We start from the raw sequence: 72,089 nt of genomic DNA, 5'->3' as shown, positions 1-72,089 counted from the left end.
TGGCTGCAAGGGCCTCTGCGTCCGGACAGTTGACGATTTGATTTTTCTTGGTAAGGAACCATTTCCAGAATTGTCTGGTCGATTCTTCTGGCTGCTCAATTATGTGGCTTAGGTCATTGGCGTCTGGTGGTCGCACATAGGTGCCCTGGAAGTTGTCGAGGAATGCGGCTTCCAGATCTTCCCAACAACCGATTAACTCTGCTGGCAAGCTATTAAGCCAATGCCGAGCTGGTCCTTTAAGCTTGAGCGGGAGGTATTTGATGGCGTGTAGATCATCACCGCGGGCCATGTGGATATGGAGGAGATAGTATATAGTCCTCGATCCAGACCGCAGGATCTGTTGTGCCATCGTATGATTCAATGTTTACCGGTTTGAAACCCTCAGGAATTTCATGATCCATTACTTCGTCTGTGAAGCATAGTGGGTGTGCGGCGCCTCTGTATTCGGCTATATCATGACGCAGCTCAAATGAGCTTTGTCTACTGTGTTCGGCCCGGCCGGAATTGCCATATCCGGCGCGACGATTATCATCACGTATCGTGGGGCGCCCACGTGATCCATAGATCGATCCTGTTTGCCTTGCCTTGTCCTCCAGTATATCCCGCAGGTCTGGCGCATTCTCCCGCGTCTTGGTATTTTTTGAGCGGTGCCGGGGTGCAGCTTGAGTGGAGGGCAGAAAGGCCTCTCTGTCGCGGCCACGAGGTGGCCGGTCGGCCGTATTATGCGCTGGTGATGTAGGTTTAGGTGTTTCCTCCTCTAATCAGGGTAGCAGCCTGCGTTTTGGGTAGCTCTTGGAGGGGCATTCGAGTTCATACTCTTCAGCCGCAAGGACTTCAGTCCATCTGTCGGCTAGCAAGTCTTGGTCAGCTCTAAGTTGTTGCTGTTTTTTCTTGAGGCTGCTTGCCGTGGCCATAAGCCTGCGTTTGAAACGCTCTTGTTCGACGAGATCCTCAGGCACGACAAATTCGTCGTCGTCGAGGCTTGCCTCATCTTCGGAGGGAGGCATGTAATTATCGTCCTCTACCTCTCTGCCTGCCGCTCTCTCATGAGGGCTGGCTTCTCCATCCCCCCGCACTGAATCCTGCTGGAGGGAGTTGTCTTCGGCAACGTCCTGGGTGCTATTGTCTCCCGTGCCAGAATCACCGTTTTTGCTGTGGCGGGATTTAGAGCGGCGCCGCTGACGCAGGCGCTTAGGCTGTTTCTTGGAGGGGTCATCCTCCGTTGTTCCATCGCCATTCCCATCTTTTGGGATGTCCACCATGTAAATGTCGTATGACGAGGCGGCCTTCCAGTGCCCTGTAGGCGCTGGTTCTTGGTCGTCTCCTGCATCGTCGTCCATACCGTCCATGTCTTCGGAGTCGAAGTCGAGCATGTCGGTTAAATCATCGACAGTGGCTACGAAGTGGGTGGTGGGTGGGTTTTGAATTTCTTCGTCGTCCGCATCCCAACCTTCCTGACCATAGTCCGGCCAGGGCTCTCCTGATAAAGAGAGAGACTTTAGTGAGTTCAGGATGTCGCCAAAGGGCGAGTGCTGAAAGATGTCCACGGCAGTGAACTCCATGACCGGCGCCCAATCGGATTCGATTGGCAGGGGCGCGGGTGGTTCAGAGTCCGGAGAGGAGTCCGAAACCTTGGAGTCACGAGCTTCGCAAACGACAGGGTTGGTGTTTGGCTCAATCGCCATAGACATAGCAGCCCCGAGGCGGTGTCCAGCCACCCGTCCTCGATCGGCGCAGTCGGCTCCGAGCTAAGGGTCAGAGAGGACGCTGGTGCGGCCTCCAGGGCATTGTCCGGCGGCAGAGCTAGATCATGCCCTTCGTGATAGTGCGGTGTGCTTGGCTGTGGCTTGAACCCGTCGAAGATCAAGTCTCCGCGACGTCAGCCGTGTAGTTCAAACTTCCAAATCTGACCTGATGGCCAGGGGCGTAGCTTTCGATCTGCTCCAGATGGCCAAGCGAATTGGCCCGTAGTGCAAAGCCGCCGAATATGAAGATCTGTCCGGGGAGAAAAGTCTTACCCTGGACCGCATCGTTGTTGATGATCGGAGGAGCCATCGGGCCTAAAGATGACGACATAGAGGAACTCTCAATGAAAGCACCAATGTCGGTGTCAAAACCGGAGGATCTCGGGTAGGGGGTCCCGAACTGTGCATCCAGGCGGATGGTAACAGGAGACAAGGGACACGATGTTTTTACCCAGGTTCGGGCCCTTTCGATGGAGGTAAAACCCTACTCCTGCTTGATTGATATTGATGATATGGGTAGTACAAGAGTAGATCTACCATGAGATCGGAGAGGCTAAACCCTAGAAGCTAGCCTATGGTATGATTGTTGTTCGTCCTACGGACTAAAACCCTCCAGTTTATATAGACACCGAAGAGGGTTAGGGTTACACAGAGTCGATTACAATGGTAGGAGATCTACATATCCGTATCGCCAAGCTTGCCTTCCACGCCAAGGAAAGTCCCATCCGGACACGGGACGAAGTCTTCAGTCTTGTATCTTCATAGTCCAGGAGTCCGGTCGAAGATGATAGTTTGGCTAACCGGACACCCCCTAGTCCGGGACTCCCTCAGCAAGCGAAAAAGAGAGGAGAAGATTGGGAAAGAGAGGGCAAATAAAATGGCAAGGGTGAAGTGGGGGAGAATAAAACGAGAGGCAAATGGCAAATAATGTAAATGCCAGGGAGATGAGTTTGTGATGGGTACTTGGTATGTCTTGACTTGAGCGAAGACCTCTCCGGCAACGGCGCCAGAAATCCTTCTTGCTACGTCTTGAGCTTGCGTTGGTTTTCCTTGAAGAGGAAAGGGTGATGCAGCAATAGTAGTGTAAGTATTTCCCTCAGTTTTTGAGAACCAAGGTATCAATCTAGTAGGAGGCTTCTCAAAAGTCCCACACACCTACACAAACAAACAAAGAACTCACAACCAACGCAATAAAGGGGTTGTCAATCCCTTCATGGCCACTTGCGAAAGTGAGATCTGATAGAGATAGTATGATAAGATAAATATATTTTTGGTATTTTATAATATAGATGCAAAAAATAAAGATGTAAATAAAAGTAGATTGGAAGTTTATATGATAAAAGATAGACCCGGGGGCCATAGGTTTCACTAGTGGCTTCTCTCAAGATAGCATAAGTATTACGGTGGGTGAACAAATTACTGTCGAGCAAGTGATAGAAAAGCGAATAATTATGAGATTATCTAGGCATGATCATGTATATAGGCATCACGTCTGTGAAAAGTAGACCGACTCCTACCTGCATCTACTAATATTACTCCACACATCGACCGACTCCTGCCTGCATCTAGAGTATTAAGTTCATAAAGAACAGAGTAACGCATTAAGAAAGATGACATGATGTAGAGGGATAAACTCAAGCAATATGATATAAACCCAATCTTTTTATCCTCGATGGCAACAATACAATACGTGCCTTGCAACCCTATCTGTCACTGGGTAAGGACACCGCAAGATTGAACCCAAAGCTAAGCACTTCTCCCATGGCAAGAAAGATCAATCTAGTAGGCCAAACCAAACTGATAATTCAAAGAGACTTGTAAAGATAACTTAATCATACATAAAAGAATTCATAGGAGATTCAAATATTTCTCATAGATAAACTCGATCATAAACCCACAATTCATCGGATCTCGACAAACACACCGCAAAAAGATTTTACATCGAATAGATCTCCACAAGAGAGGGGTGAACATTGTATTGAGATCCAAAAAGAGAGAAGAAGCCATCTAGCTAATGACTATGGACCCGAAGGTCTGTGGTAAACTACTCACAACTGATCGGAGGGGCTATGGTGTTGATGTAGAAGCCCTCCATGGTCGATTCCCCCTCCGGCGGAGCGCCGGCGAAGGCTCCAAGATGTGATCTCGCGGATACAGAAGGTTACGGTGGTGAAAATTTTGTTTCGTTGGCACCCTGGATGTTTTCGGGGTACCTAGGTATATATATGAGGAAGAAGTACGTCGGTGGCCGCCTGTGGGGCCCAGGAGATAGGGGCGCGCCCAGAGGGGGTGGGCGCACCCTCCTGTCTCCTGGCTGCCTCGCATGCTTCTTGACTTGCACTCCAAGTTCTCCGGATCACGTTCATTCCAAAAATCATGCTCCCGAAGGTTTCAGTCCGTTTGGACTCCGTTTGATATTCCTTTTCTTCGAAATACTAAAATAGGCAAAAAAACAGCAATACAGGTTGGGCCTCCGCTTAGTAGGTTAGTCCCAAAAATGATATAAATGTGTAAAATAAAGCCCATAAATATCCAAAAGGGGTAATATAATATCATGGAACAATCAAATATTATAGATACGTTGGAGACGTATCAAGGCGCGATGCTCGCAGGCTCCCCGTTTAATGCACACACGAATTGGGTGGAGTAAAGGGATGGCTGGCCTCGCGCGGGCGTGTTGGAGTGATCGCGGCACACCGCACCAGGCCCTGAGGTTCCTGCAGGTTAGTTGGAGAGAGAAAGCATAGCATACGATAGCGCTCACCCACCTTCCGGCTATCCTTCCACGAGAAGGTGAAGGCACTGATGACTTGGTGAGGTGACGTGTGCGGAGCTGGCTACGAGCCAGATCTCGGTCTCTCAGGTTTTTTAGTGCTATAGGGACAGACCCATGCACAGGCACCATGCCAATAGCCCCCATCATGGGATGATCAAGGTGGGTTACAGCGCGTGAAGGCCGCGTGGGGCAGCCTCGCGAATAACAGGGCAATGGGTAAGTTGCCGGCAATAGCTTAAAGCAGCTCATAAAAGGGGCGCAGTCAGTTCTGATAAATGCGCAAAGTGATACACACTGCGGGGCAGACCCAGACCGCTTGAGGATAATGCAGCCCGAGGGGCGCCCTCAACTGAACGAACTAAAAAGTCACCCGGCACCGTTGAGGTGGAAGTGTTGAAGTAGCTGAAGATGCATGCCGCAAAAGTTGCTCCTCATGAGTCAGCAGGATCCTGAGCCTCAGGGGGCTCCGGAGGCTCTGGCTCTTCCTCCGTCAGGACCGCCTGGCACGTGTCTTCACGAGATGCCAGCAGTTGAGTTCTCAATTCAACCACACCTAGATAACTTAGTATCTGCAGCAAAGTATTTGGTAGCAAAGTAGTATGGAAGTAACGATAACGGTGGTAAAAGTAACGATAGCAGTTTTGTTGTAATTGTAACAGTAGCAAAGGTAAAGTAAATAAGCAAAGCACAATATATGAAAAGCTCGTAGGCATTGGATCAGTGATGGATAATTATGTCGGATGCGATTCCTAATGTAATAGTTATAACATAGGGTGACACAGAACTAGCTCCAGTTCATCAATGTAATGTAGGCATGTATTCCGAATATAGTCATACGTGCTTATGGAAAAGAACTTGCATGACATCTTTTGTCCTACCCTCCCGTGGCAGCGGGGTCCTAATGGAAACTAAGGGATATTAAGGCCTCCTTGTAATAGAGTACCGGACCAAAGCATTAGCACTTAGTGAATACATGAACTCCTCAAACTACGGTCATCACCGAGGAGTATCCCGATTATTGTCATTTCGGGGTTGTCGGATCATAACACATAATAGGTGACTATGGACTTGCAAGATAGGATCAAGAACTCACATATATTCATGAAAACATAATATGTTCAGATATGAAATCATGGCACTCGGGCCCTAGTGAAAAGCATTAAGCATAGAAAAGTCATAGCAACATCCATCTCAGAACATAGTGGATACTAGGGATCAAACCCTAACAAAACTAACTTGATTACATCGTAAATCTCATTCAACCCATCACCGTCCAGCAAGCCTACGATGGAATTACTAACGCACAGCGGTGAGCATCATGAAATTGGCGATGGAGGATGGTTGATGATGACAACGGCGATGAATCCCCCTCTCCGGAGCCCCGAACGGACTCCAGATCAGCCCTCTCGAGAGAGATTAGGGCTTGGCGGTGGCTCCGTATTGTAAAACACGATGAAACTTTCTCTCTGATTTTTTTCTCCGTGAAAGCAAATATATGGAGTTGGAGTTGAGGTCGGTGGACGTTCAGGGGGCCCACGAGGCAGGGGGGCGCGCCCAGGGGGGCGCGCCCCCTACCCTCGTGGACATGGTGTGGGCCCACTAACGCTAATTCTTTCGCCAGTATTTTTTATTAATTCTGAAAAGTTGCTCCATGGATTTTCAGGTCATTCTGAGAACTTTTATTTCTACACAAAAATAACACCATGGTAGTTCTGCTGAAAACAGCGTCAGTCCAGGTTAGTTCCATTCAAATCATGCAAGTTAGAGTCCAAAACAAGGGCAAAAGTGTTTGGAAAAGTAGATACGACGGAGACGTATCAACTCCCCCAAGCTTAAACCTTTGATTGTCCTCAAGCAATTCAGTTGACAAACTGAAAGTGATAAAGAAAAACTTTTACAAACTCTGTTTGCTCTTGTTTTTGTAAATATGTAAAGCAAGCATTCAAGTTTCCAACAAAGATTATGAACTAACCATATTCACAATAACACTTAGGTCTCATGTTTACTCATATCAGTGGCATAATCAACTAGCGAGCAATAATAATAAAACTCGGATGGCAACACTTTCTCAAAACAATCATAATATGGTATAACAAGATGGTATCTCGCTAGCCCTTTCTGAGACCGCAAAACATAAATGCAGACCACCTTTAAAGATCAAGGACTGACTAAACATTGTAATTCATGGTAAAATAGATCCAATCAAGTCATACCCAATATAAACTAATAGTAATGCATGCAAATGACAACGGTGCTCTCCAGCGGGTGCCTTTTAATAAGGGTGATGACTCAACATAAAAGTAAATAGATAGGCCCTTCGCAGAGGGAAGGAGGGATTTGTAGAGGTGCCAGAGCTCGATTTTAAAATAGAGAAGAATAACATTTTGAGCGGTATACTTTCACTGTCAACATAACAACTATGAGATCTCGATATCTTCCATGCTACACACATTATGGGCAGTTCCCAAACAGAATGGTAAAGTTTATACTCCCCCACCACCAACAAGCATCAATCCATGGCTTGCCCGAAACAACGGGTGCTTCCAACTAGCAACAATCCTGGGGAGTTTTGTTTAATTATTTTGATTTGATTTGATCTTTTGATCATGGGACTGGGCATCCCGGTTACCAGCCATTTTCTCGTGAATGAGGAGCGAAGTCCACTCCTCTTGAGAATAACCCACCTAGCATGGAAGATACAGGCAGCCCTAGTTGATACATGAGTTGCTCAAGCATACAAAACAGAATTTCATTTGAAGGTTTGGAGTTTGGCACATACAAATTTACTTGGAACGGCAGGTATATACCGCATATAGGAAGGTATGGTGGACTCATATGGAATAACTTTGGGGTGTATGGAGTTTGGATGCACAAGCAGTATTCCCGCTTAGTACAGGTGAAGGCTAGAAAGAGACTGGGAAGCGACCAACTGAGAGAGCGACAATAGTCATGAACATGCATTAAAATTAATTAACACTGAGTGCAAGCATGAGTAGGATATAATCCACCATGAACATAAATATCATGAAGGCTATGTTTATTTTGTTTCAACTACATGCATGAACATGTGCCAAGTCAAGTCACTCGAATCATTCAAAGGAGGATACCACCCTATCATACCACATCACAACCATTTTAATAGCATGTTGGCACGCAAGGTAAACCATTATAAGGTCCTAGCTAATTAAGCATGGCATAAGCAACTATAATCTCTAATGTGTCATTGCAAACATGTTTATTCATAATAGGCTGAATCAGGAACGATGAACTAATCATATTTACAAAATAAGACAGGTCGAGTTCATACCAGCTTCTCTCATCTCAATCAGTCCATCATATATCGTCATTATTGTCTTTCACTTGCATGACCAACAATGTGGATAATAATAATAGTGCACGTGCATTGGACTAAGCATTGAATTCAAGGGAGAAGACAAAGTAATATGGGCTCTTGGTTAAATCTACAATCATGCATATTACAGCCACTAAACATTTTCATTATGGTCTTCTCCTCTCGTACTCAGTTGCCTCCTCCCTGGTTATAACATATCTTCTTTTTGCCTGATAATCAAAAAGGGTAGGAGCAGGGAGAGTAATATGGAAAATGCTACGTCTGTCAAAAATTAGTCGATACTGGAGGAACTGTTCGTTCCTCTCAAGAAAATGATGACTAACCATGGCATTATAATCTAAATAAGCGGGAGGCAACTCCCTATCATCTTCATGTGGAGGTATACCAAGATAATTAGCCACATGTGTCGCATAAATCCCTCCACACAAATCTCCAACTAAACCATTATTATGCAACCTACGTGCAAGAATTGCCCCCAAGTTGTATTGTTTGTCACCTAATACAATACTCTTGAGAACACAAAGATCAGGAACACACATGTGACATGCTTCATCTTTACTGTTAATGCATCTACCAATGAAAGGAGCAAAATAATGTATAGCAGGAAAGTGAATGCTCCCTATGGTAGCTTGTGCTATTTCTCTAGATTCTCCCACAGTGATACTAGCAAGGAAATCTTTATATTCAGATTTACGAGGTTCATTAACACTGCCTCACTAAGGGAGTTTGCAAGCAGTAGTGAAATCTTCTAGGTCCATGGTATATGATTTATCATAAATATCAAATAGGATAGTTGGAGAATTATGCGAAGATGTAAAATTAAACCTTCTCACGAATGAATTAGTCAAATAGTAGTAATGAGGACAATTATATTGCATGAAGTCCTCAAGATCGGCATTACGCACATATGTATCAAATTCATCCTTGATGCCTGCTTTAACAATAAACTCTTCTAACGACCATTCACAAGGCCGCACGTCAGCTTCCCTTGGTGGTTCATCGTCTTGCTCATGCATTGCGAGCCTGGGTCCTTTCTTTCTTGAAGAACCACCTTGGTACTTTTTCCTAGACATATTTCTTCCTCTGAAAAATTTCTGAAATTTTTAGTAACTCAAAATAAAAGTGAACCAAACTCAACAAAACTGATAGCAACTACTCCAACAAGTGCCTAGAGCCTATATCATGCATTAGAATTACTTGGGACCTCATAAATTTGACATGCAAGCTCAAGAACAGGGTCACCTAGGTAGCAAAAATTTGCAATGAATAACGCACTAGAACAAAAACTAATTGGACCATTGGAGGAGTCACATACCAAGGTACAATCCCCCAAAGCAGTTTTGTGAATGGAGCTTTGAGCAAGGAGATCAAAAATGGCTGCAAAGTGAGCTAGAACTCGTGCTTGAGATGGATGGTGATTTTTTGGGGAGGAAGATGAAGAGTGTGGGTGCAGGACTAAGTGGAGGAGGGACACCGTGGGTCCACGAGGTAGGGGGCGCGCCCTGTAGGGGTGGGCGCACCCTGGACCCTCGTGGCCAGGTGCCAGCTCCCCCTGTTGTGTTCTCAGTGCAAAATATTCTCAAATATTCCAGAAAAAATCATACTAAATTGGCAGGGCATTTGGAGAACTTTTATTTTCGGGATATTTTTTATTGCATGGATAATTCAGAAAACAGACAGAAAATACTATTTTTTCTTTATTTATTCTAAATAACAGAAAGTAAAAAGAGGGTACAAAAGGTTGTGCCTTCTAATTTCATCCATCTCATACTCATCAAAAGGAATCCACTAACAAGGTTGATCAAGTCTTGTTAACAAACTCATTCCGAATAACATGGAACCGGAGAAATTTCGAATAACACTAGGTTACCTCAACGGGGATATGAACATCCCCAATAATAAGAATATCATATTTCTTCTTAACAGTAGGAAGAGGAAATTCAAAACCTCCAATAATGATAGTTGGAATTTTTCCAATAGAATTGATACTGTGAACTTGAGGTTGTTTCCTCGGAAAGTGTACCGTATGCTCATTACCATTAACATGAAAAGTGACATTGCCTTTGTTGCAATCAATAACAGCCCCTGCAGTATTCAAAAAGGGTCTACCAAGGATAATCGACATACTATCGTCCTCGGGAATATCAAGAATAACAAATTCTGTTAAGATAGTGACATTTGCAACTACAACAGGCACATCCTCACAAATACCGACAGGTATAGCAGTTGATTTATCGGCCATTTGCAAAGAGATTTCAGTAGGTGTCTGCTACGTCATGAGCTTGCGTTGGTTTTCCTTGAAGGGGAAAGGGTGATGCAGCAATAGTAGCGTAAGTATTTCCCTCAGTTTTTGAGAACCAAGGTATCAATCAAGTAGAGGCTCCTCAAAAGTCCCACGCACCTACACAAACAAACAAAGAACTTGCAACCAACGCAATAAAGGGATTGTCAATCCCTTCACGGCCACTTGCAGAAGTGAGATCTAATAAAGATAGTATTATAAGATAAATATATTTTTGGTATTTTATAATATAGATGCAAAAAGTAAAGATGCAAATAAAAGTAGATTGGAAGCAAATCTGATAAGAGATAGACCCGGGGGCCATAGGTTTCACTACTGGCTTCTATCAAGATAGCATAAGTATTACAGTGGGTAAACAAATTACTATCGAGCAATTCATAGAAAAGCAAATAATTATGAGATTATCTAGGCATGATCATGTATATAGGCATCACATCCGCAACAAGTAGACCGACTCCTGCCTGCATCTACTACTATTACTCCACACATCGATCGACTCCTGCCTGCATCTAGAGTATTAAGTTCATAAGAACAGAGTAACACATTAAGCAAGATGACATGATTTAGAGGGATAAACTCAAGCAATATGATATAAACCCCATCTTTTTATCCTCGATGGCAACAATACAATACATGCCTTGCAACCCTTTCTGTCACTGGGTAAGGACACCGCAAGATTGAACCCAAAGCTAAGCACTTCTCCCATGGCAAGAAAGATCAATCTAGTAGGCCAAACCAAACTGATAATTCGAAGAGACTTGCAAAGATAAGTCCATCATACATAAAAGAATTCAGAGAACATTTAAATATTATTCATAGATTAACTTGATCATAAACCCACAATTCATCGGATCTCGACAAACACACCGCAAAAAGAGTTTACATAGAATAGATCTCCACAAGAGAGGGGGAAAACATTGTATTGAGATCCAAAAAGAGAGAAGAAGCCATCTAGCTAATAACTATGGACCCGTAGGTCTGTGGTAAACTACTCACAACTCATCGGAGGGGAAAGGGTGTTGATGTAGAAGTCCTCCATGGTCGATTCCCCCACCGGCAGAACGCCGGCGAAGGCTCCAAGATGGGATCTCGCGGATATAGAAGGTTACGGCGGTGGAAATTGTGTTTTGGTGGCTCCCTGGATGTTTTCGGGGTACGTAGGCTTATATAGGAGGAAGAAGTACGTCGGTGGACGCCCGAGGGGCCCACGAGACAGGGGGCGCGTCCTATAGGGGGGGCGCCCTCCTATCTCGTGGAGTCCTGGGTTGCTTCTTGACTTGCACTTCAAGTCCTCTGGATCACGTTCGTTCCAAAAATCACGCTCCCGAAGGTTTCATTCAGTTTGGACTCTGTTTTATATTCCTTTTCATCGAAATACTGAAATAGGCAAAAAAAACAGCAATACGGGCTGGGCCTCCGGTTAGTAGGTTAGTCCCAAAAATGATATAAATGTGTAAAATAAAGCCCATAAACATCCAAAAGGGGTAATATAATAGCATGGAACAATAAAAAATTATAGATACGTTGGAGACGTATCAAGCATCCCCAAGCTTAATTCCTGCTCGTCCTCGAGTAGGTAAATGATAAAAAAGAAATGTTTGATGTGGAATGCTACCTAGCATAATTCTCAATGTAATTTTCTTTATTGTAGCATGAATGTTCAGATCCAAATGATACAAAATAAAAGTTCAGATTAACATGAAAATGGTGATACTTCAAGCATACTAATCAAAATAATCATGTCTTCTCAAAATAACATGGCCAAAGAAAGTTATCCTGGCAAAATCGTATAGTATGGTTGTTGCTCTATCTTCATCACACAAAGTATTTAATCATGCACAAACCTGATGACAAGCCAAGAAATTGTTTCATACTTTAATAATCTCAAACTCTTTCAACTTTCACGCAATACATGAGCGTGAGCCATGGACATAGCACTATATGTGGAATAGAATGGTGGTTGTGGAGAAGACAAAAAGGAGAAGATAGTCTCCCATCAACTAGGTGTATCAACGGGCTATGGAGATGCCCATTAATAGATATCAATGTGAGTCAGTAGGGATTGCCAGGCAACGGATGCACTAGAGCTATAAATATATGAAAGCTCAACAAAAGAAACTAAGTGGGGGTGCATCCAACTCGCTTGCTCATGAAGACCTAGGGCATTTTGAGGAAGCCTATCATTGGAACATACAAGCCAAGTTCTATAATGAAAAATTCCCACTAGTATATGAAAGTGACAACATATGAGACTCTCTATCATGAAGATCATGGTGCTATTTTGAAGCACAAGTGTGGAAAAAGAGATAGTAGCATTGTCCCTTCTCTCTTTTTCTCTCATTTTATTTTTCCTTTCTTTTTTATTTCTTTTTTCTTTGGCCTTTTTTTTTCTTTCTGTAAACTCCGAAGTCTCATCCCGATTTGTGGGGGAATCATAGTCTTCATCATCCTTTCCTCACTAGGACAATGCTATAATAATGAAGATCATCACACTTTAAAGGATTTAGAACTCAAGAATTACACCTCAAAGCTAGAACAAGATATGACTCTATATGAATGCCTCCGACGGTGTACCGGGATATGCAATGAATCAAGAGAGACATGTATGAAAATTATGAAGGTGGCCTTGCCACAAATACAATGTCAACTACATGATCATGCAAAGAGCAATATGACAAAAGTAATGCGTGTCATATGAACAGAATGGTGGAAAGTTGCATGGCAATATATCTCGGAATGGCTATGGAAATGCCATAATAGGTAGGTATGGTGGCTGTTTTAAGGAAGGTATATGGTGGGTGTATGGTACCGGCAAAAGTTGCGCGGCACAAGAGAGGCTAGCAATAATGGAATGGTGAGGTGCGTATAATCCATGGACTGAACATTAGTCAAAAGAACTCATGTACTTGTTGCAAAAATCTAGAAGTCATCAAAAACCAAAGCACTACGCGCATGCTCCTAGGGGGATAGATTGGTAGGAAAAGACCATCGCTCATCCCCGACCGCCACTCATAAGGAAGACAATCAATAAATACAATTGTGCTCCAACTTCATCACAAAGCGGTTCACCATACGTGCATGCTACGGGAATCACAACCCTCAACACAAGTATTTTTCATAATCACCTCAATTAGCATGACTCTAATATCACTACCTCCATATCTCAAAACAATTATCAAGCATCATATTGATCATAGCATCCAATTCTTTTTCTATGATAGTTTTTATTATACCCAACTTGGATGCTCATCATTCTAGGACCAACTTTGTAACCATAGCAAATACCATGCTGTTCTAAAAGACTCTCAAAAAGATATAAGTGAAGCACATAGAGTATTCTAGCAAATTCTAATCAAGTAGGCTTCTCCCGAAAGGTGTGTACAGCAAGGATGATTGTCGTAAACTAAAAAGCAAAGACTAATATAATACACGACGCTCCTAGCAAAACACATAACATGTGGCGAATAAAAATATAGCTCCAAGTAAAGTTACCGATGAACAAAGACGAAAGAGGGGATGCCTTCCCGGGGCATCCCCAAGCTTAGGCTTTTGCCTATCCTTGAATATCTTGGGATGCCTTGGGCATCCCCATGCTTAGGCTCTTGCCACTCCTTATTCCATAGTCCATAAAAGCTTTACCCAAAACTTGAAAACTTCACAACACAAAACTCAACAGGAAATCTTACAAGCTCCGTTAGTGAAAGAAAACAAAACCACCACATAAGGTGCTGTAATGAACTCATTCTTTATTTATTTTTGTGTTAAACCTACTGTATTTCAAGTTCTCTATGGTTCATACCACTTAATACTAGTCATAGGTGCATCAAAATAAGCAAACAACACACGAAAAACAGAATCTGTCAAAAACAGAACAGTCTGTAGCAAGCTGTAACTAACGCAAACTTCTGGAACTCTAAAAATCCTACCAAAATTGGAAGTCCTGGACAATCTGTCTAATCAGCATAAAAAAGAATCAACGCAAAAGCACGTTTCTGTGATTTAAGAAAACTAAATTCGTGCGCGCAAAGTTTCTGTTTTTCAGCAGAATCAAATCAACTATCATCATAGGTTATCCTATAGGTTCTACTTGGCACAAACACTAATTAAAAGATAAAAACACATCTAAACAGAAGGTAGATGCAAGATTTATTACTAAACAGGAGCAAAAACAAAAAAAATAAGGAAAATTGGGTTGCCTCCCAACTAGCGCTATCGTTTAACGCCCCTAGCTAGGCATAAAAGCGAAGATAGATCTAAGGAGTGCCATCTTTGGCACTAAATTCATCAATAGAGAGCTTATGATTTCTAGGGATTTCTCCCCTTTTAGCAATGGCTAAACCTTTAGGCAAAAATTCAAGAAATTCATTGGTAGCAAAAGGTTCCTTAATGATAGAGAGACAATTGGGATGAACACTTATGGATTTGAGATCCGCGTCTCCCTTACTAGAGGATTCACCCTTATTTTTAGGAACATAAATGAACTTGGAAGTTTTAGTAGGCGGTTTTGGAGTGTTTTTCATGGAGGAAAATGCGGAACCTAAGTTTGTAATGATATCCTCAAGTTTACCGATTCTAGCAGAGTCTAGACCTATCTTTTCATTGACTATAGGTTCTTTTTCTTTAAGATTTTTCAAAGTAACTCCAACCCTAGATCCAAAATGGGTAATGTGATTATGAATCTTTTTATCCAAATTTTCAATCAACTCAACAGTGGCAATTTTATTTTCAATAATCTCAAGCCGTTGCATAACGTGTTCTAAAGTTAAAACAGTTCCATTGACCAAAAGAGGTGGTGGGCCAAACAAATCCAACATAGCATTATAAGCATCAAACGTATGGCTACTCATGAAATCACCTCCGGTAGCAATATCAAGAACACATCTATTCCAAGGAGTAATGCCTACATAAAAATTGCGGCGAAGAACGGAAGTGGAAAGCTTCCTAGAAGATTTACATTGGGCATTGCAAATTCTTTGCCAAGCATCTTTCAAATTTTCTCCTTCCCTGTGCTTAAAATTGAGAATTTCTTGTTCGGGAGTGATAATAAGGATAGGAGGACTAGCCATGAAAACAAGGTAAAAGAACTAGCACACGGCAAACGGAAAAAGGCAAGCGAAAAAGAGGAGGAGATTGGGAAAGAGAGGGAGAATAAAACGGCAAGGGTGAAGTGGGGGAGAGGAAAACGAGAGGCAAATGGCAAATAAAGTAAATGCGAGGGAGATGAGTTTGTGATGGGTACTTGGTATTTCTTGACATGGGCGAAGACCTCCCCGGCAACGGCGCCAGAAATCCTTCTTGCTACGTCTTGAGCTTGCGTTGGTTTTCCTTGAAGAGGAAAGGGTGATGCAGCAATAGTAGCGTAAGTATTTCCCTCAGTTTTTGAGAACCAAGGTATCAATCCAGTAGGAGGCTCCTCAAAAGTCCCACGCACCTACAGAAACAAACAAAGAACTCGCAACCAACGCAATAAAGGGGTTGTCAATCCCTTCACGGCCACTTGCGAAAGTGAGATCTAATAAAGATAGTATGATAAGATAAATATATTTTTTGTATTTTATAATATAGATGCAAAAAGTAAAGATGCAAATAAAAGTAGATTGGAAGCAAATATGATAAGAGATAGACCCGGGGGCCATAGGTTTCACTAGTGGCTTCTCTCAAGATAGCATAAGTATTACGGTGGGTGAACAAATTACTGTCGAGCAATTGATAGAAAAGCGAATAATTATGAGATTATCTAGGCATGATCATGTATATAGGCATCACGTCCGCAACAAGTAGACCGACTCCTGTCTGCATCTACTACTATTACTCCACACATCGACCGACTCCTGCCTGCATCTAGAGTATTAAGTTCATAAGAACAGAGTCACGCATTAAGCAAGATGACATGATGTAGAGGGATAAACTCAAGCAATATTATATAAACCCCATCTTTTTATCCTCGATGGCAACAATACAATTCATGCCTTGCAACCCTTTCTGTCATTTGGTAAGGACACCGCAAGATTGAACCCAAAGCTAAGCACTTCTCCCATGGCAAGAAAGATCAATCTAGTAGGCCAAACCAAACTGATAATTCAAAGAGACTTGCAAAGATAACTCAATCATACATAAAAGAATTCAGAGAAGATTCAAATATTATTCAGAGATAAACTTGATCATAAACCCACAATTCATCGGATCTCGACAAACACACTGCAAAAAGAATTTACATCGAATAGATCGCCACAAGAGAGGGGGAGAACATTGTATTGAGATCCAAAAAGAGAGAAGAAGCCATCTAGCTAATAACTATGGACCCGTAGGTCTATGGTAAACTATCTCAACACATCAGAGGGGCAAGGGGGTTGATGTAGAAGCCCTCCATGGTCGATTCCCCCTCCAGCAGAATGTCGACGAAGGCGCCAAGATGGGATCTCGCGGATACAGAAGGTTACGGCGGTGGAAATTGTGTTTCGGTGGCTCCCTGGATGTTTTCGGGGTACGTAGGCTTATATAGGAGGAAGAAGTACGTCGGTGGACGCCTGAGGGGCCCACGAGACAGGGGGGCGCCCTATAGGGGGGTGCCCTCCTATCTCGTGGAGTCCTTGGCTGCTTCTTGACTTGCACTCCATGTCCTCTGGATCACGTTCGTTCCAAAAATCACGCTGAAAGGACCACAATGTTGCCTAGAGGGGGGTGAATAGGCGTTTTAAAATCTTTTACGGATTTGGCTATATCGTAATGCGGAAATGAACTAAGCGGATACTTTTCAAGCACAAATCCTAAATATACTAGGCTCACTAAGTGCACCAACAGCTTAGGATAAACAAGATGAGAACAACGAGGATATGAGTAAGCACAAGTAAGTACACAAACTTACTCAATGTATATCACAAGATATGTAAATGAATAATACACACAACCACAAGTAAGTACACAAACTTACTCAATGTATATCACAAGATATGCAAATGAATAATACACACAACCACAAGTAAGCAATACAAGCTCACACAAATTATGTCACAAGATATGGAAATGAATGTTACAAGCTAGCAATTCACACTCAGCACAAGATAGAACAATGGTAGCAAGTATGAATTGCGGACTATAAAGTGTTGGCCTAAATGATCTCTACGATATGGTAACCAACACAATATAATGAGGACAACAAGATATAGTGAATTGACGGTCAAGTGACCAAAGTAAACCACAAGTAAGGAGTTAGGGTTAGGGATAACCAAAGTCACGAAGACGAGGATGTATCCCGATGTTCACTTCCTTAGAGGGAAGCTAGTCACCGTTAGAGAGGTGGATCTAACCACGAAGGCACACCAACGCCACGAAGGCTCACCCTATTCTCCTTGAGATATCACCACGAAGGCGATTCTCAACCACTAGTAGTAGACCTTGAGGCGGCCTCCAAACCTTGACAAACTTTCCGGGGGACACATCACAAGTTGATTCCTCACCGGAGCACTCCTACCGCCTAGAGTCTCCAACCTCCAAGAGTAACAAGAAAAAAGGGGAAATGCTCAAGACTTGCTCAAATCACCAATTCCTTTGGTCAAGAGAGGGAGAGGGAGTGGATCTATCACTTGATTGGAAAAACTCTCAAGAACTCTCACAAATCTCTCCGGGACCTAAGATTTGGTGTAGGAGAAGTGAGACGGAGCCACTTGTGTTCTTGGGGCGATTTGGGATGAAGTGGTCAACCCTCTACCGGATTAGTAGAGGGGTATATATAGAAGGCCTAGAAAACTAGCCGTTTGTGAGTAAGTGACAGCGCCGGGCCGGACATCCGGGCAAGGGCCGGACCTCCGGCGGGCACAGCCAACATTTGAAAATAGGTTCTGGAATTTGCGGGCCGGATTTCCGGGAGGATCCTCGAAATCCGGGGCGACCCGAAAGCCCGGACATTAGGCCAAGTCCCGGATGTCCGGCCATAAAAAAAACAGCAGGAACCCCAAAACTGAAACATGCATAACTTTTACATCCGGACTCCAATTTTGATGATCTTGGGCTCGTTTTGAACCTATGGAAAAACTCCAGGTCCTCACATATAGAACCACCCAAGATAAGCCATAATGGAGGGTGCAAATCATGCAATGGTTATACATATACTTTGGGGAACCTAGTTGGCTTTGGATTTTCTTTTGAGATATGTAGGCATATTGTATTTGTATTCGATAGGAGCGAAATATGCCTATGTTGGAATATGATGTGATAAGAATAGAAATAGATGATGTTGACTTGAGCAAATCCATCACTAACCCCTTTGATCCCCTCTTAATAGTGCGGGATCCCTATAACTCAAGAATCATAAAAGAACTATACTAGATAGCTTCCGAAAACTCATTCCTAAGCATATATCCTTTTCGATGGTCATCGATCCTCACATCTAAAGCCAAAGGAACTAATACCTTTGACTAGAGACTTTCACTTGAGCTTTATATTGATGTTTCTTCATGGCTCGAGTTGAAGGCAAGACATTGGAGAAGTCTTCAAGTAGCTCCCCCATACACAATGTGGGAAGATTTGCTTTGCATTCATCTTTACTTGTCCATCAACATTAATTACTTGATGACATACTTTGATGAGCACCAAGCTTTCTTATAAGCACCAAGCTCATGAGAATTACCTAACCCACATAACATAGACAACACATAGTATGGGTTAGTACACAGAGCGCAATTGATAAATTTTTACCATGCCACAAGATCTCATGTGGCACATGATATGCGCTTGTGTGCTGTCCATCTTAGAGGTCAATCTTTGATCTTCATCTTGGTCAACATTTATCTTTGCTCCATGATTAATATTGATGTCTTGAAGGCCCTATTGATATCTTCACTATGCTTCATTTCTTCAAGACATAATAACCAATATCTCAATTCACCATGACCATATCAAGTTTCTCCTTGAATATCATATTGGACATCATTTGCCCGTTCTCATGCTCCAACATAGTATCTTGAGAGGCACAATGAATTGTTCACTTGAAGTACTTGCTTCAAGACATAGTAATCCCCGACTCAACAAATGAGCTCATAATGATCCTATCATCAAGCATATGTAGAATTCTTCTCTTTAATCATTCTCTCAAGATCTTGATCCATCATGGTTCAACCCATAAGCCTTGATGCATGCACAACAATATGTATATGTCATTCATTTCGAATCCATTCTATCTCCTTCTTGCATCACCATGGAACAAACATCCTTCAGTTCATCCAATATTTTTCATGCATTAGAAATGGAACTTTCCTTCAACTGTACAACTCAATGCAAACATTAGTCCATTAGGATTGTCATTTAATTACCAAAACCGCACATGGGGACTACATGTACTTTCACACGCTCCTGAAGGTTTCATTTCGTTTGGACTCCATTTGATATTCCTTTTCTTCGAAATACTGAAATAGGCAAAAAAACAGCAACATGGGCTAGGCCTCTGGTTAGTAGGTTAGTCCCAAAAATGATATAAATGTATAAAATAAAGCCCATAAACATCCAAAAGGGGTAATATAATAGCATGGAACAATCAAAAATTATAGATACGTTGGAGACGTATTAGTGTCAACTTATTTAATTCAAGTCTACGATATAAAGAGAGAGGCATAACACTAACACCGGCTCCAAGATCACATAAAGCAGTTTTAACATAGTTTCTTTTAATGGAGCATGGTATAGTTGGTACTCATAGATTTCCAAGTTTCTTAGGTATTCCATCCTTAAAAGTATAATTAGCAAGCATGGTGGAAATTTCAGCTTCCGGTATCTTTCTTTTATTTGTAATAATATCTTTCATATATTTAGCATAAGGATTCACTTTAAGCATATCAATTAAGCGCATATGTAAGAAGATAGGTATAATCATTTCAGCAAAGCGCTCAAAATCCTCATCATCCTTTTTCTTGGATGGCTTAGGATGAAAAGGCATGGGTTTCTGAACCCATGGTTCTCTTTCTTTACCGTGCTTCCTAGCAACAAAGTCTCTCTTATCATAACATTGATTCTTTGATTGCGGGTTATGAAGATCAACAACAGGTTCAATCTCTACATCATTATTATTGCTAGGTTGAGCATCAACATGAACATTATCATTAACATTATCACTAGGTTCATGTTCATCACCAGATTGTGTTTCAGCATCAGAAATAGAAATATTATTGGGATTCTTAGGTGTGTCTACAACAGGTTCACTAGAAGCATGCAAAGTCCTATCATTTTTCTTTTTCTTCTTTTTAGAAGGACTAGGTGCATCTACATTATTTCTATGAGAATGTTGCTCAATTCTATTAGGGTGGCCTTCAGGATACAAAGGTTCCTGAGTCATTTTACCAGTTCTATTAGCCACTCTAACAGCAAAATCATGCTTATTATCTAATTCATCAAGCAAATCACTTTGAGCTTTAAGTACTTGTTCTGCTTGAGTGGTAACCATAGAAGCATATTTACTAATGAGTTTAAGTTCACCTTTAACTCTAGCCATATAATCACTCAAGCGTCCAATCATGTAAGCATTACTATTTAATTCTCTACCAACATAAGCATTGAAATTTTCTTGTCTTGCTATAAAGTCATCAAATTCATCCAAACACTGGCTAGGAAACTTAGTAGATGGGATTTCAACTTTATCATATCTATAGAGAGAATTTAACTTTACTACCTGTATCGGGTTATCAAGACCATGTGTTTCTTCAATAGGTGGTATATTAAGACCATGTATTTCTTCAACAGGAGGTAAGTTCTTAACATCTTCAACTTTAATACCTTTTTCTTCCATAGATTTCTTTGCCTCTTGCATATCTTCAGGACTGAGAAAGAGAACACCTCTCTTCTTCGGAGTTGGCTTAATTGGCTCAGGAATTGGCTCAGGAAGAGTCCAATTATTTTCATTAGTCAACATATTATTCAATAGCAATTCTGCTTGATCGACTGTTCTTTCCCTGAAAACACAACCAGCACAACTATCCAAGTGGTCCTTGGAAGCATCCGTTAGTCCATTATAAAAGATATCAAGTATTTCATTTTTCTTAAGAGGATGATCAGGCAAAGCATTAAGTAATCGGAGAAGCCTCCCTCAAGCTTGTGGGAGACTCTTTTCTTCAATTTGCACAAAATTATATATTTCCCTCAAGGCAGCTTGTTTCTTATGAGCAGGGAAATATTTAGCAGAGAAGTAATAAATCATATCCTAGGGACTACGCACACAACCAGGATCAAGAGAACTAAACCAAGTTTTAGCATCACCCTTTAATGAGAACGAAAATATCTTAAGGATATAATAGTAGCAAGATTTCTCATCATTTGTGAACAGGGTGGCTATATCATTCAATTTAGTAAGATGTGCCACAACAGTTTCAGATTCATAGCCAGAAAAAGGATCAGATTCAACCAAAGTAATTATCTCAGGGTCAACAGAGAATTCAAAATCCTTATCAGTAAGAAAGATAGGTGAAGTAGCAAAAGCAGGGTCATATTTGATTCTAGCATTTAGAGATTTCTGTTTAAGTTTAACTAGTAACTTCTTAAGATCAGATCTATCATTGCAAGCAAGAATATCTCTAGTAGTTTCTTCATCTATATATAACCCTCAAGAACAACATGCAATTCATACTTAGGGGGAGAACCTTCATCATCACTATAAGTATCATGCATAGTAGAAGTGGCATCATCAATAACATGCGACATATCAGAATTAATAGCAAAAGCATGTTTAGGTGTCGCAAGTTTACTCATAATAGAAGGAGAATCTAGTGCAGAGCTAGATGGTAGTTCCTTACCTCCCCTCGTAGTTGAGGGATAAATCTTAGTTCTTTCGTCTTTCAAGTTCCTCATAGTGACTAGCAGATATAAATCCAAAGTGACTCAAAGAATAGAGCTATGCTCCCCGACAACGGCGCCAGAAAATAGTCTTGATAACCCACACATATAGGGGATTGCAACAGTTTTCGAGGGTAGAGTATTCAACCCAAATTTATTGATTCGACACAAGGGGAGCCAAAGAATATTCTCAAGTATTAGCAGTTGAGTTGTCAATTCAACCACACCTGGATAACTTAGTATCTGCAGCAAAGTATTTAGTAGCAAATTAGTATGGAAGTAACGGCAACGGTGGTAGAAGTAACGAATATCAGTTTTGTAGTAATTGTAATAGTAGCAAAGGTAAAGTAAATAAGCAAAGCACAATATATGAAAAGCTCATAGGCACTGGATCAGTGATGGATAATTATGTCGGATGCGATTCCTCATGTAATAGTTATAACATAGGGTGACACAGAACTAGCTCCAGTTCATCAATGTAATGTAGGCATGTATTCCGAATATAGTCATACATGCTTATGGAAAAGAACTTGCATGACATCTTTTGTCCTACCCTTCCGTGGCAGCTGGGTCCTAATGGAAACTAAGGGATATTAAGGCCTCCTTTTAATAGAGTACCAGACCAAAGTATTAGCACTTAGTGAATACCTGAACTCCTCAAACTACAGTCATCACCGAGAAGTATCCCGATTATTGTCACTTCGGGGTTGTCGGATCATAACACATAATAGGTGACTATAGACTTGCAAGATAGGATCAAGAACTCACATATATTTATGAAAACATAATAGGTTCAGATCTGAAATCATGGCACTCGGGCCCTAGTGACAAGCATTAAGCATAGAAAAGTCATAGCAACATCAATCTCAGAACATAGTGGATACTAGGGATCAAACCCGAACAAAACTAACTTGATTACATGGTAAATCTCATCCAACCTATCACCGTCCAGTAAGCCTACGATGGAATTACTCATGCACGACGGTGAGCATCATGAAATTGGTGATGGAGGTGGTTGATGATGACGACGACAACGAATCCCCCTCTCCAGAGCCCCGAGCGGACTCTAGATCAGCCCTCCCAAGAGAGCTTAGGGCTTGGCGGCGGCTCCGTATCGTAAAGGGCGATGAAAATTTCTCTTTGATTTTTCTCTCCGCAAAAGCAAATATATGGAGTTGGAGTTGAGGTCGGTGGATGTTCAGGGGGCCCACGAGGCAGGGGGCACGCCCAGGGGGAGGGGGCGCGCCCCCACCCTCGTGGACAGGGTGTGGGCCCCCTGACGCTAATTCTTTCGCCAATATTTTTTATTAATTCTAAAAAGTTGCTCCATGGATTTTTCAGGTCGTTCCGAGAATTTTGTTTCTGCACAAAAATAACACCATGGCAGTTCTCCTGAAAATAGCGTTAGTCCAGGTTAGTTCCATTCAAATCATGCAAGTTAGAGTCCAAAACAAGGGCAAAAGTGTTTGGAAAAGTAGATACAGCGGAGATGTATCAGGACGCCACACATGCATCGCTGGAGCAAGTCACCCATGCCCGGTAGGCCGAATGGCGTGCAGACGTAGCTATGGGGGTGGCCTCCACACCGGCAGACGCTGGACGGCCAGAGGAGCTCTTGAGAAGCAGCAGCTCGCCGCTTGCGTCCTGAGCAATAGCTGCATTGAGTGACGCGGGCCGTCGCTCGTCTCACATGGCCCGCACTTCCTAAAGATCTTTGATTGCCCCGGTGATTAACTCCTGTGCGCTTGGTGCCTGGCGACCTGCGCCTTGCTCCAGGAAGCACACGTTGAAGCACGCCTCCACATGGTGCCTGAACGCCTTCCTCGTGAAATTGGCCTGGTCATAGGCCTTCCACAGAAGAGCTCTGAGCCAAACCTGAGGGGGGCACCGGGCACGCCTTTCTATGCGAGAGGGAAAGGCGCCCCGGCAGAGGGCGAGGGGCCCGAGTCCCGATCATCATGCATGCCAGCCTCCTGAGTGCCCTAGAGGAGGAGTTGCTTCTTCTTCTTGGGGGCAACCTCGGGGGGAAGGGTGACGCCCTCACCATCCAAGTCCTCGACCGCTGCAGCCTGGTAGGCACGCTCGAGGGAGCACACCGCATCTTTCTCATCACAGGCGACCGTGATTATGCCGCTGCTTCCTGGCATCTTGAGGATGTTGTAGCCATGATGCATTGCCGCCCTGAACTTAGCGAGGGCTGGGTACCCAAGGATGGTATTGTACGGCAGGCGAATATGAGCGACGTCGAAGTCGATGAGCTCGGTGCGGTAGTTGTTGCGCTTGCCAGAGGTAACAGGGAAGCGAATCTGCCCGATGGGGTGCCTAGAGCTGCCGGTCACCCCTGAGAATGGCTTGGTGGGATGAAGCTGGTCATATGGAACCTAGAGCCTGTCAAACGTCTTGACGGAAAGAACACTGAGCCCAACGCCGCCATCGACGAGTGTCTTCGTGACGAGAATGTTGTTGATGGTAGGTGAGCAGAGCATGGGTAGCACGCCTGAAGTGGCCGCACACTTGAGCTGGTCCGAAGAGTCGAAATTGATGGCATACTTGGACCACCTGAGCGGACGCAACGCCTCGAGCTTGGGGAGGACCGCATTGACCTCATAAGCAAACTTCTTGAAGATGCGATGGGAGGTTGGGGCCTGAGCACCTCCCAGGATGCAGGCGATAGCACGTGGCTCTTGGAATCCCCCAACCCCATCGTCCTGGTGGTGGTCGTCGTTCCTTCTTGGTGGCGGTGGCAGCGGAGGCAGGTCAGCATTGCCCTGAGAATGTCCTTGCGAGGCTGATCCCACCATGGACCTTCGCGAGGCTAGTCCTGCCAGTGGTCTTCATGAGGTTGATTGCGCCAACCCTGATGGGGGCCACAATCGTCCCAGCAGCCTCCGCCACGGCCTCCTCCTCGGCCGTAGCCATGGTCGTTGTGCTCAGGGCGTCGGCCAAGGCGTCCGTCGTGGATAGCCCTGAGCTCTTGGCAGTAATTGGTGTTGTGGCTGTGCATGTTGTGGAAGATGTAGAACGCGCGGTTGCCTTTGGAGGACTCAGGGTGATCACAATCGCGCTTCATGTCAGACTCAGCCGCGAGCACCTCCAGGCCCTTGCACTTCATGTTCTTTGCCTTGGCCTTCTTATCTTCAGGATCGTCTTCAGGGAGCTCGAGGAGCAAGAGGCGACCTTATTCTACCCCTGTGCACCTGGTTGCCATGTTGAACATCTCAAGGGCTGAACACAGGTCCTCATGAATAGCGAGCTCCTCCTTCATCTTGATGTCCCGAACACCATTAGTGAATGCTGAGATGATGGCCTCGTCCAATACCTTGGGGGATCTTGAGGAGAACGTTAGTGAAGCGCTGGATGTACTTATGCAAGGTCTCTCCTGGTTGTTTCTTGATGTGCCGCAAGTTGCCAGCTGCAGGAGCATGGTCGCGGGTGCCTTGGAAGTTGGTGATGAAGCGCTCTCGCAGCTCGTCCCACGAGGAGATTGACCCCACTGGGAGGTTTAGATGCCACGAGCGCGTGCCATCTTTCAGAGCCATGGGGAACTAGTTCGCTATGACCTTCTCGTCACCACTCGCCGCCTCGATGCTCAGCTTGTAGAGCTGAAGGAACTTAGCCGGGTCAGGGGTGCCGTCGTAGCATAGAGGTAGATCCGTCTTGAACTTGCTGGGCCAGATGACGTGGCGAAGCTCTGGAGTGAACGCTCGGCATCCCGCCATGGCAACGGGGGCTCGCCTCAGAGGGGGAGCCAGGTCTTAACGCCCACCCGCAACCACCTCGGGCTACATGCGGTCTTAACGCGGAGATGCAAGGGGAGCTGGGAGCACACGCGCCTCTCCTTGAGGCCACTTCACGACCATGCAGCTTTCTTCATCTCGCGCGGGTGCCCTGTGCGGCTGGTTGCGCTGGGGGGCCTCGCGCCTTGGCTCGGGAACGACATCTTGCCAGAGAGGAGGAGCAGGCGTGTCGCGAGTTACATCGCCCGCATGGGGCTGCAGGGGAGGCAGCAAACAGAACAGCGCAGGAGCCTCTCTAGCAGCACCGACGAGCTCGGAGATGCATTCCATCCAATCCTCGTAGAGGTCATCCATCAGACTGTAGCGCAGAAGCTCATGCACCATGAGTAGCGTTGACTGCGCGGTCGCCGACCCGTGACTAGCGTGGGAGGATGAAGCAGCGAACGGAGTCAGTGATGAAGTGGTGATGCGGCCGTCGCGTCGCATGGAGGGTGGCAGTGACAAATCCTGCTGCTCGTGGGCTGCAGGGCCAGTGGCAGCGTTGGCCATGGGCGACGGGGAACGGCGAGGAGTAGCGTTGCCTGCGGGCGCCGTATAAGCAATGTGCACGACGAGGGCTGCCCGGCGCTCGGCACAAACTCATCAAGCGTCCGCCATGAGAACAGCAAAGCGGGGGTGGATCTACTGACCGAAGAGAGGCTTCGACACGCCCAGAACCTGGCGCAGCAAATGTCGGATTCCGGGCTCCGCAGACCCAAGAAAGGTTCGAGCTCAGGGGCATGTGTGAAGAACTCAACCTCTCAAGCTGATCGATCCGCTGCTCTGACGGCCTAGCTTGATGAACATGACAGAGAAAGACACAACATTTTATCCAGGTTGGAGCCACCTTGCGGTGTAATACCTACTCCTGCTTTGTGCTGTATTAGCCTCGCGAGTGGCTGAGGATGAACTAGTACAAGGGGAGGAACAGCCTTAGGAGGCATGTTCTTGTGATGAGCTCTTGGTGGTTCGATGAGATGATCAACTGATGAGTCGATCCCTCTCTATTGTGGTGGCTAGGCTATATTTATAGCAGCCATGGTCCTCTTCCTTCAAAACTTAGGGGGGAAGGCATCCCACAATGGCCAAATTTTAAAGGGGACAAGAAGTACATCTAATCCTGACGAAAGGTGGTCTTCGCTTGCAAGGCCTCTGATCGTGACGTCATGGTGGGCTCGGCGATGACATCTATCCTGCCGTTCTGGCGGTCTTGGTCTCATTGCACGCAAATGGCAACCTTTGCCTGATTCCTTGGGACTCCACACCTATGCTTGCCTCCTTTGCACCAAAGAGGAAACATGCCGCTCTGCGCCCGCTGGCGCGCGCCTGGCGTTGGTCTTCATGGCTGATGTCATTTCAGCCTCATATGGCTGGGTCTTGCATAGAAATCTCCGCTCCACTTAGGAGGCCGCCTGAGCAGGCCTCTCCCTCGGGGTGGTCTTGATGTCGCCCGCCTCGCGAGGGTCTTGTCTTTCCGTAGTCGAAGCTGGGTCGTACCAATCCGTCGATGGAGCCACGTCATGGGCCGCAGGCAGATAGGTCTGGGTACCCTGGTTCCCAAAACACCGACACATACCATCAGCAGCATCTTAGTCACCAAGACCCTCATCAATGGTGGTGCCTACCTCAATGTCCTCTCTATGGAGACCTTCGAGATGCTCCAAGTGCCCACTGACGGCCCCACCACTCCCTTGGGACAAGTGCGCCTTCCCGTCACCTTCGGCAAGCGCGACAAGTACCACACCGAGCTCATCGACTTCGATGTGGCCCACATCAACCTCGCATACAACTCCATCCTGTGGTACCCTACCCTTGCCAAGTTCATGGCAGCCGTGCACCATGGCTACAACATCCTCAAGATGCCAGGGTGCAGCGGCATCATCACTGTCGCCTGCGATGAGAAGGACGCAGTCTCCTCCCTTGAGCATGCCTACCGGGCTGCGGCGGCCGAGAACTCGGATGGCGAAGGTGACGTCGTGCCTTTTGAGCTCGCGCCCGCAAAGAAGAAGCAGCCTCCCCAAGAGCCATCCAGAGACCGAGAGACCCGCTGGTGACACCTCAGGCTCCACGCCTGCTGTCGGAGCGGCCCTTCCTCCTGCATTTGAAGGCGCACCCGGTGCCTCCCTTAGGATGGTCTCAGAGACTTCCGCCTGGAGAGCCTTTGACCTAACCATTGCAATGAGGGAGGTGTTCGGGAACCACTTGGAGGCGTGCTTCGAAGCCAAGCTGAGCGCGCCTTGGGCCCAGGGGCTACTGTCGGTGTTCTAGGAACGGGGGTACCCACACGCGCCTGCCTGTGGCCCAGCGCGTGACACCATCAACAGTCAGACACGGCCCAGCTGCAAGGCACCACAAGAAAGACCCTTGCGAGGCCCCCCCTCCTAGCGAGGCGAATGACACCAAGGCATGCCGAGGCATGACCTCCCGAGGGGCAGATATCTCTATGCAGGCACCCCGCCTCGCAAGGCTTGCGATGACGTGAGCCATGATGACCAAGGCCAGGAGGGCACCAGCGGGCGCAGGCCAGGAAAGTTTCCACTTTGATGCTAAGGAGGCAAGGACAAGCGCGGGTTCCTGAGGAATCCCCCATAGGTTTCGATTCAAGTGCAACAAGACCAAGACCACGAGATCGGCAGGATGGAGGTCATCACCGATCCCACAACCGCGTCCTGGCTAGACGCTTTCAGGCGAAGACCACCTTTAGTCAGGATAGGGTGTACTTGTGCCCCCCATCAAAATTGGCCGTTGTGGTATCCCTTCCCGCCTTAGCTATGAGGGAAGAGGGCCAAGGCCAGTATAAGTATAGGCTATTCTCCACCGTAGAGGGGGATCCGCTCATTGCGACCCTGACCAAAACATTGGATCCCTAGTCTGATCCTGATCTCTCCCGAGGCAGCTCACCTACTATACTAGTTCATACTCATCCTCCTCGCGAGGCAATCCACCACAAAGCAGGAGTAGGGTTTTACACCACAAGGTGGCCCGAACCTGGGTAAATCACCTTGTCCACTTCTTCTTCCCGCTCGTGCGTAATTGATGAGATCAAGCTGTGGAGGTGGCGAGCAGCGTGTTGTCATGATGCGAGATCCTCCATACACGCCCCAGAGTTCGAACCTAGTTTGGCTCCGCAGAACCCCAGACTCCGACACATGGTAAAGTATATACTTGACACTTTTATTGAAATAAAAGATTCAAAACATTAGTCTAAATAACAACAAGTAAATCTAAACAAATGAAAATAACACTCCAAGAAAAACTCATATCATGTGATGAGTACAATTATAGCTCCAAGTTAGGTTACTGATAATGTTGAAGACGAAAGAGGGGATGCCTTCTGGGGCATCCCCAAGCTTGGGCGCTTGGGTCTTCCTTAGATATTGCCTTGGGATGCCTTGGGCATCCCCAAGCTTAGGGTCTAGCCACTCCTTATTCTCCTCATATCTATATCTCACCGAAAACTTGAAAACTTCAATCATACAAAACTCAACGGAACTTCATGAGATGGATTAGTATGATAAAGAGCAAATCATTCACTTTGGTACTACCAATACAAAATTCAAAATTGTTCTCAAACGATGCCTAATGCACCCTGCAATTTCTACAATATATATTGACCAATATAAGCCATAGAAACTATAAAACAAGCAAACTTTGCATTGAAAACGGGAATCTATAAAAAACAGAACAATCTTTAATGATCTGAACAACGACCATGCTTATGTAATTCCAAATATTCTGAAAAAATAGCACAATGTAGGCAATTTGTATATAAATCATGTGTAAAACTCAGAATTTTATCACGCTCCAGAAAATCTCAACAATTCTTCTCCTCGACGCAAAAGTTTCTGTTTTTTCACAGAATCAAGTCAACTATTATCCACACTATCCCAAAGGCTTTACTTGGTACTTTATTGAAATGAAAGCTATAAAACATGATTATTAAATTAGCTTAATCATGTGAACACACAAAAGCAGTAGGCGTAAATGTTGGGTTATCTCCCAACAAGCGCTTCCTATGCATATGGATTTTTATAAAAGCAAAGAATTGGAACATAAAGAGAGCATCATGAAGCATATTACTAGCACAATTAAGCCAAACTCACTTCCTATGCATATGGATTTTTTGAGCGAACAATTTATGGGAGCAAGAATCAACTGGCATAGAAAGGCAAAACAAGCATAACTTCAACATTTTCAACACATAGAGAGGAAACTTGATATTATTGAGATATGTAGAAGCATATATTCCTCTCTCATAATATTTTTCAGTAGCATCATGAATGAATTCAACAATATAACTATCACATAAAGCATTATTTTCATGATCCACAAGCATATAAAATTTATTACTCTCCACATAAGCAAATTTCTTCTCATTCATAGGAGTGAGAGCAAACTCAATGAAATAACAATCATGTGATACTTGATTGACATAATCAATGTGAGCACTAGAATCATGACGACCAATCTCATGGTTACCATTATTCTTTATAGCATGCATGTCATCACAATAATCATCATAGATAGAACTTTGTTGTCATAATCAATTGAAACCTCTTCGAAAATAGTGGAATCATCATTAAATAAAGTCATGACCTCTCCAAATCCACTTTTGTAATTATTGCAATAAGATTCAACACCCTCCAAAATAGTGGGATCATAATTACATAAATTTGACACTCTTCCAATCCCACTTTCATCAATATAATCATCATAAATAGGAGGCATGCTATCATCAAAATAAATTTGCTCGTCAAAACTTTGGGAAATAAAAAATATCGTCTTCATCAAACATAGCATCCCCAAGCTTATGGCGTCGCATATCATTAGCCTCATGGATATTCATAGAATTCATACTAACAACATTGCAATCATGCTTATCATTCAATGATTTATGCCAAACATTTTATTAAATTCTTATTCTATCAGTTGAGCACAATTTTCCGTTCCATCATTTTCACGGAAGACATTATAAAGACGAAGAATATGAGGCAACCTCACATCCTTTTTTTTAATTTTATTTTATAAAACCAAACTATTGATAAAATAAAACTAAAAGATTCTATTGCAAGATCTAAAGATATACCTTCAAGAACTCACCCCCCCTCGCAACAGCGCCAGAAAAGAACTAGATGTCTACTACATAAATTATTCTTGTAGACTTGTGTTGGGGCTCCAAGTGTAGAGTTTTGTAGGAGAATAAGAATTTTCCCTCAAGTGGATGACCTAACGTTTATCAGTCTGTGGGAGGCATAGGATGAAGATGGTCTCTCTCAAACAATCCTGCAATCAAATACAAGAAATCTCTTGTGTCCCTGATACGTCTCCAACGTATCTATAATTTATGAAGCATTCATGCTATTTTATTATCTATTTTGAATGATTACGGGCTTTATTATACACTTTTATATTACTTTTGGGACTAACCTATTAACTGGAGGCCCAGCCCATATTGCTTTTTTATTGCCTTTTTCAGTATTTCGAAGAAAAGGAATATCAAACGGAGTCCAAACGGAATGAAACCTTCGGCAGCGTGATTTTTTGGAAGAATATGATCCTGGAGACTTGGAGTTCATGTCCGAAGATCCTCGAGGAGGCCAGGAGATAGGGGGACTAACCTACTGGGCGCGCCCCCTGTCTCATGGGCCCCTCGAGCACCCCGACCGACTTCTTTCGCCTATATAGTCCCATGTACCCTAAAAACAACCACGAAGAAGATAGATCGGGAGTTCCGCCGCCGCAAGCCTCTATAGCCACCAAAAACCTCTCGGGAGCCCGTACCGGCACCCTGCCGGAGGGGGAACCCATCACTGGTGGCCATCTTCATCATCCCGGCGCTATCCATGACGAGGAGGGAGTAGTTCACCCTCGGGGCTGAGGGTATGTACCAGTAGCTATGTGTTTGATCTCTCTCTCTCTCTCGTGTGCTCTCTATGGCACGATCTTGATGTATCGCGAGGTTTGCTATTATAGTTGGGTCTTATGATGTTTCTCCCCCTCTACTCTCTTGTGATGAATTGAGTTTCCCTCTTGAAGTTATCTTATCGGATTGAGTCTTTGATTTGAGAACACTTGATGTATGTCTTGCCGTGTTTATCTGTGGTGACAATGGGATATCACGTGCCACTTGATGTATGTTTTGGTGACCAACTTGCGGGTTCTACCCATGAACCTATGCATAGGGGTCGGCACACATTTTCTTGACTCTCCGGTAGAAACTTTGGGGCACTCTTTGAAGTACTTTGTGTTGGTTGGATGAATTTGAGATTGTGTGACGCATATCGTATAATCATGCCCACGGATACTTGAAGTGACAATGGAGTATCTAGGTGACATTATGGTTTTGCTTGATTTGTGTCTTAAGGTGTTATTCTAGTATGAACTCTATGATAGATCGAGCGGAAAGAATAGCTCTATGTTATTTTACTACGAACTCTTGAATAGATAGATCAAAAAGGATAACTTTGAGGTGGTTTCGTACCCTACCATAATCTCTTCGTTTGTTCTCCGCTATTAGTGGCTTTGGAGTGACTCTTTGTTGCATGTTGAGGGATTGTTATATGATCTATCTATGTTATTATTGTTGAAAGAACTTGCACTGGTGAAAGTATGAACCCTATGCCTTGTTTCCTATCATTTCAACACCGTTTACGCTCACTTTTATCATTAGTTACCTTGCTATTTTTATAATTTCAGATTACAAATACCCATATCTACTATCCATATTGCACTTGTATCACCATCTCTTCCCGAACTAGTGCACCAATACAATTTGCCATTGTATTGGGTGTGCTGGGGACACTAGAGACTCTTTGTTATTTGGTTGCAGGGTTGTTTGAGAGAGACCATCTTCATCCTACGACTCCCACGGATTGATAAACCTTAGGTCATCCACTTCAAGGAAATTTGCTACTATCCTACAAACCGGCGCACTTGCAGGCCCAACAACGTCTACAAGAAGAAGGTTGTGTAGTGGACATCTAGCCCTTTTCTGGTGACGTTGCTGGGGAGGCTAGGTAAGCGGCACTCACACAACGTCAACCAAGCTCTTTTCTGGCGCTATTGCCAGGGAGGTGAGTCCTTGAAGGTATATCTTTAGAACTTGCAATCGAATCTTTTTGTTTCTTGTTTTATCACTAGTTTAGTTTATAAAACTCTATCTAAAACATGCATATCTTTAGAACATGCATATCTCACTCGCACTCGATAGGCCCATCTAAAACTCTATCTCTCGCCCTCGTTCTCTCTCCATCTCACACATGCACACACACACAATCTCATGCCCAGCTAGCCAAGTATGATGGTCTATCACTCAATTGTAGGCACACGCAGTCCCCCCTATATGTATATGACTATCTAATCTTAGTCTCCATCACAAAAATGTGCATGGTCTATCTCGATTTCTCTCGGGGCATCTTTCTATTACGCACGCAGTCCCTCGATCTCCCACCCATATAGTCCCCTCATGATCTCGTGGGGATCTCTCTATCACAAACACACCCTCTCTCCCTCCCCATGCGTCCATGCCATCCATGTGTCCCTCTCGACCTTTTTTCCTTATTGGCCAGACCTCTATTGGACATGTGCTACAGGGGTGTCTCTCTCCGTTGCAAACAATCAGACACTAGCTATCTTCGTGTATCTCCTCGCCTCGCTTTTCCATCTCGGAGATGCATGCCTGATATGTTCACATAAGAAACAAAAAAACACACACGCTCTCTCTAATTTATCGTTTGTTGTCACTTTCTCTTTCACACACATACTCTTTTTGCACACTTACTGATTCTCCTTCACACGCACTTGATCTATCTCGATTGAGGCACTCTCCTCCGTCCATAGCATATAGATTTATTGAAAAGTCAAACATCACAAAGTTTGACCATGTACGTGGAGAAAAAGAATTACATCTAGTAGGGCAAACATATACCATTAGATTCACCATGAGATGTAGGTTTGTATGATGTATCTGTGGTATTGTAGATATAAATAACATTTGCATAAACTTGATCAAAGTTTCCAAAGTTTCACTTCTAAAAAATTTATATGCATTGCATTATCGAGCGGATGGAATATCTCTTTCCCCCTCTCAGCTATCTAACGCACCACTCAGCCTTATCAGGGCTCCTCAATATCTCTCAAACTTTATTGGTCAGTTTGGTTCGTGACCTGACCCTCATGCCTTGATGGCCGGTACTGCCTGATGTGGACGTGAGATGTAAAATATTTTTGCCTGGCCAGGCTTGTGTGGTGCTGAAGCGTTTGGTTCATGCCTAGGCCAGGCAAAGCATAAACGTCCCATCAATCAATCCATGCCTTAATTATTTAATGCTAATATCCATCCATGTTGCTGTTAGCCTCATGGCTGCACAACCAGGCACGGCCAGGCGTTCGAAATCGGTCGCTTGGGCCAGGCTACTTGCAGTGTCTGGAGTTCAGCCGGGCTAATTAAAGTGCAAGGGAACCCAACCCAGGCGGGCTTTCTTTTTCACAGGGTAGCAAGCAAACAAGCATGCATGAAATCCAGCCACAACCCCAGGCCACGCAAAAGATGCTCACGGCGCAAGCCAAACTGGCCTTATATCTCGCTGGTTCACACATACACATGTCTCGCTCGCGCTATACATATAGACCCATCCAACACTCTCCGCCCTTGTTCCCTCTCCATGTGACACGCACCCCCTAAGTATCATAATCCCTCACTCCATCATAGGCTTTGTTTGGATCCATGGGTTAGAGTTAGTTTGGATTAGTTTGGAGTCAACTAACCCAAAAAGATCCAAATAGGAGGGTTAGTTTGGGTTAGATGCATCTAACCCATCCAAAAAAACTAACCCATCCAAGAGGTGCTTATTTGGGTTAGTTCTTCTTGGGACCACTAATAAACACTTTTCTCTCTCGCTCTCCCTGCAGCAGATCCCTCCCCACTTCCTCGAAGCTTCTCGTCCTCTCCCTCCCTCCCTCTCGCACCGCCCGTGAAGGTGCCTCGCCGTATCCGCGCTCCATCTAACCCTGCCATCCAAACACCTCTTTACTTAGAGTTAGTTCAAGGTTAGTTCAGGTTTAGAATCTAACTCTAACCTCTAACAGAGTTAGAGTATCCAAACAGGGCCATAGGCGCAAGCACTCCCCCCCCCTCCTAAGTATGATTATCTCTTACTAGCCATCAGGAACACATGTATCGTCTCCTTCCATCCATACGTCTATCTCGATATCTCTCGGGGCATCTTCTATAGCGCACACACCTTGTCACTCGATCTCCCACCCATGTAGTCCCATCACAATCTCCAGGGGATCTCTCTATGACAAACATACACTCTCTCTCCTCCCCATGTCTGCATTTTCTCCGTACGTCTCTCTCGACCTCTCTCCCTTGTTTGTCAGACCCCTCTTGGCCACGTGCTAGGGTTCTTCCTCTCTCGGTTCCAAACAACCACACACTATCTCCTCACCTTCCCTCCGTTGTCGAAGATGCATGTGTGATATGTTTGCATAAGACACGCACGCTTTTTCTCTACTTTTATCGTGTGTTGTCCATGTCTCTTTCACACACGCAGACACACTTTTTTCACTCTCTCTCTCTCTCTCTCTCTCTCTCTCTCTCTCTTGTTAGGGACTCTGTCACGTCCATAAGCATATGGATGTTTTGAAAAGTCAAACCTCAGAAAAGTTTGACCAGGTATATGTGGAGAAAAACATTTACATCTGGAACGATCATTAGATTCATCACAACATGTACTTACTTCATACTATTATTTATCTTTGGTATTGTAGATATAAGTAATTTCTATATAAACTTGGTCAAAGTTTCAAAAGTTTGACTTAAAAAACATGTTGGAACTACATTATCGAACGGAGGGAGTAGCTCTTTCTCTCTCTCTCTACTATATCTCACGGGCCTCCGCTCTCACTCGAACTCTCTATACCGACGGATTATATGCTCACTGTGTCAGTGTATAGCTCCGTATATTGTTTAGTTGACCGGTCAACCAATCCACATGATGCGTTGTCAGCTCGTGTTCTGTATCTTGGTGTGCTAGCCCATGTGGCAGTGGGTGATAATAAGTAAACTAGAGGCCCATCTGACACATGGTGAAGTAAACAAAGTTGAAACCACTCGAGGTAGCACCCCGCACGCTAGTAAATTGAGGGTGCATTAAGGACAAACTTCTTGAGCGCGAAGGACACATTCGCGCACAATTCACCACTGCGCGGCGGCATGCACAGAAGGACGCACTCGCGCACACCCAGCACACAACACATAACAGCACACGTGTACACCAGTGTCGCCACCGGTTGAGCTGGACAGCGAGGCAGCCAACAAGCAGAGGCGGCTCGAGCCAAAATCGCATCCCGCGAGCCTGGACTTCATCAGCAGCCTCCCCGACGACATGCTGCTCGTCATCATTGGCCTCCTCCCCACCAAATCTGCCGTGCGGACCGCCGTGCTCTCTCGGCGGTGGCACCCCCTCTGGCGCTGCGTCCCCCTCAAACTCACCATCGACAACTGCCTCTACAACGGGGATTGCAAATGCATGGCCGCAGTCTCCAAGATCCTTTCATCGCACCCTGGGCCAGCCAGATGCCTTGACATCCGCATGTTCAGTACCAACTGCAAGGTCCAACTCAAGTTCGACGAGTGGTTCTTATCCCCCGCCCTAGATAAGCTCGAGGAGCTCAGCTTTGAAGCTGGATGATGTCGCTCTCTACCGCCGTCCGCGGTCCGCCTCACGGCAATGATGCGCCGTGCCAGCTTCAGCTCCTGCTATCTTCCCGAGATTAATGTCGCGCCCACCCTTCTTCTCCCTCAACTCAAGAAGCTCGACCTCTTTGACGTTGTCATCTCGAAGAAGGCTATGGAGCACCTGCTCTGCAGCTGTACTGCGCTCGAGTACCTTCGTCTTGAGCAGATCCACGGGTTCATTAGCCTCCACATCACCTCGACAAATCTCCGATGGATTTATATGTCTTGCTGGCCCCGAAACAAGACATCAATTGGGAAGAGATCACTCTAGCTGTTCCACGTTATGGTCATTGAGAATGCGCCTTTCCTTGAGAGGTTGCTTGTATCGGATCTAGAAGGTCCAACAAAAATTAGGGTCATTGATGCGCCGAAATTGACAGCGTTGGTGTACTCGTCTGCCAAATTCTCCGAACTCTTTATTGGATCCGTAATCGTTCAGGTACAACACTCATCTTCTTCTCCGTCTTCTTGAAATTCGCATTTTTAAATTTCTTCTTGATGTATTTACGACCGTCTTCCAGAAAATGATTCCCACAAGCTTGACCCAGTCCATGCGCACAGTGAATATCTTAGCACTAAAATCTATCGGCCCCAATCTGGATCAAGTTGTTGGATTCCATACATGCTTTCCGTGCACGGAGAAGCTACTCATCGAGGTGAAACTTATTTCCTATACGTAAACGGTAATCACAACGTAACTCAATTGTTTCATAATTTTCCCAAATTACGATGACAAGTGTAGTGTTCAAAACTGCATCTACGCACTGCATCGAAAGAAATGTTTTAGTATTTTTTTTCACGTGATCACCTGCATCATTTTTATGCTGTACTACTATAGTAGCCTAGGCTAGTCATATTGGAAAGTAACTTAGACTACTCAAGTAACTCTATGGTTACCCTAAGAACAAGTACTACCTCCGTCCTGGTTTACTCTTCCAATTTTGTAGTATCAAAATTTGACCATAGATTTAACTGACAAAATGTTAATGCATGTCACTAAGAGCTATATCATTGGATTCGTATTTGAACATAATTTCAAATGGTGTAATTTTTAGTGACATGCATTGGCATTTTCTTAGGTAAATCTTTGATCAAAATTTTATACTAAATACGAGGTAGTATTCCCTCCGTCCCAAAATTCTTGTCTTACATTTGTTTAGATACGGATGTATCTAACACTAAAATGTAACTAGATACATCCGTATTTAGACATATTTAAGACAAGAATTTTGGGATGGAGGGAGTACAAAAGTGGGCTATGTAGGCCAAAACATGTGCCAAATTCACTTGTGATGCATTTGGCATCGGTGCCCCTCCATTGCTCACCTGCTGCCCCAATCTAGATCACCTACTTTGCTCCGGTGCCAAATTAACTCACGCAATGAAAAAACACTGCGTGGGAGAGAGAGAGGACTGAGGCAATAAAAAACTTGTTTGTGAGAGTGAGAGGCTGGTGGAGTTGGTTTGATTGATTTCTTTATACATGTGGGTTTGTGTGCACAGCGGTGTCAACTCTCTCACATCGCGAGAGCGGTGCCAAAATCTTTTGATTTGACATCGATGCGTATTATGTGGCATACTTTTGCAAAATATGGCATCGGCCACATAGTGGATGGCAACAAATGCCCAAGTTATTCACGTGCTCCTAGTTAAATGAGAGGAAATAGAGAGAGAGAGAGAGAGAGAGTAAAAAAATATCACTAGCCAGCCAACCCTATCGTATGAGCGGATGATATTGGTATCTCTTGATGACACGGCAATCTTATGCAGCCAGCTGCTCTAATATGTTCTCTTCTTTTGAAGATAAAAAAAGACCCAAAGTGAAAAATGTGTTGTGCTATAACAATCTCATTGAATGCCTTGATCTCCATCCTACAGAAATTGATTTGATCGACTACCGAGGCAACACATCTGAGATTAAATTGGCCAGGTTCTTTGTTCTGGAGGCAAGTGTGCTCAAGGTAATGAGGTTTGGTGTTCTCTAGCGCAACAATGAATGGCGTGCTGATCACCGCAAGCGTCTAAGCCTAAATGACAAAGTCTTCGCAGAAGCTGAATTTGTTTTTGAAACATCAAGTGGCCAGAGACTCGAAAACTTATTTGCCCATCAGTGACTTGTCAGGGCGGTGGATTTTAGTTTGTACGATAATGTTGCATCCACCTAAAGTAACGAAAGTTCTTACATAAACTTCCTAGTAATTCCCTCTTCCTAGGTGCAGCATTATTCCTAACGTTTGTAATATCAGTTTGAAACTTGTAATATTGCCGTGTCCTATTCCTGCGTTTTCAAAATCCTTCAAATCAAATAGGTCCTGAGTTGGTGATGATGTCGTGCCTCCCATCTTTCACCAATAGCCGTCGAATATAGATCTGACGCATACAAACCAAGCTTCTCCATTTTTGCAAAAAGATGCCCGCACTTGTTCCCTATTTACAAGCAACTCCTTGTCTCTCACTGTCGGTGTCAAAACTGGCGGATCTCGGGTAGGGGGTCCCGAACTGTGCGTCTAGGCGGATGGTAACAGGAGACAAGGGACACGATGTTTTTACCCAGGTTCAGGCCCTCTCGATGGAGGTAAAACCCTACTCCTGCTTGATTAATATTAATGATATGGGTAGTACAAGAGTGGATCTACCACGAGATCAAGGAGGCTAAACCCTAGAAGCTAGCCTATGGTATGATTGTTGTATGGTTGTTCGTCCTATGGACTAAAACCCTCCGGTTTATATAGACACCGGAGAGGGCTAGGGTTACACAGAGTTGGTTACAATGGTAGGAGATCTACATATCCGTATTGCCAAGCTTGCCTTCCACACCAAGGAAAGTCCCATCCGGACACGGGACGAAGTCTTCAATCTTGTATCTTCATAGTCTTGGAGTCCGACTGACGATGATAGTCCGGCTGTCCGGACACCCCCTAGTCCAGGACTCCCTTAGTAGCCCCTAAACCAGGCTTCAATGACGATGAGTCCGGCGCGCATATTGTTCGGCATTGCAAGGCGGGTTCCTCCTCCGAATGATTCATAGAAGATTGTGAACACCAGGATAGTGTCCGGCTCTGCAAAATAAATTCCACATTCCACCGTAGAGAGAATAATATGTACACAAGTTCCATCTGCTGACGTATTTTGTGGCATGACGTCACACCACTACCAAGCCTTTACTTGAATCATTTTTTTATTATACCACCTCAGCGCGTTTAGCGAAGCGGTTTCCTTGGCACGTCTTGTCGAAGCAGAGATCGTGTTCCCCTTATTCCGGGATTCCCATCAATACGGACGTGGGTAACCCAACCGCGCCATTGATGGTGGCGCTTGGGAGATAAGCGATTTTTACCAGGCCGGTAGGGACGCATAGTATTCGTCCGCCTATATATAAGGGGATAAGGATCCACCTTTTTACCTACGCCTTCTTCCTCCTTTGCTTATCCATCTCCGCGCACTCGAGCTCCAGCGCCCAAGTCCGCACATCTCGTCTCGACCTTCTCCAGCCATGTCTGGAGCGGGAGACAAGTGGTTGGCCTCCTCCATTACGGAGGAGCACATCGAAAAGCTGCGCGGCGCCGGATACCTTTCCAGCGACATCGCGCACCGGCTGCCCGACGAGGGGCAGCTTATCCCCACCCCCAGGCTGGGCTTCCTCCGCGGACTGGGCTTCCCACTTCATCCCTTCGTCCGGGGGCTCATGTACTACTACGGCCTGGACTTCCACGATCTGGCACCGAACTTCATCCTCAACATCTCGGCATTTATCGTCGTGTGCGAGGCCTTCCTCTGCATCCGGCCTCACTTCGGCTTGTGGCTCAAGACCTTCAACGTCAAGCCGAAGGTGGTGAAGGGCGCTCAAGCGGAGTGCGGAGGCGCCATGGTGGGCAAAATGCCCAACGTCACCTGGCTCGAGGGGGCCTTCGTGGAGTCCATCAAGGGATGGCAATCGGGGTGGTTCTACATCACCGAGCCACTTGACCCTAAATGGGCAGCGGCCCCCGAGTTCAGATCTGGTATCCCTATGCAGCTCACCTCCTGGAAAGAGAAGGGCTTGCTATGGGGCAGTTCGGAGGAGCTGACAGGATTCCAGTCCTGTCTCCAAACCTTGGTGAACAAGAAGCTTAGGCTTGTCAATGTGATCCAGGTCATGCTCGTCCGCCGGATTCTCCCCTGCCAACAACGGGCCTTCCACTTGTGGGAGTTCGATCCGGCACAACACCGGACCCTCAGCGGGCTCTTCGACACAACGTACGAAGCTGCCTGGAGGGTGCTATTCAAGGGCGGAGAAGCCCCCGCGTCCGCGACCGAAGATCGCAGATTCAGCACCAAGCGCCCGGCCGGCGAGGTAAGCTTTGTTATCCTCTATGGGACAGTTATTTTCTTTCACAGTTTAATTCTATGTGGGATCTAAAACTCCCAATGCCCTTGACAGGACTGGCAGTGGAGGTCGGGACAGGTAGACTGTCCGGCTCCCCTTCCCGAGGACCCAGCAGACGCCCGTTTAACGAGGCTGCTAGTCCCGGCACTCTATGTGGTGCCGGAGAAGAAGGCCAAGAAGAAGGCCATGGGAACTCGAAGAAGTTCCCGGCGCCAAGTGATATCGGACTCATCGTCCGATGGCTCCGAGGCGGACTCCTCCCCGAAGACGAGGAGGAGAAAGAGGAATCTCTCTCGGAGGAGGGAGAGAGTAAGAGGAAGGCTTCCCCAACGGGGGAGGCTGAAGGGTCCAAGAGGGGAAGGACTCTTCCCCCGGACAGCTCCACCAACGCCGACGTTGGCGACGAAGAGTGGCCCTCAAGGGCCAGGCCTCCGGCAAGATCGTAAGTATCCGGATTCCTGAATGGTTTATAATATCTCTTTTGTGTCACATAGTGTCCTTCTAATGCCGCACACTACCTGTAGTCCGGTCGATGATGATCTTCACGCTTCGTCAAGCGGGTCCTTGGCTCCGTCGGACGTGGATTCCATTCCGACCGCCTCCACCCTTCGTGATGCTGATGACGACGAGGTGGGATCCCAAGAGGGGACCCATCAGGAGGAGGCTCCGGAGGTGCCGCAAGGCAGCCTCCCGGACTTTGCGCCAGACTCCATGCCGGAACCTGCAGTGGTTCCGGAGTCCGGCAGGCGGCCCCTTCGTAAGAAGGGCAAGACCGTGACGTCGGCAGCCTCCGTCCAACCGGAGGCGCCGGACAACTTGTTATAGGCGCTTAACGGCGCTTCCATCGAGGAAGAACACCGCACTATCATGAGTGCGGTGATTCAGAAGGTTCAGCTCGCCAAGAGCAGGCTGACCGAAGCCTGCAGTAGCCTTCTAACAGGCTTTGAGGTAAGAAGTTTAAAATATGTAATGTAATACCGCATAGACAGTAGCCCTTGATGCTCGGTTCGGTGTTTGGAAAGAAAAACCGGATTGAGGATCTAAAAAAGATATACGCAGGAGTGCTAAAAATTATGTCAATATGGGTTTGCAGGCTGCGCTGCTGACCTCTGCCGCACTGACTAAGGAGGTCGGTGCTTTGAAGCAGGACCTCGAGCGGTCCGAGCAAGAGCTCGGCCTTACCAAGAAGCAGCTCGAGGACAAAGAAGGTGAGTAACACCACTTTGAAATTTGTACCTTACAGAAAAGGATTTTGGTTCAATAGAAATAACAAGGATAACGTGGGTACTGCAGGGGCCACGAACGAGGTGGCGACCCTGAAGGAGGCCGTGTCTGCGGCCGAACGCAATGCGGCCATGGAACGGGCGGAGCGAGAGAAGCAGGAGGCGCGGGTGGCGAAGGTGCGGCAAGAGCTCCAGGCTCTCATGGAAAAGCATGAGAGTTTGGAGCGCGACTCGAAGACTCGAGAGTCCGAGCTTGCCTCAGCTCTTGAAAGTGCCAAAGCCGCTAAGGCCGAGGCCCATAAGGCCCTCCAGGAGATTGAGGCGGTGAAGAAACTAGAGGCGGGTAAGGCATTTTTCATGCAAAGCAAGCATGTGAATGTAAATTACTTGTTACTTACCCGAATTCGGAGCTCTCCAGGGGCGTTTGCAAATCTGCCTCGCAACGTGTCCGATGCTGCCGCATTCTACCTGGCCGAGGAGGGGAGCTCAACGGAGAAGGTCTTCTGGTCTCAGTATGCTAAGGCCGGACATCCGGTGCCCCCTAGCGACCAGCTGAAGCAGCTGGTCGAGCTCCACAAGGTAGCCGAGCAGGCCATGAAGGGCCTCATAATCCAGCTGTGGCCTGGAGAGGCCATGCCTGGGAGCTACTTCGGCCTCGTGCAGCGGCTGGTGGATGCGTGCCCCTGGGTGGAGGTCATCAAGCACTCCGCCTGCATTGAAGGTGCCCGTTGGGCCCTTGACCGCGCAAAGGTGCATTGGGGCAGGCTGGATGCCGAGAAGCTTATCACGGACGCGCCGCCAGCGGGCAAGGAGTATCGTACGCCCGAAATGTACTATAAGAGTGTCCTGAAGGGTGCCCGCAAGTTTGCGGATGAGTGCCCTGGAGGTGTAATTTTTGAATAGACTCGCAACGTGTTATCCTGTGCGCTGAAAACTTTGTTCATATGCGCTAAGCAACGCTTATTGATTTAAAATATTACCTTCTGTGCGGCCGTTTATAAAATCTGAGAGATGGCAAGTCGTCGGCTTCAGCCCCCATGCCACGAGTGCTGGGGTGTTCGGGATAAACTTGAGCACTCTTGTTCCCATTTTTGGGTCCATCTAGGGAGGCGCTCAACACAACGAACAAGGCAACCGGACTTATAATGCTTGAACACTCTCACTTAGCCATAGAATTCTATAATTTTAAATTTCGGCGAAGCCCCTAGTATTCGGAAGACCGAGTTCGGGGCGCTATCCACGCCTGGGCTGGACACAGCCGATTCCTCGCTCGAAGCGGCATAAGTCTTTAGGGACTCGAAAAGACCCCTCGAACAGCGACCAGTCTCTCGCCTTATCATGACAGTCAGTTTTAGCTTTCTCCACTGAGGCGCTCGCCCAGCTCAACCGGGGCGCAATCGCAGTGGTTCTCCCATTGCTACCTTAGCCGACAAAACGGAACATAAGGTACCAAAACATGGGAGCCGGGCAAACCCAACTATTGACCCAAGACATGATTCGGAGCCGATGCATATAATGCTATAAGTTCGGGGTGCCGCACTTGTGAAAGTGTTCGGACTTATCACACCATAATGCGGGGAACATAAGCCCATGGTGTATTCGGCCGTACCAAAACGTACGGGTGCAAGTTTCATTAATGAACATATATGTAAAAAAAGTAATGCAATTATAGGCAAAAAGTGCTGCATTGTTTATTCAAGGAATTCTGCCATGAGTGCAGAACGATACAAATAGTGCGGTAAGCAAGGGAGTGGACTATTTTAAACATGTCCCCCTCCAGGGGTGGGCTGCGGAATGGTGTAATAAACAGATTTAATGCTCGTAATGGAGACCACCTGAGTGTTCGTCGTAGCCCTTGTTCCTTCCTGTCTATTGCATCGTGAGTTCGGCCGATCTACTGCCGGACTGGACCTCTTGTAAACGGAGTCCTGTAGATAAAATAAAATAAAAAAAAGGAGAAGAAAAAGAGCGACACACTTTGGAGGCCCTGGTGTGGTTGAGCCGCACTCTGGGCGTGTCGTGGTCGTGCCCCTCCCCCTATGCCCAAGGTATCTCCAGAGCGTAATGATGTACACGGGGAGTTTGTCTTGCAATCATGCAAGGGCTGGGGTTGGGGCCGCATTGCTACGCGTGCTCGGAACGTGCCGGGTGGTCTTGACGTATGTTGCTCCGGGCGCGTTTAATCATGTCCGGTCTTTAACGGCCGGACTCGAAAATTGCCTTAGGAGGCTGCTCTGTACTTCTGCCGCGAGAGCTGCTGTGTGTTCCTCTGTTCGGAGGGAGCACTCAGTATTTCCGTTGACCGTGATGACTCCACGAGGGCCTGGCATCTTGAGCTTGAGGTATGCATAATGCGGCACCACGTTGAACTTTGCAAACACGGTTCGTCCAAGCAGGGCGTGATAGCCACTGCGGAACGGGACTATGTCGAAGATTAACTCCTCGCTTCGGAAATTATCCGGGGATCCGAAGACCACTTCCAGTGTGACTGAGCCTGTACAATTGGCCTCAACACCTGGTATGACCCCTTTAAAGTTCGTCTTTGTAGGTTTAATCCTTGAGGGGTCTATGCCCATCTTGCGCACTGTATCCTCATAAAGCAGGTTCAGGCTACTGCCGCCGTCCATCAGGACTCTAGTGAGGTGAAATCCGTCGACGATTGGGTCTAAGACCAATGCGGCGAACCCACCATGACAGATACTGGTAGGGTGGTCCCTTCGATCGAAAGTGATCAGGCAAGAGGACCATGGATTGAACTTCGGGGCGACTGGCTCCATCGCGTATACGTCCCTAAGTGCACGCTTCCGCTCCCTCTTGAGTATATGGGTTGCGTATATCATGTTTACCGTCTGCACTTGTGGGGGGAAGCCCTTCTATCCTCTACTGTTCGGCAGCCGGGTCTCTTCCTCGTCGTCGCTATGCAGCCCCTTGTCATTGTTTTCGGCAATTAACTTGCCTGCCTGCTTGAATACCCAACAATCTCTGTTGGTGTGATTAGCTGGCTTTTAGGGGGTGCCATGTATCTGGCAGGAGCGGTCGAGTATTCGGTCCAAATTGGACGGACCCGGAGTAGTTCTTTTGAATGGCTTCTTCCGCTGACCGGGTTTAGAGCCTCTGAATCCGGCGTTGACTACTGTATCCTCATTGTTATCGCCGTTAACGCGGCGTTTGTTTTTGTTTCGACACGACCTACCGTTGTGGTCCTTAGTATCCGGACTGCCAGCATTTTTGCTGAGGTTGTTGCTGCGAGCTAGCCAGATGTCCTCTCCCGCACAGAAGCGGGTCATGAGTGATATGAGGGCTGCCATGGATTTCGGCTTTTCCTGTCCTAGGTGCCGGGCCAGCCACTCGTCATGGATGTTATGTTTGAAGGCTGCGAGGGCCTCTGCATCCGGAATGTCGACGATTTGATTTTTCTTTGTTAAGAACCGTGTCCAGAACTGTCTGGCCGATTCATCTGGCTGCTGAATTATGTGGCTTAGGTCATCGGCGTCTGGTGGTCGCACGTATGTGCCCCGGAAGTTGTCGAGGAATGCAGCTTCCAGGTCCTCCCAACACCCAATTGACTCTGCGGGCAAGCTGTTAAGCCAATGCCGAGCTGGTTCTTTAAGCTTGAGTGGGAGATACTTGATGGCGTGGAGATCGTCGCCGCGGGCCATATGGATGTGAAGGAGGTAATCTTCGATCCAAACTGCGGGGTCTGTTGTGCCATCATAGGATTCAATGTTTACGGGTTTAAACCCTTCGGGGATTTGATGATCCATTACTTCGACTGTGAAGCATAGTGGGTGTGCGGCGCCTCTATATTGGGCAATATCACGACGTAGCTCAAGAGAGCATTGTCTGCTGTGTTCGGCCCAGCCGGAGTTGCTATATCCGGCGCGACGGTAGTCGTCGTGTCGTGGGGCGCCCACGTGATCCGTAGATAGATCTGTCTTGTCTTGCCTTGTCCTCCAATATATCCCGCAAGTCTGGCGCATTCCCTCGTGGCTTCGTACTTTTTGAGCGGTACCGGGGTACGGTCCTGATGGAGGGCCTAGATGCCTCTCTGTCGCGACCACGGGGTGGTCGGTCTGCCGTATTGTGCACTGGTGATGAAGGTTTATATGCCTCCTGCTCTAGTTGGGGGAGCAACTTGCGTTTTGGGTAGCTCTTGGAGGGGCGTTCGGGTTCATACTCTTCGGACGCGAGGACCTCGGTCCATCTGTCGGCCAGCAGGTCTTGATCAGCTTGAAGCTGTTGCTGCTTTTTCTTTAGGCTATTTGCCGTGCCTATAAGCCTGCATTTAAAACGCTCTTGTTCGACGGGATCCTCTGGCACGACGAATTCGTCGTCGTTGAGGCTTGCCTCGTCTCCGGAGGGAGGCATGTAGTTTTCATCCTCCTCGTCTGCCGCTCTCTCTCGAGGGTTGGCTTCCCCGTCCTCCTGTGCTGAATCTTGCTGGAGGGGGTTGTCTTCGACACTCTTTGGGGTGTTATTCTCTCCGGTGCCGGAATCTCCATTCTTACTGTGGCGGGATTTAGAGCGGCGCTGCTGACGTCGGCGCTTGGGCTGTTTCTTAGAAGAATCTGCCTCCGCTGCTTCTTCGCCGTCCCCATCTTTTGGGGTGTCCACCACGTATATGTCGTATGACGAGGTGGTCTTCCAGTGCCCTGTAGGCGCTGGTTCTTGATCGTCTCCGGCATCGTCGTCCATACCGTCGATGTCTTCGGAGTCGTAGTCTAGCATGTCGGTTAGATCGTTGATAGTGGCTATAAAGTGGGTGGTGGGTGGGCTTTGAGTTTCTTCGTCGTCCGCATCCCAACCATCCTGACCGCAGTCCGGCCAGGGTTCTCCTGATAGCGAGAGATGCTTCAGCGAATTTAGGATGTCGCCAAAGGGTGAGTGCTGAAAGATGTCCGCGGCGGTGAACTCCATGATCGGCGCCCAATCGGATTCGATTGGCAAGGGCGCGGGAGGTTCGGAGTCCAGCAAGGAGCCCGGCGTCTCGGAGTCACGAGCTTTATATGGGACAAGATCAATATTCGGCTCCATCGCCGTAGAAGTTGCAGCTTCCGAGGCAGTGTCCAGCCACCTGTCCTCGATCTGCGCGGTCTGCTCCGAACTATGGGTCAGAGCGGACTCGTGTGCGGCCTCCAGGGCATTGTCCGGCGGCAGAGCTAAATCATGCCCATCGTGACAGCGCGACACGCTCGGCTGTGGCTCAAATCCGTCGAAGATCAAGTCTTCGCGGATGTCGGCCGTGAAGTTTAGGCTTCCAAACCTGACCTGATGGCCAGGGGCGTAGCTTTCGATCTGCTCCAGATGGCCAAGTGAATTGGCCCGCAGCGCAAAGCCGCCGAACACGAAGATCTGTCCGGGGAGAAAAGTCTCACCCTGGACGGCGTTGTTGTTGATTGAAGAAGCCATCAAGCCTATCGGTGACGACACAGAGGAACTCTCAATGAAAGCACCAATGTCAGTGTCAAAACCGGCGGATCTCGGGTAGGGGGTCCCAAACTGTGCGTCTAGGCGGATGGTAACAGGAGACAAGGGACACGATGTTTTTACCCAGGTTCGGGCCCTCTCGATGGAGGTAAAACCCTACTCCTGCTTGATTGATATTGATGATATGGGTAGTACAAGAGTTGATCTACCACGAGATCAAGGAGGCTAAACACTAGAAGCTAGCCTATGGTATGATTGTTGTAATGGTTGTGTGTCCCACGGACTAAAACCCTCCGGTTTATATAGACACCGGAGAGGGCTAGGGTTACACAGAGTCGGTTACAATGGTAGGAGATCTACATATCCGTATTGCCAAGCTTGCCTTCCATGCCAAGGAAAGTCCCATCCGGACACGGGACAAAGTCTTAAATCTAGTATCTTCATAGTCTTGGAGTCCGGCTGACGATGATAGTCCGGCTGTCCGAACACCCCCTAGTCCAGGACTCCCTCACTCACAATCAGCCTTATATCCTCCCCACCACATCTAGAAGGCCGTGGAAAAATCTGGCGCGATGGCCGCTGCCGGAGCCGTCCACCCCCAATCTTGGTGTTCCGTGCAATGCACGGGCATTGTCGGTGTCAAAACCGGCGGATCTCGGGTAGGGGGTCCCGAACTGTGCGTCTAGGCGGATGGTAACAGGAGACAAGGGACACGATGTTTTTACCCAGGTTCGGGCCCTCTCGATGGAGGTACAACCCTACTCCTGCTTGATTAATATTGATGATATGGGTAGTACAAGAGTGGATCTACCACGAGATCAAGGAGGCTAAACCCTAGAAGCTAGCCTATGGTATAATTGTTGTATGGTTGTTCGTCCTATGGACTAAAACCCTCCGGTTTATATAGACACCGGAGAGGGCTAGGGTTACACAGAGTCGGTTACAATGGTAGGAGATCTACATATCCGTATTGCCAAGGTTGCCTTCCACGCCAAGGAAAGTCCCATCCGGACACGGGATGAAGTCTTCAATCTTGTATCTTCATAGTCTTGGAGTCCGGCCGATGATGATAGTCCGGCTATCCGGACACCCCCTAGTCCAGGACTCCCTCAGTAGCCCCTGAACCAGGCTTCAATGACGACGAGTCCAGCGCGCATATTGTCTTCGGCATTGCAAGGCGGGTTCCTCCTCCGAATAATTCATAGAAGATTGTGAACACCAGGATAGTGTCCGACTCTGTAAAATAAATTCCACATACCACCATAGAGATAATAACATGTACACAAGTTCAATCTGCTGACGTATTTTGTGGCGTGACGTCACACCACTACCAAGCCTTTACTTGAATAGTTTTTATTATACCACCTCAGCGTGTTTAGCGAAGCGGTTTCCTTGGCACGTCTTGTCGAAGCAGAGATCGTGTTCCCCTTATTCCGGGATTCCCATGAATACGGACGTGGGTAACCCAACCGCGCCATTAATTGTGGCGCTTGGGGGATAAGCGAGTTTTACCAGGCCGGTGGGGACGCATAGTCTTCGTCCGCCCATATATAAGGGGATAAGGATCCGCCTTTTTTTACCTACGCCTTCTTCCTCCTTTGCTTATCCATCTCCGCGCACTCGAGCTCCAGCGCCCAAGTCCGCACATCTCGCCTCAACCTTCTCCAGCCATGTCCGGAGCGGGAGGCAAGTGGATGGCCTCCTCCGTTATGGAGGGGCACATCGAGAAGCTGTGCGGCGCCGGATACCTGTCCAGCGATATCGCACACCGGCTGCCCGACGAGGGGCAGCTCATCCCCACCCCCAGGCCCCATGAGAGGGTCGTATTTCTGCCCCACTTTCTCCGTGGACTAGGCTTCCCACTTCACCCCTTCGTCCGGGGGCTCATGTACTACTACGGCCTGGACTTCCACGATCTGGCACCAAACTTCATCCTCAACATCTCGGCGTTTATCGTCGTGTCCGAGGCCTTCCTCTGCATCCAGCCCCACTTCGGCTTGTGGCTAAAGACCTTCGATGTTAAGCCGAAGGTGGTGAAGGGCGTCCAAGCGGAGTGCGGAGGCGCCATGGTGGGCAAAATGCCCAACGTCACCTGGCTTGAGGGCACCTTCGTGGAGTCCATCAAAGGGTGGCAATCGGGGTGGTTCTACATCACCGAGCTGCGTGACCCTAAATGGGCAGCGGCCCCCGAGTTCAGATCTAGTATTCCCATGCAGCTCACCTCCTGGAAAGAGAAGGGCTTGCTATGGGGTAGTTCGGAGGAGCTGACCGGACTCCAGTCCTGCCTCCAGACCCTGGTGAACAAGAAGCTTAAGCTTGTCAACGCGATCCAGGTCATGCTCGTCCGCCGGATTCTCCCCTGCCAGCAACGGGCCTTCAATTTGTGGGAGTTTGATCCGGCACAGCACCGGACCCTGAGCGGGCTCTTCGACACGACGTACGAAGCTGCCTGGAGGGTGCTGTTCAAGGGCGAAGAAGCCCCCGTATCCGCAACTGAAGATTGCGGATTTAGCACGCAGCGCCCGGCCGGTGAGGTAAGCTATGTTATCCTTTATGGGACACTTATTTCTTTCATAGTTTGACTCTATGTGGGATCTAAAACTCCCAATGCCTTTAACAGGACTGGCAGAAGACGTCCGGACAGGTTAACTGTCTGGCTCCCCTTCCAGAAGACCCAGCGGACACCCGTTTGACGGGGCTGCTGGTCCCGGCACTTTACGTGGTGCCGGAGAAGAAGGCCAAGAAGAAGGCCACGGGAACCCAAAGGAGTTCCCGGCGCCAGGTTGTATCGGACTCAATGTCCGATCACTCCGAGGCGGACTCCTCCCCCGAGGAGGAGGAGAAAGAGGCATCTCCCCCAGCGGGGGGAGAGAAGAAGAGGAAGGCCTCCACAACGAGGGCGGGCGAAGGGTCCAAGAAAGGACGGACCCTTCCTCCGGACTGCTCCGCCAATGCCGACGACGGCGACGAGGAGTGGCCCTCAAGGGCCAAGCCCCTGGCAAGATCGTAAGTGTTCGAATTCCTGGATGATTTATAATTTCTCTTTTTGCCACGTGGTGTCCTTCTAATGCCGCATACAACCTGTAGTCCGGCCAAGGACGATCTTCCCGCTTCGTCGAGCGGGTCCTTGGCTACGTCGGATATGGATTCCCTTCCGACCGCCTCCACCCCTCGTGACGCTGATGACGCCGAGGTGGGATCCCAAGAGGGGACCCACCAGGAGGGGGAGGCTCCGGAGGTGCCCCAGGGCAACCTCCCGGACTTCGCACCGGACTCCGCACCGGAACCTGCAGTGGTTCCGGAGTCCGGTAGGCGGCCCCTTCGTAAGAAGGGCAAGACTGTGACACCGGCGGCCTCCGTCCAACTGGAGGTGCCGGATAACTTGCTGGAGGTGCTCAACGGCGCTTCCATCAAAGAAGAACACCACACTGTCATGAGTGCGGTGATTCAGAAGGTTCAGCTTGCCAAGAGCGGGTTGACCGAAGCCTGCAGCAGCCTTCTAACAGGCTTTGAGGTAAGAAAATTAAAATATGTAATATAATACCACATAGACAGTAGCCCCTGATGCTCGGTTCGGTGTTCGGAAAGAAAAGCCAGACTGAGGATCTAAAAAGATATACGCAGGAGGTCTAAAAAATATGTCAATATGGGATTGCAGGCTGTGTTGCTCACCTCTGCCGCACTGACTGTGGAGGTCGATGCTTTGAAGCAGAACCTCGAGCGGTCCGAGAGTGAGCTCGGCCGTGCCAAGAAGCAACTCGAGGACAAGGAAAGTGAGTAACACCGTATTAAATTTGTACCTTACAGAAAAGGATTTTGGTTGCAAGAGAAATAACAAGGATAATGTGGGTACTCCAGGGGCCATGAACGAGGTGGCGACCCTGAAGGAGGCCGTGTCCGTGGCCGAACGCAAAGCGGACGCGGAACGAGCCGAGCGAGAGAAGCAGGACGCACAGGTGGCGGACGTGCAGCAAGAGCTCCAGGCTCTCGTGGAAAAGCATGAGAGTTTGGAGCGCGACTCGAAGACTCAAGAGTCCGAGCTTGCATCGGCTCTTGAGAGTGCCAAAGCCGCTAAGGCCGAAGCCCACAAGGCCCTCCAGGAAATCGAGGCGGTGAAGAAAATAGCGGTGGGTAAGGCATTTTTCATGCAAAGCAAGCATGTGAATGTGAATTACCTGTTACTTACCCGAATTCGGAGCTCTCCAGGAGCGTTTGCAGATCTACCTTGCAGCGTGTCCGATGCTGTCGCTTTCTACCAGGCCGAGGAGGGGAGCTCGAAGGAGAAGGTCTTCTGGTCTCAGTATGCTGAGGCCGAACATCCAGTGCCCCTTAGCGACTAGCTGAAGCAGCTGGTCGAGCTCCACAAGGTAGCCGAACAGTCCATGAAGGGCCTCATAGTTCGGTTGTGGCCCAAGGAGGCCATGCCTGGGAGCTACTTCGTCCTAGTGCGGCGGCTGGTGGATGTGTGTCCCTGGGTGGAAGTCGTCAAGCACTCCGCCTGCATTTAAGGTGCCCGTCGGGCCCTTGCCCGTGCAAAAGTGCACTGGGGCAGGATGGACGCTGAGAAGCTTCTGACGGACGCGCCGCCGGCGGTCAAGGAGTATCGCACGCCTGACAAGTATTATAAGAGTGTCCTGAAGGGTGCCCGCATGATTGCGGGTGAGAGCTCCAAAGATGTAATATTTGAGTAGACTCACAATGTGTTATCCTGTGCGCTGAAAACTTTGTTCATATGCGCTAAGCAATGCTTATTAATTTAAAATATTACCTTCTGTGCGGCCGTTTATCAAATCTGAGAGATGGCAAGTCGTTGGCTTCAGCCCCCATGCCACGAGTGCTGGGGTGTTCGGGATAAACTTGAGCGCTCTTGTTCCCATTGTTGGGTCCATCTAGGGAGGCGCTCAACACAACGAACGAGGCAACCGGACTTATAATGCTTGAACACTCTCACTTAGCCATAGAATTCTATAATTTTAAATTTCGGCAAAGCCCCTAGTGTTCGGAAGACCGAGTTCGATGCGCTATCCACGCCTGGGCCGGACAAAGCCGGTTCCTCGCTCTAAGCGGCATAAGTCTTTAGGGACACGAAAAGACCTCTCGAACAGTGACCAGCTCTCGCCTTATCATGATGGTCAGTTTTAGCTTTCTCCACTGAGGCGCTCGCCCAGCTCAACCGGGGCACAATCGCAGTGGTTCTCCCAGTGCTACCTTAGCCGATAAAACGGAACGTAAGGTACCAAAACATGGGAGCCGGGCAAACCCAACTATTGACCCAAGACATGATTCGGAGCCGATGCATATAATGCTATAAGTTCGGGGTGCCGCACTTGTGAAAGTGTTCGGACTTATCACACCAAAATGCGGGGAACTTAAGCCCCTGGTGTATTCGGCCGTACCAAAGCGTACGGATGCAAGATTTCATAAATGAACATATATATAAGAAAGAAAAGCAATTATAAGCGAAAAGCGATGCATTGTTTATTCAAGGAATTCTGCGATGAATGCAGAACAATACAAATAGTGCGGTAAGCAAGGGGTAAGACTATTAAACATGTCCCCCTCCAGGGGTAGGCTGCGGAATGGTGTATGAAAAGGGATTTAATGCTCGTAATGGAGACCACCTGGATACTCGCCGTAGCCCTTCTTCTCCCCTAGCTGTTGCATCGTGTGTTCAGCAGGTCTACTGCCGGACAGGGCCTCTGGTGAACGGAGTCCTGTGCGTAAGAAAAAAGAAAAATAAAGTGCCACACACTTGGGAGACCCTGGTGCGGTTAAGCCGCATTCTGGTCCTGTGGTGGCCGTGCCCCTCCCCCTATGCCCATGGTATCTCCAGAGCGTAATGATGTACGCGAAGGACCAGTCTTGCAATTTGGCAGGGGCTGGGGTTGGGGCCGCATTGCTACGCGTGCTCGGAACGTGCCAGGTGGTCTTGTTGTAGGTTACTCCGGGCGCGTTTGGTCGTGTCCGGTGGCTTAATGGCCGGACTCGAAAATTGCCTTAAGAGGCTGCTCTGTACTTCTGCCGCGAGAGCTGCTGTGTGTTCCTCCATTCGGACGGAGCGTTCAGTGTTTTCGTTGACCGTGATGACTCCTCGAGGGCCTGGCATCTTGAGCTTGAGGTATGCGTAATGCGGCACCGCGTTGAACTTTGCAAACGCGGTCCGTCCAAGCAGAGCGTGATAGCCGCTGCGGAACGGGACTATGTCGAAGATTAACTCCTCACTTCGGAAGTTATCCGGGGATCTGAAGACCACTTCCAGTGTGACTGAGCCTATACAATTGGCCTCTACACCTGGTATGACGCCTTTGAAGGTCGTCTTTGTAGGTTTAATCCTTGAGGGGTCTATGCCCATCTTGCGCACTGTGTCCTGATAAAGCAGGTTCAGGCTGCTGCCGCCGTCCATCAGGACTCTGGTGAGGTGAAATCCATCGACGATTGGATCTAAAACCAATGCGGCGAATCCGCCATGGAGGATACTGGTGGGGTGGTCCCTTCGATCAAAAGTGATCGGGCAAGAGGACCATGGATTGAACTTCGGGGCGACTGGCTCCATCGCATATACGTCCCTAAGTGCACGCTTCCGCTCCCTCTTGGGTATGTGGGTTGCGTATATCATGTTTAACATCCGCACTTGTGGGGGGAAACCCTTCTGTCCTCTATTGTTCGACGGCCGAGTCTCTTCCTCGTCGTCGCTATGCAGCCCCTTGTCATTGTTTTTGGCGATTAACTTGCCTGCCTTCTTGAATACCCAACATTCCCTGTTGGTGTGATTGGCTGGCTTTTTGGGGGTGCCGTGTATCTGGCACGAGCGGTCGAGTATTCGGTCCAAATTGGACGGACCCGGAGTAGTTCTTTTGAATGGCTTTTTCCGCTGACCGGTTTTGGAGCCTCTGAATCCGGCGTTGACTGTCGTATCCTCAGTGTTATCGCCGTTAACGCGGTGTTTGTTTTTGTTGCGACGTGACCTGCCATTGCGGTCCTTGTTATCCGGACTGCCAGAATTTTTGCTGAGGTTGTTACTGTGGGCTAGCCAGCTGTCCTCTCCCACGCAGAAGCGGGTCATGAGTGATGTGAGGGCTGCCATGGATTTCGGCTTTTCCTGTCCTAGGTGCCGGGCCAGCCACTCGTCGCGGATGTTATGTTTGAAGATTGCGAGGGCCTCCGCAACCGGACAGTCAAGGATTTGATTTTTCTTTGTTAAGAACCGTGTCCAGAACTGTCTGGCCGATTCGTCTGGCTGCTGAATTATGTGGCTTAGGTCATCGGCGTCTAGTGGTCGCACATATGTGCCCTGGAAGTTGTCAAGGAATGCGGCTTCCAGGTCCTCCCAACACCCAATTGACTCTGCTGGCGAGCTGTTAAGCCAATGCCGAGCTGGTCCTTTAAGCTTGAGTGGGAGATATTTGATGGCGTGAAGATCGTCATCGCGGGTCATGTGGATATGAAGGAGATAGTCTTCGATCCAAACCGCGGGGTCTGTTGTGCCATCGTAGGATTCAATGTTCACGGGTTTAAACCCTTCAGGGATTTGATGATCCATTACTTCATCTGTGAAGCATAGTGGGTGTGCGGCGCCTCTATATTGGGCAATATCACAACATAGCTCAAGCGAGATTTGTCTACTGTGTTCGGCCTGGACGGAGTTGCTGTATCCGGCGCGACGGTAGTCGTCACGCATCGTGGGGCGCCCACGTGATCCGTAGATCGATCTTGATTATATTGCCTTGTCCTCCAATATGTCTTGCAAGTCCGGCGCATTCCCCCGTGGCTTCGTACTTTTCAAGCGGTGTCGGGGTACGGTTCTGGCGGAGGGTCTAGAGGCCTCTCTGTCGCGGCCACGAGGTGATCGGTCTGCCTTATTGTGCGCTGGTGATGAAGGTTTATATGCCTCCTCCTCTAATCGGGGGAGCAACTTGCGTTTTGGGTAACTTTTGGAGGGGCGTTCGAGTTCATGCTCTTCGTCCGCGAGGACTTCGGTCCATCTGTCGGCCAGCAGGTCTTGATCAGCTCAGAGCTGTTGCTGCTTTATCTTTAGGCTGTTCGTTGTGGCCATTAGCCTGCGTTTAAAATGCTCTTGTTCGACGGGATCCTCGGGCACAACGAATTCGTCGTCGTTGAGGCTTGCCTCGTCTCTGGAGGGAGGCATGTAATTGTCATCCTCTACCTCTTCGTCTGCCGCTCTCTCATGAGGACTGGCTTCTCCGTCCTCCTATGCTGAATCTTGCTGGAGGGGGTTGTCTTCATCACTCTCTGGGGTGTTATTATCTCCAGTGTCGGAATCTCCATTCTTGCTGTGGCGGGATTTAGAGCGACGCCGCTAATGCTGGCGCTTGGGCTGTTTCTCTGAGGAGCCTTCCTCCGCTGCATCCTCGCCGTTCCCATCCTTTGGGATGTCCACCATGTATATGTCGTATGACGAGGTGGTCTTCCAGTGCCCCGTGGGCGCTGGTTCTTGGTCGTCTCCGGCAGCGTCGTCCATACTGTCGATGTCTTTGGATACGTAATCTAGCATGTCGGTTAGATCATCGACAGTGGCTACAAAGTGGGTGGTGGGTGGGCTTTGAATTTATTCGTCGTCTGCATCCCAACCGTCCTGACCGCAGTCCGGCCAGGGCTCTCCCAATAACGAGAGATACTTTAGCGAACTCAGGATGTCGCCAAAGGTGAGTGCTGAAAGATGTCCGCGGCGCTGAACTCCATGATCGGCGCCCAATCGGATTCGATTGGTAGGGGCGCAGGAGGTTCAGAGTCCGGTGAGGAGTCCGGCACCTCGGAGTCACGAGCTTTACAAAGGACAAGGTCAGTATTCGGCTCTATCGCCATAGAGGTTGCAGCCCCCGAGGCGGTGTCTAGCCACCCGTCCTCGATCTGTGCGGTCGGCTCCGAACTAAGGGTCGGAGCGGACTCATGTGCGGCCTCCAGGGCACTGTCCGGCAGCAGAGCTAAATCATGCCCATCGTGACAGTGTGGCGCGCTCGGCTGTGGCTCGAATCCGTCCAAGATCAAGTCTCCGCGGATGTCAGCCGTGAAGTTTAGGCTTCCAAATCTGACCTGATGGCCAGGGGCGTAGCTTTCGATCTGCTCCAGATGGCCAAGCGAATTGGCCCGCAGTGCAAAGCCGCCGAACACGAAGATCTATCCGGGGAGAAAAGTCTCACCCTGGACTGCGTCATTGTTGATGATCGAAGGAGCCATCAAGCCTATCAGTGACGACACAGAGGAACTCTCAATGAAAGCACCAATGTCGGTGTCAAAACCGGCGGATCTCGGGTAGGGGGTCCCGAACTGTGCGTCTAGGCGGATGGTAACAGGAGACAAGGGACACGATGTTTTTACCCAGGTTCAGGCCCTCTCGATGGAGGTAAAACCCTACTCCTGCTTGATTAATATTAATGATATGGGTAGTACAAGAGTGGATCTACCACGAGATCAAGGAGGCTAAACCCTAGAAGCTAGCCTATGGTATGATTGTTGTATGGTTGTTCGTCCTATGGACTAAAACCCTCTGGTTTATATAGACACCGGAGAGGGCTAGGGTTACACAGAGTCGGTTACAATGGTAGGAGATCTACATATCTGTATTGCCAAGCTTGCCTTCCATGCCAAGGAAAGTCCCATCCGGACACGGGATGAAGTCTTCAATCTTGTATCTTCATAGTCTTGGAGTCCGGCCGATGATGATAGTCCGGCTATCCGGACACCCCCTAGTCCAGGACACCCTCAGGCATCTACGCACGGGAAATTACGTCAAACAGGGCTAGTTGTAAGCAGGCTAGCTCTACATCCATGATGATAGTGACTGCAGACGGTGGGGCTAACTATGGTATGCCGAACACGGCGCCTATACTCAGGTGTCATCTCCGGCGCAGGATCTTGTCACTTCACTGTGAGGAGCAGCACATAATAATTTGACCAATGGGTAGTACAGTGCTAGTACTCCTACTACTACATTGGTAGTACTACTACTAGTACTAGTCGCACCACCGTCTAGATTTAGGAGTACTACCACGTCCATCTGGATTTTAGTATTTGACTAGCAATATCTAGTAATGCATGTCACAAAAAATGTACTACTCCCTCTGTAAATAAATACATGGTGCTTTATTCCTATCAGCGAGAGAACTTAATGTTTTTTTGCTAACTAGAGTACTAATAAGATTACATGCAATGAACTAAACACTGCATGTCATTTTTGGTAGTCTCAAGACATTGAAAGCATGCACGGCCCACATCTCTCATTGGTTGATACTCCCTCCTTTTCGGTTTATAGGGCTTATCTCAAAATTTCAGTTTTTCCATTTTATAAGGCTCAATATGGTTGTTCCCCATTACATGTTCAGATTCCAAGGTGCATTAAATCATTGCATGCAAATATTAAGAGAAATTGACCAATGCATGTACTCTATGCATGCATGCATTGCAATTAATACATTGGTAAACATAATGTTTTGAGGAAAACAAGAGCATTAATTAGGTGCTTTTGCAAACTACAAAAAGTATTCCACCACTCATCATCTACCTTGGTTGGTGAGAGTTTTGAATTGAGCCTTATAAACCGGAAAGGAGGAGTATGTCATGAAATAAGAAACGAGGAGGGAGTTAATGCACCGTGCCTAAGTGTTTTGGGATTATTTGGTTTTCGTAATGGGACTTACACAACATTTTTGTTTACATGCATTAACATTTTATTAGTTAAATCAAAGGTCAAAACTTGGCGCAAAATGCAAAGGGGACCAATAAACCAGTAAACATCAAACTTCTCTCGTTTGGCCCCAACTAGAGGTCCGGTGACATGACTATACTGCACCCGCACGGAGGGGGACGCAGCTTCATTGACTTACGACAACTGCCTTTGGGTGAATGACACGTGGGCCCAGGGGGTGGCTGGCCCACCTATCATACAGCCAAAGGCAGGTGTAGTAGAGGGCCGAGGAGTAGTACGAAATCCTACGCACCTACGCACGCTAACCAAGGGCAAGAGTGATCACTCGAATCGCAAGATCACTTGACTAGAAGCGAAGCTAGACCCATGGAGGCGATGAGCGCGAGCATCAGCCAGCTGTGCTAGATGGTCCACGACACCGGCCTGCGGCCCGGCAACAAGGAACGTCTCTAGGTAATATTGCTTGAGGCCGCCAAGGAGAGGGGCCGCTTGGACGACAGCATCGTCTCCTTGTTCGACGAGGTCCTCGTCGGTTTCCTCGACAAGTTCACCGTCGTCAAGAAGCTCGCGGATGACTTTGACATAAGCCTCCAGCCGATGCACCCAGGCTCTGCGATGCCCGCCACCCTCAACGGACACTATGGTGACAACCTCTTCGACGCACTAGTGGCCCTGCGACTGCCCGCCGTCGCGCGGGAGAATGTCCACCTCGAGGTCACGGTCGCCGCGCAGCAAGACACCATCAACATAATCACCCACGTCTACGCGCAAATCGCCCACAAGGACTACTACATGCAAGAGGAGGACGATAGGACGCTGGCCTTCTTGGACCGCAGGGCAACCTTGGACGGCACTGTTCAGAAGCACGCTGAGCTCGCCGCCAACACCGCTGCTCCTCACACGTTGGTTGGTGACCCGGCGCACTAGGGCGTGAGGATGTCGTTGAAGGATCCGTATGTATTTTTATCTTTCTGTCAAATCCATGTAGTAGTATATGATACTACAGTAATTATCTTACCTTTCGCATCAACTTCATAATTTTCGTACGTACTCCATGCATGAACGGCGCCAGAACCAAACTTCTCATTACTCTAGGCAAATCGTTATTTTCTATCTATCGGTCGCGCCATGGAGCAGAACCAAATTTTACAACTTACGAGTTCAAAAGGAAAAGCCTTCCGTGTTCGCGTCGCACCCCCACACGGTTGGTACGGCACGCCGCTCAAGCGTGAATGCGTGTTGTGTTGCATTTTCACTTACAAGTGGGACCGCAGTTGAGCAAACCGACTATTGGCAAACCCCCGCCCCGCCCACCGCGCAATGGCTGAGAAAACAGGAGGGAGAAGAGATGGTTGTAGCACGGACTCCAAGAAAATTGGTGTCGGATGGGACTCATGTGGGTGGCGTGTGTCGTACTTCTAGATGTGAATGCTAGTTATGGCCCATGCCACCCCACTAAATCGAGCCTATATCGAGATACGTAGAACAAATTTCCTACAGTCTGTGCTCAGCCCTCCTCTATGTCTCTTCTCAGCCAGCCAGTGGACGCGCGGAGCCCATCGTCTGTTTGCTCACATGTAGTGCCACATGTCAGTGAAAACGCAAGCGGACCCACAGAACCTGCACATCTTTCACCTCGACGTGCTGGTAATGAAAAACAAATCCAAGAAAGATCTTCGGTGGCCGCTTTTGGAGTTACTCAAGAGTAGTAAGATTTTATTTATAGTTTAACCCAAGATGCGCATCTCGTGGCTTCAACTACAACTCTATTTTCTTTCATGACACGACCTGGATGTTGGATATCCCACGTGTCGGCAAAAGGAGGAAGAACCCGACCAAATCTTCGGTTGTGCTCTCGGATTAGACTAGTTGTGCTAACTTAAAAAATTTATGGTGTACTCCCTCCGTTCCAAAATACTTGACTTCCATTTGTCCAAAAATGGATGTACCTATATACTAAAACATGCCTAGATACATATATATTTTGATAAATAGAAGGCATGTATTGTGCAACAGAGGGAGTAGAATGGATGCAAGTTTTTGTATTGGGAAGAAGAGTACATCCATATATTGATAGAGCGCAATTTAGTAGATGTTCTATCACTTTTAGCTAGCACAAAGGCTATAGATGAGATTAGTGCACTTGTTGATACTCCTACTTGGTATGCGTGTTGCTGCTTAGACGCAGAGAAAAACGGACCAGAGGGAGTACTCGATTAGAGGCTAGACATGAGACTAGATGCGAGGAAGCAACGTCTACTTCTTTACACTCGAAGAAGAAAGAAGCACGCAAGATCGAGCCTCCGCAGATCAATAATGAATGCATCGAGAAGGCACTAATCCAACTTACAGGAGTAGTAAAATGTAGTCTTGTGGTTCTTGTTTTCTTTGGTATTGCTTTTCTAGTCAAAATTATCATTGGAGTTCATGCAAAATGGAGGTCCGTTTGGGGTCGTGCGTTGCAGTTGGCCTTACAAGTGGGACCGCAGTTAAGGAAACCGACTATCGGCAAACCCCCACCTCGCCTGCCGCACGATGGCTGAGTTAGAGAAACAATGAGGTTGAAGAGATTGCTCTAGCACGGAGACCAAGAAATATGGTGTCAGATGGAAGTCGTGCTGCTGGCGTGTGCCGTACTCCTGGACTTGAATGCTTGTTCTGGCCCATGCCACCCTACTACTCCTACTACTTACTATATACTACCTCCTTTCTGGTTTATAGGGCTCAATTCAAAAATCTCACCAACCAAGGTAGATGTGGTGAGTAGTGGAACAATTGTTGTAGTTTGCAAAACCACTCAATTAATGCGCTTGTTTTCCTCAAAAAATGTGTTTACGAATGCATTGATTGCAATGCATGCATGCATAAAGTACATGCATTGGTCAATTTTCTCTTAATACTTGCAAGTAATGATTTATTGCACCTTGAAATCTGAACATGTGATGGGGAACAACCAAATTCAGACTTATAAAATGGGAAAACTAAAATTTTGAGATAAGCCCTATAAACCGGAAAGGAGGGAGTAGTACTACTAGTATCGAGGATTCGAGGTGCTGGTTACGTAGTACAATATGGCTACAGTAAAAACACCCGCACGACGTGCGAAGCATGTGAAGCTAGTACAAATAGTGTACTACTATTGTTGATTGGCCTCATCCGATAACCTGTTGCAATGCACGTACAATTATGTATTCGAAAAATATTTTTTCGCCTCATCGCACCACTATATCAACGCAGGACTACTATATTGGAGACCAACGCAGGACTAATCATCCAGGCTGAAGCGGCCTACTATATCAGTACCAGGGTAGGGAACCACCCAAATGTCCGAGGTACAAACACAGTTGCTTCTCATAAATGGTAGTAACATTGTGTCAACAGCAGTTGGATCGCCTTTCACCATCATTGGATAGTCTTGTCCAAGGAAGAGCGAGTTTTCTCCAAGACTCACTTCTGTACCAGGGAGAAGGAGTTGGCGTTAGCACACTAGTATCCATCCTGAAAACCATGCAACGGGTGTTGGAATAGGTCCGGAGAGTGCGACCATGGGCAACTACACTTGCTTCCTTAGCAATAACATCATCAATGGGCTGTATACAGATGAGAAGAGGTGATCCATCGGAATTAGTTGCCAGGCGCCAAATAGTATATGGGCGCTGCTCGTCCTCATGCTCGTGATCATCACCATCATCATCTCCCCCTTGGTTATAAAAATCTTCAAGTATAGGTGGTGGAATGTTCACAGGACCTTGGAAACACAAGAAGAAGGTTAATTAGTAAAGGGAAACTTGCTAACCCGCATGCATGTGGATGAAACAATTATAATTACGGTGGAAGACAAACGTGCCGAAACAACGATTCCATGCAAAAACAGTGCCACGAGTGGTGGCAGCAAACACAAGGCCCTTGTATTGAATTGCATCACAATACTCATCCGTGTACAGAAACTGATTTTTGAGCAATATCCATCGAGTCAAACCAGCAAGGACGGCAACAAGCTTGTCGAAGATAGCAACAACTTCATAGTTGTTGTAATTCCAAGAGCGGTTGGGAATTCAAGAAATTGCTATCTTCCGTAGAAGACAGTCACCATGATTGTATTTAAACGTGCGTACAATACCGGTGTGCTCAACCTCTGGGCAGTCTGCTAAGATTTTTGGAAGTGGAACCCGGTCACGAGGGTACACATTCACAAGTTCCCACTCGCAGTTGGACCCAATGTAAACAACCCAATCTCCATTTGAGCCTTCCCAAGCCTTGCCCTCAAGCGATGGCATCTTAACATCATACGTATCATTATCAAGCGGCATCAACTTGCACAGGGCGAGGCCTCCATCGTGACGGCGCCAGTCATCAGCGTCACGGCGAAGAAGATAGGGGAGATCAAACCGCTCCTTGACTCTTGGGTTCCTTGTAATGTTGTTATTAGTTGAGTCGACAATGTGCTTGAACGAACCTGCCATACTAGCCGAGGTGATGACGTCGCACCGATCAATGAGTTCCTCCACCACGTCATCTTTCAGATCGGGGCAAGAATAACGGGGTCATTTCCACCCTATTCCCTCCATGGAGAAGACGATCGAACAATGGCAGAAGAAAGGGTGAAGGGCTGAAGGAAAATGGAGGAGGGAGAGGAAGAGCGTGCGACAGCAGTTCAAAATCGAGAGGGAAAGGCGAAGATTCGGTGGGCGGTTGCCAGTTTGCCACGGTTCACGAAGGGGCGCCCCGGCCTACACATCGGTTCGGAAATACTCCTACTACTCGTCGTCGTCTCGCTGATATGTTGGAATGGGACCACATGTCAACGAAACATGGTGTGTAATTTCTCGTGAAAAATGCGATCTGCCACGTTGGCCCGAGGTGCCGCATTAGTTATCGACCTTTATTTTTTAAATGGTGTGCCGTTCAGTTTTGAAGCACGACTAACTGGTACTATACACAGAGAAAATATAAACTACTCTACCACTACTCCACCTCTAATACTAGTAGTATAAAAAGGATATATAGGCTGGAGCTTCAGCGCTTTCTTGCCAAGGGCTGCCCACTTGCTTCTCACACTACCACCCTCTCTCCAGATCTAAAAAAGATGGCCCCTCTCTCCCTCCTCACCGGTGGTCACAGATCCGCCGGGGAAGAAAAGGACATGCAGCATTGACACACTCGTCGTCGGCGAGCGAGGTCATGCACTGACGACACGGCCGTCCTCTCAGACCTAGCGCCCGCGCGGGATGGCCTCCGTCCCCAAGTTCGCTGCCGTAGTGTGTGCGGAGGACGACGACCACGAGCGAAGCCACTTCCCTCCGACCCTCATGTATGCTACCTCTTTTCGAACCATACCCTTGTTCTATTGCCCCATCTGACACGTCGTTGCATGTGGATCTTTTTCCACTCCACCATCTTCCCAATTTGCTATCCTCTGCTCTGCTGGCCATGCAGACGAAAACCATAAATTGCACTATTAAAGGAAACCCTACTTCATGCAGACTAATCCATGTCTGGGTTGAATAAGGAAAGGAAGGGAGGCTGTACTGTCCAAGAGAGTAGGCATCGAACCCGCATCTAGGTTAAAAAGGGGCAATCAGTAGCTACCGAACGAGTCTCATGTCTCTTGGTTGAAGAAGGGTAGAAAGGCATGGCAATGCAATAGAGAATGACCAGGTCGATCGGTTTGTTGTCCTCACATAGGTAAAAGGTGGCTAAAGAGAACAAAAATGGGATGTAATCCACATATGCTGCCTGGATATTTGTTGCTTTAGGCAACCATACGTCCCTCACCACTCTGCGTCCGTGGAGGTACATCGTACTGGTGCGCCCACTGTCCGAATGGGCCTCCCATGCTCTTATTGCCACTTTTTTTGCTGTTAGTATAACGCCAGCAGTCAAGTCAAGCAATGATACTACTAAAGTGATGCCACATTTAACTAATGCCGCTCTCAGTCTAATGCCACCGATAAATTTAAGCAATGCCGTTTAATGTCACTGGATTATTTCAGGGTTAGCTGTTGATTGTGGATGTATTAAATATTTTTCAGCTAAGGCATTCTAATGTTGTTGCACAGCCAGTATACCAACGATGAAACTTGTTACTACCTTCAGATTTTTGCACTGTTAATGCTTATAGATTACATACCTCACTTTCATGAGATAAGTTAATTTTTTTGTACAGTGTCACCAAAATGCCAAGGCGTTGATGTCACTTTATTTTGGTTAAACTGCAGAGACAATTACGAAGATAAGAGGAAAGGTCAAGAGTGGGCACCTCCTCCTCCGGCTGTTCTCTTAATTCGTTTGATCAAGTTTTTTGTTTGATCGATTATCAAGATTGGGATAGCAATTTTTAAGGTCCCCCCGAGTTCGAAATGATACTTACCTTGGAGGTACATGGTTTGCAAATTTTTTATACTGTCATTAGTTAATAATGCTAGTTACCTTCAGACTTCTGTATTTCGTTTAATGCTCATGCACAGCTAGTATACCAATGCTGAAACTTGTTACCTTTACATTTTGTATTGTTAATTCTTATAGAAACATTCCAGTGCTAGAGTCTATTGAAATCTATTAAGTAAAACCATTGTACTGTACCTTGAAATAAACTAACTACCCTACTATTGCACTAGTCACTGGATTAGTGTATATTTGTAGTATTCGAATGGTGTTGCATTAGCGTATGGACATAAATAAAGTGTGGCAAGCTTTCCCAGATATGTGCTCAAGAAAACTACTACCTGTTTTTCTAAATACTAGACGTTTGGGTACTTTAAATTGAACTGCGATGACGTCTTATATTAAGGAACAGAGGGTGTAGAGTTCACTCCAATTATCCCGGTAAAGCTAGTCACACCTTTGTTAAAATTAATGTTCATTATGTTATCGGAGGAGGTCTGTATGTTTGTCTCTAATGCCTGTCGACTACATACCCGACATCATGATATAATGTTAAGTCATTTCCTTTTGTATAGTGTCACTGAATTGTCAAGGCGGTGATGGCATTTTATTTTAGTAGAACTGCACAAAATTTGCTTAAAAGAAGAGGAAAGGTCAGGAATGGCTCAGTTTTTCAGAAAAAACTATGTATGCCTTCCTGACATCAGCCGTTGTTGCTTTATTTATTCCTTCAAACAGGTGGTTAGAAACAGTCTTGCTACCTTTTTCCATTAAGAAATTGGAATGCTTATATTCGTGAGTCTATGCTTCAACTAGTGCCACTTTTATAGTAATCACACTTTCAAGATCTATGCAAACAGGCATGCTCGATTTTAGTGGAACTGCACAAAAAGTCCAACTGGTTCAACATTACGAGCATGTTTTTTTCCAAACCTTTATGTCCAATTGGTGGCACTATCAGCTGTTCATTACGAAGGTACATGGTTTGCTACTATCTTGCTACTCTTTTTGTACTGTCATTAGATAGTAATACTAGTGGTTTGCATGTGAATTTATTGGCAGGGTGGACCTACATTGGAGGTGCAGGACATGATTCAATGATTGGATGCTCAATTTTGGTTGTATCGATTTCACCTCTTCCATCACTGCGAACATGGTGTGGTATATGTTTACTAGCTGCTTGATATTTGTGTAGACAGAGATGTCTGCCCGTTGCTATTTGGCAAACAAACAAAGTGTCCGCAATTTTGGTTGAACTGCACAAGAGAATAGTATAGTCAATGCATGCAATGCCATTTGAAAATAGACACAAAGATTGGATAGTCACTTCATGCACTGCAGAAAAGCAGTAATGTACTATTTACTGGCCAACACTAGGTGCTTCATTGCTTTGGTCTGATTATACAATTGGCATCATTTTCCCTAAGTTAAATTTTGTATTCTGAAAATAGTCTTGCGGTGTGATCGAGAGAAGACCAAATCATATTGCAGTGGATGTTCCTCCATCATGTGTGGTTCATTCTCATGGTTCCAGCTATTGGTGAAACCACTTACGTTTGCAAGAGGAATTGTAGACTTCACAAACAAATTTGTCTTTCAGTTTGTACTGAATGTTGGCCAAGAGAACATCCATGTTAGTAGGAAGAACAGATGTTTTTTCTAGATCTTTGCTTTTGGAGCTACATATTTGTATATGATCTATGAATCATTGAGATGCATTAACATGTTGGTCTTATGTATGGGAATCGTACTAGTTAGTTTTAGTTGAGAGTCTTGCGACACAAGATCCGAAGTGGCTGATCTTTGCTTTTGGAGCTACATATTTGTATATGATCTGTGAATCATTGAGATGCATTAACAGTTACTCCCTCCGTTCCATATTAGTTGTCGCTGAAACAGATGTATGTAGACGTATTTTAGTGCTAGATACATCCGTTTGAGCGACAGCTAAAATGGAACGGAGGGAGTACTTATTTCTGTTCGCTTAGTGTTTACCAGTTACTGATCGATCACTAGCTGGCCTACAAATGCACTCCTGGCAGTTTTATTTGCGACGCAAGATGCGAAGGGGCAGCTTTTTGAATAAAAATGCCTACCTCTGAAGAAACTGACAAGCTACACTATCGATCCTACACGGATAAAAATGCCTACCTCTGAAGAAACTGACAAGCTACACTATCGATCCTACACGGATAAATAGCGGATCACGCACGTACTACCTCCTTTCCGGTTTGCAGGGCTCAATTCAAGAAACGACCTACTCGATCCAACACGAATAAATAGCGGATCACGCACGTACTAGTACCTCCTTTCCGGTTTGCAGGGCTTAATTCAAACCTCTCACCAACCAAGGTGATCCCTCCGTCCGGGTTTATTAGTCCTGTAAGCAAAGCAGCAAGACCAAGGCATGGCAATAATTAACGGCATGCAGAAGTTTAAGCCTAATTAATTCCAGCGATTTAAGTGGCTTCATGCGTGCCCTCGGCTGCGACTCGTTGCATGCTGCTTCATACTGCCTGCGAGCGATTCTGAGTGCGTGCATGCAGCTGTCCGTAATTAAGGCAACTAACTGATGCAAAAAAAGATACGCTTTAATTGTTGAGGGCTTTTTCAATCCGTGAAATCATTACTGACAAGGAGGGAGATGATTCGAGCGCACTCGTTTGACCGCCATGCCGGCGTGCGACCCAGACGGGACGGGACGACACAGTCATAATTTTAGTTTCCCTAGTTTTCCACGGCAAGCTGGCGCGCTAGCCATTATGCATCGAATTCCAATGACCGTCGCTCTACCTTCCCCCTATAAGTACTGTTTCCTGGTCTTCTCTGGTGCCACCGTTACCCAACTCGCCATATCTTCATAAGCCCCCACCGGCCCAACGTCGCTCGCCATGTCCGCCATGCCCCGCCCGTCCGCGGTAGGTGACGCCAGAGGCGGTCACCACCGGAACTAGTGTTCGGTTTTTCACCGAAGGCAGATGGAGGGAGGAGGCATTCTATCTGTCTTTAGATGGCAATGCATAGATCGAGGAGTTGTTGGAGCGCGACCGCATGGCGGAGGAGCAGGAGTTGTTGGAGCGCAACCGCCTAGCAGAGGAGCAGCGTATCGCCGATTTGTGCCGCTAGCGGGACATGGAGCAGCAGCGCACCAACGCTCTGAGTCGCGAGCAGAGCGCCCGCAACTGGGCCGACTACGTGGAGGCCGGCGCCCGGCAAATAGCACTGGAGGCTGTTGGGCACGCACGCGTTCGCGATGCTGATTTTTACTACCAGCTCGTCAAGTGTTTCCCGCTTGGAAGCCGAAGCTTCGATGGACCACGCCGGCATGGAAAGGGCCAATGCGCACGAGCAACGCGCTCTATCGCACCTCTGGCAAGTCCGAGGCGAGGCGCAGGACGCTGGTGCCGGCGTTTAGCGCGTACCACAGATGGCGGCCGGCATCATCTAGTTAGCTAAGAGTAAGTTAGTACCTGTCTAGTGGGAGTAGATAGTTAACTTGGCTATGATGGTTGTCAACGTGGAAGTTCAGTACTCTATATGTGGATCAGACCTGTTACTTTGCTCTGAATGTTGAACTTTCCATTTGAACGTATGGAATGGGCTATTATTTTTTTAAATGGGTTGTATTTGTCCTCCACGGGTTTAGAGGCTGACTTGTGGGCCTAGCAAGTTGACACGTACACAATCAGGAGATGATTGTATGTCGAGAGGATGACAGAAGGGACCCACCAAGGTCATGCCAGTACGCAAGCAAGTGCCTCCTTATTTCAGGCCAATAAAAAAATGGCTCCTCCTCGTGGATTTCTAACATCTGGGTCCCATGCCATTGTCAACGTAGTGAATAAACGAGAGAATTGCACAACGAGTGGCTGACACCAGGGACCCAGCAGCTCGCCCAGTTATTTTTGTTTTGGGTTAATTTGGTAAATACCTCCGAGAAATGCCACTGCAATTTCCAAACTTTGAAAAATGTCATTTCATGCCATTTCTAGTAGCATTTTTCGAAGTCTGGAGTGGCGTTTTTTAAAGTGCTGCAGTGGCGTTTTTCAAAGTTTGCAAAAATTGCAGTGGCATTTTTCAAAGTTTGGAAATTGCAGTGGCATTTTTATGAATCGCCATAATTGGAGTGGCATTTATCTAATTTGTTTTTGAGACAGAAGCAGGGTGTCAACTGGGCTATGCGGGACACTCTGGCCTGTCTAGACAGCCTTTTCTTTTATGTTTACCACATACCAGCCCAGTAGTTTTTTTTTCTTTCTGAAAATGGCTAGCCCAGTTTTTTTGTGATTTGTCAAGTAAGTCACTTTATCAAGCCTGTTGGGCTGCAAATCTTTCAAGACGAGGAGAGCTTCGTTCGGCTGGCCGAGAAAATGGCCTATCAGTAATGAGAAATGGGCTGTATATTTTTAAAACACATCAAACCGGCAATTAGTTTCAAATATCTTTTGTTCATTTCGAGATTTTAAATTGCATTGATATTTATGCATGGACAATTTATTGGATTTTATATTGACATACATTTATTTTTAAAATTAGTCTGAATGTGACTTGAAATTTTGGGATTAAAAACCGTTCAGACCGCACCGACATATGCAAAATTTCGTATACTTTTTAACCGTGGCCACAATATGGGCTGTAATGCAAACAAAAAGAATAAGGGCTCCAAAAAAACCCGTAAGAATTAGCAAATGGGCTGTAAACTATTTCAAATAATGGCAGATGGGATGTATGCTGTTTTCCACAGATTTGAGGATTTCCACAAATGGCATGTATACTGTTGGATGTCCATCCAACGGCCGTCGTGCTTCTTCAATCTCTGCTCTTCCTGCTCCAACCCCTCAAACAAGCACCGGCGGGAATGCCTGCTCCCTCCTCCCCGCGGCCGGCTGTGTTGCCGCGCAGGCCTCACCGCCCCACCATACTCCCATCGCTGGCCTAGCCATCCCTCTACTCATCCACAGTCCCACACTTGCTGTTATTCTCCGGCAACGGCAGACGAACCAGTAAACCCTCGTACAGTCGTACTCCCCTCCGCGTGGGAAACAACTGCCGAGTCTTCCCTGCCTTCGTGTCGTTCCCTTCCTAGGCCTCGCCGTCGTCCACCGCCCTGGTGCTCTCGGCGTGGCGTGGTCAACGACCAACATGCATCTGAAGTGGAGTGTACGAGGAGAGGCTGACAGCTGGGTCCACGGCCGCACGCAAGGAAATGCCTCCTTATTACGCGCAAAATAATGATTCCTCCACCTGACATCTGGGACCCACCGAAAGGGCCTCTGTATTTCACGAAAAAAACATTACCGCCGCTGACAGCTCGGACCCACCAGCTATATCTTCGCACGCAAGGAAGTGCCTCCTTATTACGGCCAAAAAACAGAATGCTCCCCCTGCTAGCTGGGACCTAGTATAGTGGGCCTACTAAGTTGACGGGGACGAAGGGCTTTGTCAACTTAGTCAATATGCACGATTCTAGCTCGACTGACCGTATGATGTCCATCCAACGGCCGTAGTGCTTCTTCAACCTCTGGTCTTCTTGCTCCAGCCGCCCAAAGCAGCGCCAGTTGTGACGCCTGATCCTACCTCCCGTGGCCGGCTGTGCTGCCGCGGAGGCCCCACCGCCCCCATACTACTCCCACCGCTGGCCAGGCCATCCCTCCACTCCACTCACCCACCCCCCCTGTTATTCTGCGGCGACGGTAGCGCAGCCGAACCAGTGAACCCTCGTACTCCTCTCCGTGGGCATCCACTACCGCGTCTTCCCCGGCTCCGCGTCATCCCCTTCCTAGGCCTCGCCGCCGTCCACCGCCGTGGTGCTCTCGGCGCGGCGTGGTCAATGTGGTCAACGACCGAATTCCATCGGAAGAATACTGTACATGGAGAGGCTGACAGCTGGGTCCACGGCAGCCGCAAGGAAGTGCCTCCTTATTACGCGGAAAATACTTATTCCTCCACCTGACAGCAGGGACCCACCGGACGGGCCACCAGTATTTCGCGAAGAAAACGTTTTCCCCTGACTGCTGGGACCCACCCGACGGGCCACCGTATTTCGCGAAAAAAACGTTCCCCCCGCTATCAGCTCGGACCCACCAGAAGTGCCTCCTTATTACGCACAAAAAAATGAATACCCCCTGCTAGCTAGGACCCACCTTGGTGGGAGGCTGACTTGTGGGCCTACTAAGTTGACGAAGACGGACGGCTTTGTCAACTTAGTCAATATAAATGATTCTAGCTCCAGTGACCGTACGATGTCCATCCAACGGCTGTAGTGTTTCTTCAACCTCTGGTCTTCTTGCTCCAGCCGCCCAAAGCAGCGCCGATCGTGCCGCATGCTCCTGCTTCCCATGGCCGGATGTGCTGCCGCAGATGCCTCACCGCCCCCTACTATTCCCACCGCTGGCCAGGCCCTGCGGCGACGGGAACCTCACACCGCAGCCGAACCAGTGAACCCTCATACTCCTCTCCGCGCGGGCTTCCGCTGCCGCGTCTTCCCCGGCTCCCCGTCGTCCCCTTCCTAGGCCTCGCCGTCGTCCACCACCCTGGTGCTCTCGGCGCGGCGTGGTCAACGTGGTCAAGGAACGACTTCCATTAGACAAGCACTGTATGTGGAGAGGCTGACAGCTGGGTCCACGGCCGCAGCAAGGAAGTGCCTCCTTATTACGCGGAAAATAATTATTCCTCCACCTGAAAGCGGGGACCCACCGGACGGGCCACCGTATTTCATGAAAAAAATGTTTCCCCCCTAACTGCTGGGACCCACCAGCTACACGTTCGCACGCAAGGAAGTGCGTCCGGGCAAAAACAATGATTCGCCCCCCTGACTGCTGGGACCCACCAGCTACATCTTCGCACACAAGGAAGTGCGTCTGGGAAAAAAAAAACGATTCGCCACCCTGACTGATGGGACCCACCAGCTACATCTTCGCACGCAAGGAAGTGCGTCCAGGCAAAAAAAAACGTTCGCCCCCTGACTGCTGGGACCCACCAGCTACATCTTCGCAGGCAAGGAAGTGCCTGGCAGTCGGGACCCACCTGGTCGAAGCGTACATAGCGTTGTCATTCTGGTCGCGAACGTGTACGTACATACTGGTCGATGTAGAGGCGCGCGCGTGTCGTAGTAGAGGCGCGCACGTAGCATGTACACGTACGTATAGCGGCGAGGGTGCAAGAAAGAAAATACGGCCATGTACGAACATACAGGCAGGGTCTCGAACGCCTACTCGCGCATACGTACATGGCTGGGTCGGAATGGAGAAACAACGTCATCGTCGTGTTCATGGGGAGCCAACCGGCTGGGTCGGAACGAAATGCATGGTCGTGTTCATCGGGAGGGCTTGGACGGAACAGGCGACGGAAACGAGGCCTGGCGTACCGCACAACTGAGGAAACGGACCTCCTACATTCGGAACGGGGTCCTGTTGATCGGGAGGGGTGTGGCGTACCGCAAAACGGAGGAAACGGACCTCCTACGGTCGAGACGGGGTTCCTGTTGATTGGGAGGGGTGTGGCATACCGCAAAACGGACG

Source organism: Triticum dicoccoides, chromosome 5B (genome assembly GCF_002162155.2).
Source record: "Triticum dicoccoides isolate Atlit2015 ecotype Zavitan chromosome 5B, WEW_v2.0, whole genome shotgun sequence".
Classification (NCBI taxonomy): Eukaryota; Viridiplantae; Streptophyta; class Magnoliopsida; order Poales; family Poaceae; genus Triticum; species Triticum dicoccoides.
This window is presented reverse-complemented; position numbering follows the sequence as displayed.